General features: G+C 36.5%; 1 protein-coding gene and 2 long non-coding RNA genes across 3 annotated transcripts; 1 reads left to right on the top strand and 2 right to left on the bottom strand.

Moving 5' to 3' along the window:
* Positions 1-31095: 31095 nt before the first annotated feature.
* LOC133823809 (casein kinase 1-like protein HD16) lies at positions 31096-33208 on the bottom strand. Its single transcript, XM_062256656.1, has 4 exons — positions 33089-33208; positions 32875-33005; positions 32242-32286; positions 31096-31291 (listed from the first exon to the last, which is right to left on the bottom strand). The coding sequence occupies exons 1-4, from the start codon at positions 33206-33208 to the stop codon at positions 31234-31236; spliced, it is 354 nt and encodes a 117-aa protein (XP_062112640.1). The 3' UTR covers positions 31096-31233.
* A 207-nt stretch (positions 33209-33415) lies between these two features.
* LOC133823810 (uncharacterized) lies at positions 33416-37913 on the bottom strand. Its single transcript, XR_009888455.1, has 6 exons — positions 37702-37913; positions 36698-37360; positions 36502-36562; positions 36243-36317; positions 36063-36161; positions 33416-33600 (listed from the first exon to the last, which is right to left on the bottom strand). It is a non-coding gene; the product is annotated as an uncharacterized LOC133823810 (long non-coding RNA).
* Positions 37914-68647: 30734 nt separating this feature from the next.
* Positions 68648-69353, top strand: LOC133821616 (uncharacterized). The gene is made up of 2 exons (XR_009887708.1): positions 68648-68919; positions 69115-69353. It is a non-coding gene; the product is annotated as an uncharacterized LOC133821616 (long non-coding RNA).
* Positions 69354-72089: the final 2736 nt, after the last annotated feature.

Consider the following 72089-nt stretch of genomic DNA (forward strand, 5'->3'; position numbering starts at 1 on the left):
TGGGTTTTACAAAGAAAATGTTACTGGTAAATCGATTAGAATACCTATTTTGATGTAGAATTCGAGATGGTTATAGGTTTGGTTCTGGGTAGCTTAAGGGTCACGATTCCTTAAGCGGTTTTGCATTAAACCGCTTTTGAAAGAAAAGTAGTAGGTCTGACAAGTCTGACACACGAATACCGAAGTATAAGAGAATTTCGCAAAATCAAAGTGCGTGGCCTAGGATCACGCGTGGAACCACCCGTTGAGGCTAGAACACGTCTTAGCTCGTGTAAAATTTAAATCCCAAATGTAAACCACTTAAACCCTTGGATCTTCGTACCTTTATCGTTGAAGCTAGTAATTGTGTTAGGTCACCACTAATAGGCTATTTTGTTGTTAGGTGAGCTAAATCATCCCCCCCCCCCCCCCCCAAAGAAAAACGTCGCGAGGACATCCTCTCAGATCAAGGACAAAGGCAAACAAGTCACTTCTTACTCTCTAATTCCTTGTTTTGGCCTTGTGGTGGAGAGGGAACTTGTTGTCAACCCCAACACGTCCTTCAAGGTCGAGCACATAGTGTCCTAGATAACGACACAGGGGAAAGCTAACAAGATTCTGCTGAGGTATGGGATTGAGATGGGAGTTTATGGCCTCCTTGCTCGACCTCCATTGGAGGGAGAGCAGAGTTGCGCCCCTCTCCAAGATTACTATGGGACTTGGAGTGATGAGCACCTAAAGGCAGGTGCATTTCTCTCAAATGACCAGAACTTCATAGAATTCCTGAACTACGTTGAACTGGCTCCATTCCAGCTCTGGCCAAATTCCTATCGACTTTTGGCGGGGTTAAAATATCTGTTTCTGAGGCACAGGTTGGAGGTCCCCACTCCGACAGAAATTATGTATTTTTTCCTGCTTCAAGGCCAGTCTTGATCAGAAGGGCGCGAGGTGACAAATTTTACTACCTCACTCGCTTCTCCAATTCAGCATTTGTCATCGACCTCCCTAGCCACCCAAATTACTATAAAGACATGTTCTTTATGTCAAATGGGTTCAAGAACTGCGAGCACCGATACTTCAACTGCCCACGTAAGTCCTCTAACTTTATGAATTCAACACGTGAACCCTCTTATCACTTTTACTTTTTTTTTGTTTAAGTATTCTAACTAAGTTCGTTCCTTGTGCAACTATATTGGCAAGGACAAAATAGTCTGAGACCCCTCTGAAGGAGAAGGATTTCCGTCAGGTTGTAAAAAAAACCACCATGGTGGCCTGCAACCTTATCTGAAAGGGCCAGACACTAGTTGTTAGGACTCGAGGTCCACTTTCTATTATTCCTGAGCCCACCCCTCCTCAATGAGTCTTGCCCACCATTGGAGAGACTAAGGAGGAAGAGGATGTGGCGCCGCTGGTGCGCAAGAGGCGAGCTCCTGAAGACGATCAGGGTCCTGATCTAGAGCAAGCTGCGTCTGAGGTAGCAGTCGGCCCCCCGGCCAAGGTAAGCCATATAGAGAATTAGATTAGGCTGCTGCCAGTTTTAGACTAGTTCGTTTCAACCCCAACCAGCTTTGTTAGTCGCCATCCCACTAACCTAGACCTAAACACAACACTCATTCAGTGTATGGATCACCTGATGGTACTCTATTACCATAGCTACCCCAAATGTACCATTGTGGTTGAAAACACTCTCCATTATAGGTCCTCTATTTTTGAGAAGTATGGGAAAAACTGTAGGACATGGCCTTCCTTGCGTCGGGGTGTATATGCCCCTGGTTTTAGGCAGTATGTAGATGAGTGCAGCTCGGAGGAAGAACCTGAACCCCCTAGGACTCAGCGTGTAATAATTTTAGACTTTTCCCAATCTCCAGTAATCCAGGAGTTAGAGGTTATACCTAGCCCAGTCCATAACCCCGAGCTGATCGTAGTAGATTCCTCCCCTAGCTCGGATGGTAGGGTTCTTGTTATTTTTCTTGTCTTTACATTACCTTGAATTATTATCTATTGTATCTGAAACTTTTGCTCGTTCTTTTTCACGCAAAGAGATGGAGTGCCAGATGCCTCGGGTTCGAGGGGTGTCTATAAAGCTGGCAAGGCCGGAGATGGTCCTGGGGAGAAGAGGCCCAGAATGACAAATAAACGCGCTCCCAAGACAAAGGTGCCACCTCCACCCAGGAGTAGCCACAAAAGACTCTTCCCCCAGCTTCAGTGATAACAGTCACAATTCTCCAGGCCCCGCCTCCTCTTCCTCGTCATGTACCTTCCTCAGTTCCCCAAGTAATCCAAGGTGTGGCTCCCTCCATTCAAATCCTGGTGAAGCTACTCAACCTGGCAAGGAACCCCGAGGCATTTCGGGGAACTCTTTACGAGATAGCGAGTCATATTTTGGGCCATGCTTACAGAGCCAACGCCAAGGACTTGAGGGCTATGGAGGAGCATACTCCTGAAGACGTCATTGAGTCTGCTATGGGGATGAACCTCGCTACGAATCCTTCTCATGCTTCTAACCTATTCTTTTTCTTTTCTTCATAGTTTTTTTTAAATAAAAAAAACTAACCCTTACTTGCCTTTTCCTTTTAAAGTCTGTCCTGATTCAATTTCGTAGAATTGCTCGGGTTAAAGCTAGAGGTGAGCAGAGGAGCTGCTGACTATGTACATCCCGTCCCCAGAGCTCTCCAACTCAGGATTGGTCCACCTTACCCTTGCCTTTACCTGCAACACGTAGTACCTGTGAGCCAACGCCCGACAAGAAAACCATAAAGCATAGTATAAACAACACAGACAATCAAATTATCCATAAACAAAGTTAACCAATTATTCAGCATGTGATAACGGTTATTTAATCAGAGAAGACAATAAATTTATTCACAAGTCATTCATCTAATATTTAACAAGCTATAAGCAACAAATTAGCAATCATAAACATATCAATACTCATCATACAATACTCAGGGTCGACGCACTTAGGCCGCACCCTCTATTTAACCCACTGACTCTGGCTCGCTTAGGCCAAGCTCAGTGATTCTTTAGCTAACCTCAGCACGCAGTAGACAAGATGCGTCCTGTGCGCAAATATCAGTTCCGACACTCGTAAGCCGTTTAGTTCATGCTCAGATAGAATATCATAATCATACAACATTTGTATTCAAATATAGGGAACCTTAGTCCCAACTTGGCCACACAAATGGGTGAAGTTTTCTTACCTCAGGTCCGAGTGCTTTAGTTAATAAGAACAACCCTCGAGCATGATCTCATTCTGAGCCCTAGCGTACACCTAGTCACAATCCATAAATTATACTTCCATGAGTTTATATTCCAAAGAACAATCCTAAGACCAATGTCGTGCTCTCGGGACTCTTAATTCGACCAAACGAGGTGGTGGAATCGTCTCCCAAGCCCCTGAACAAAAACCCTAAAAAGTACCCAAAATTCAAGTTTTGAAAGCTAAGTAGTGGTACAGCGCTACCTATTGGGCGCTACAGTGCTAGAGTCAGAGAATCCAGCCCCCAAAATCACAGCCTAGCGCTGTAGCGCTCCCAACCTAGCGCTACAGCGCTGATACCAGAGTTTCGAAACTCTGGGTTTTCTCTACGAATTTCCCCGAGCCAAAGCTTCAAAAATCAATCCCTCAAAATCTTCAAACCCAAAATTAACCAAATAAATAAACTATACTCATCAAAGGCAACAAAACCTAACCAACTTTTTTCCCAAAAACTCCAACAAATCCCCAAAACCCATACTCAAGCTCTCAAGCCCAAAACACCATAACTAACCCAGAATATTCCCCCAAAATTTCACTTCACTTCAATTCAACACTACACCATCCACAAATTCAAGACTAAACTACTTATTTTAAACAACAAAAACCTCAGCAATAATTAATCACTTGAATACTCAAAATTCTATTTAACAACCCAGTAAAATTCAAAGTTGAAAACTGTAATCCTTACATCAATTATGACTGAGTTCCTCCCTATTTTCTAGCTCCAACTCCCAGCTAGAAGCCCCCTAGCTTTCCTTCTCTTTTCCTTCCAAGAACTCCAGCCAAAGCCTAAGCTTATGCCCCTTTGTTCACCTTAGCTTCAATGTTCAACAAGGGAGAATGAGAAAGAGGGAGTACATGAGAGAGATGAGGGGGTCTTAAAATTGATTCCTTCAGTTTCTAGTTTCCTCTAGTACCTAAATCCCGAGTATATCCTTAGATTTTAAGAAAAGACTATTTTGCCCTCCTATATAAAACTTAGTTCCTTAATTAATTTGAGGGTATAGTGGTCATTCTCCCCAATTCCCGCTAATTCCTCCAATGGTTCCACTATTTTTCAAATAATCCCGTCATCCAATTAATTTTCAATTATTCATCCAATGTCTGATAATCCCCGATATATTTTTCTAAATTCTCAAAAATACGCACAGGCTCCCACCGAGCCAGGTATAAATCCCCACTGTGTCTATTTCGCCAATCCGCTCACTAGGACTTTCTCGAGCCATATACTGCAAATATATCCACTTAATAATGTGGTCTCAACAATTAATCACATATAATCACAATAATGCACTCAATGGGGCAAAATTACAAATACGCCCTTAAAAGCTAAACAGGGCCCACATGCATATTCAATACTAAAAAACATGCATTTCATATAACCATATAATCATATAATCATGCATTTAATCTTTAAATCACACATAAACCAATTATGCTCTCCCAGCACGCTAATTAAGGCCCTTAAGCCTTATTAGTGATTTTGGGTCATTACAATTATCCCCTCCTACTAAGAATTTCGGCCTCGAAATTTACTTGAAGAACTCGGGATATTAATCCCACATTGCTGACTCAAGCTCTTAGGTCACTTCCACGATCCTGCTATTCCTCCATAAAACTTTCACTAGAGGAATCACCTTATTCCGTAGAACCTTATCTATCCTGTCTAAGATCTGAACCGGTCGCTCCTCATAAGACAAATCTGTCTGCAATTCCAAGTCCTAATACTTCAACACATGAGTTGTATTTGAGACGTACTTCCGAAGCATAGAAACACAGAATACGTCATGAACTCCCGACAACGATGGTGGTAGTGCTAACCTGTTAGCCACATGTCCGATCCTCTCCAAAATCTCGAAAGGCCCAATGAATCCAAGGCTTAGCTTTCCCTTCTTCCCAAACCTTCTCACGCCTCGGAGTGGTGAAACTCGCAGAAACGCGTGGTCCCCAACCTGAAACTCCACGTCCCTACCCTTAGGATCAGCGTAGCTTTTCGGTCTGCTATGCGAAGAAAGCATTTGAGCTCAGATCTTCTCGATGGCCTCAATAGTCTTCTAAACCATGTCCAGTCCCAAATACCTCCTTTCACCCATCTCATCCCAATGAATGGGTGATCTACATCTCCTCCCATATAACATCTCATATGGAGCTACTCCAATCGTTAGTTGATAACTGTTGTTGTATGAAAACTCAATCAATGAGAGATACTTACTCCAAGACCCCTGAAAGTCTATAACGCATGCTCAGAGTATATCCTCCAACACCTAAATCGTCCTATCAGAATGTCCATTAGTCTGAGGGTCAAAGGTCGTGTTGAACTTCAACTGAGTCCCCATGGTCGTCTGCAATCCACCCCACAACATGGAAGTAAAGATTGGATTCCGGTTTGACACTATAGACTTGGGAACCCCATGGAGACGCACAATCTCCGTCGCATACAACTTTGCATACTGATCCAAAGTATAAGTCATTTTCACGGGCAGAAAGTGAGTTGAATTAGTGTATCTATCCAATATCTCGTCTTCCTCCGAAGCAGAAAGACTTCCGTCAGGTTGTGGATGATGCCACCATGTTGGCCTGCAACCTGATCAGAAAGGGACAGGCCTGGTTATCAGGACCCGAGGTCCACTTTATGTTATTCCTGAGCTCAACCCTCCTTAATGAGTCTTGCCCACCATTGGAGAGACTAAGGAGGAAGAGGATGTGGCGCCGCTGGTGTGCAAGAGGCGAGCTCCTGAAGACAATCAAGGTCCTGATCTAGAGCGAGCTGCGTCCGAGGTAGCAGTCGGCCCCCCGACCAAGGTAAGCCATATAGAGAATTAGATTATGCTGCTGCCAGTTTTAGGCTAGTTCGTTTCAACCCTAACAAGCTTCGTTAGTCGCCATCCCACTGACCCAGACCTAAACACAACACTCATTCAATGTATGGTTCACCATATGGTACTCTATGACCATAGCTACCCCAAATGTACCACTGTGGTTGACAACATTCTCCATTATAGGTCCTCCATTTTTGAGAAGTATGGGAAAAACTGTAGGACATGGCCTTCCTTGCGTCGGGGTGTATATGCCCCTGGTTTTAGGCAGTATGTAGACGAGTGCAGCTCGCAGAAAGAACCTGAACCCCCTAGGACTCAGCATGTAATAATTTTAGACTCTCCCCAATCTCCGGTAATCCAGAAGTTAGAGGTTATACTTAGCCCAGTCCATAACCCCGAGCTGATCGTAGTAGATTCCTCCCCTAGCTCGGATGGTAGGGTTCTTGTTATTTCTCTTGTCTTTACATTACCATGACTTATTATCACTTTTATATGAATCTTTTGCTCATTATTTTTCAGGCAAAGAGATGGAGCTGCCAGATGCCTCGGGTTTGAGAGGTGCCTTTAAAGCTAGCGAGACCGGAGCTGGTCCGGTGGTGAAGAGGCCCAGAAAGAAAAATAAACATGCTCCCAAGACTGGGACTTCCACCGAGTCTCCAATTAGAGACAAAGGTGCCAGCTCCACCCAGGAGTACCCACCAAAAGACTCTTCCCCCAACTTTGGTGACTGCAGTCACAGTTCTCCAGGCCCCGTATCCTCTTCCTCATCATGTACCTTACTCGGTTCCCTAAGTAATCTAAGGTGAGGCTCCCTCCATTGAAATCCCCATGAAGCTACTCGACCTAGCAAGGATCCCCAAGGTGTTTCGGGGAACTGTTTACGAGATGGTGATCCATATTGTGGGCCATGCTGACAGAGCCAATGCCAAGGACTTGAGGGCTATGGAGGAGCATACTCGTGAGGACGTCCTCGAGTCTGCTATGGGGATGAACCTCACTGTGAGTCCTTCTCATTCTTCTAACCTTTTCTTTGTCTTTTCTTCTTAGTTTTTTTTTAATAAAACTAACCTTTACTTGCCTTTTCCTTTTACAGTCTGTCCTGGTTCAATTTTGTAGAATTGTTTGGGTCCAAGCTAGAGATGAAGAGCTCCGAGCCACTCTGACGACCGCCCAAGAGAGCGAGCAGTCTGCAAAAACCGCCCTGGATAACCAAGACTATTACACTGTGTGTTTATAAGTGTGCAAGACTTGGTAATCAAGTTGTTTAGTTAAAAATGTGACCCTAGAACCATAATCAGGTTAGGGGTAAAATATTTTTGTCATAAATAGATAAATTTTCATTTAAATAAATGTTCGGTACATGGGATCCCAAAAACAGGGTTTAAAGGACTGTTTACAAATTTTTAAATGTCATATACAATCACAAGCCAATATAATGGAAAAATACGCATTTTAGGTTTTCCTGTCCCTGTACTATCCATCGGCCATGGCGGAGGAGCAGCTAACTATGTACATCCCGCCCCTAGAGCTCTCCAACTCAGGATTGGTCCACCTTACCCTTGCCTTTTCCTGCACCACGTAGCACCCGTGAGCCAAGGCCCATCAAGAAAACCATACAACATATTATAAACAATACAAACAATCAAATGACCCATAAACATAGTTAACCAATTATTCAACATGTCATAACAGTCATTTAATCAGAGAAGACAATCAATTTATTCACAAGTCTTTCATCCAGTATTTAACAAGCTATACGCAACAGAATAGCAATCGTAAACATATCAATACTCATCATACAATACTCAGGGTCGATGCCCTTAGGCCGCACCCTCTATTTAACCAACTGACTCCGGCTTGCTTAGGCCAAGCTCAGTGATTCTTTAGCTAACCTCAGCTCTCAGTAGCCGAGTTATGTCCTGTGCGCAAGTATCAGTTCCAGCGCCCTTAGGCCGTTTATTTCATGCTCACATGGCATATCATAATTATACAACGTTTGTATTCAAATATAGGGAACCTTCATCCCAACATAGCCACACAAATAGGTGAAGTATTCTTACCTCAGGTTCGGGTGCTTTGGTTAATAAGAACAACCCTCGAGCATGATCTCGTTTTGATCCCTAGCGTACACTTAGTCACAATCCATAAATGGTACTTCCATGAGTTTAAATTCCAAAGAACAATCCCGGGACCAATCTCGTGCTCCTGGGACCACTAATTCCACCAAACAAGGTGGTGGAATCGTCCCCCAAGCCCTTGAGAAAAAACCCTAAAAAGTACCCAAAAATCAAGTTTTGAAAGCTGAATAGTGGTACAACGCTACCTATTGGGCGCTACAGTGCTCAAGTCAGAGACTCTAGTCCCTAAAATCACAGCCTAGTGCTGTAGCGCTCCCAACCTAGCGCTGTAGCACTCCCAACCTAGCGTTATAGCTCTGATATCAGAGTTTCAAAATTCTAGGTTTTCTCTTCGAATTTCCCCGAGCCAAAGCTTCAAAAATCCATCCCTTAAAACCTCCAAACCCAAAGTTAACCATAGAAATACACTCTACTCATCAAAGGCAACAAAACCTAACCATGTTTTCCCCAAAAACTCCAACAAATCTCCAAAACCCATACTCAAGCTCTCAAGCCCAAAACACCATAACTAACTAAGAATTTTCTCCCAAAAATTCACTTCAATTCAACACTACACCAACAACCAATACAAGACTAAACTACTTTTTTTAAACACTTACAACCTCATCAATAATTCATCAATTGAATACTCAGATTACTATTTAACAACCCAGTAAAATTCAAAGTTGAAAACCACAATCCTTACCTCAATTATGACTAAATTCCTCCCTGTTTTCCAGCTCCAACTCCCAGCTAAAGACCCCCTAGCTTTCCTTCTGTTTTCCTTCAAATAACTCCAGCCAAAACCCAAGCTTATGTCCATTTTTTCACCTTAGTTTCAATGTTCAACAAGGGAGAATGAGAAAGAGGGAGTACGTGAGAGAGATGACGTAGTCTTCCAATTGATTCCTTCTGTTTCTAGTTTCCTCTAGTGCCTAAATCTTTAGTATATCCTTAGATTTTAAGAAAAGACTATTTTTCCCTCCCATATAAAACTTAGTTCCCTAATTATTCTGAGGGTAAATTGGTCATTCTCCCTAATTCCCGCTAATTCCTCCAATGTTTCCACTATTTTTCAGATAATCTCGTCATCCAATTAATTTTCAATTATTCATCCAATGTCTAATAATCCTTGATATATATTCTAAATTCCCAAAAATACGCACAGGCTCCCATCGAGCCAGGTATAAATCCCCACCGTGACTATTTCGCCAATCCATTCACTTGGACTGTCTCGAGCCATATACTGCAAATATATCAACATAATAATGTGGTCTCAACAATTAATCACATATAATCACAATTATGCCATCAACTTGCCAAAATTACAATTATGCCCTTAAAAGCTAGAGAGGGCCCACATGCATATTCAATACTCAAAAACATGCATTTCATATAACCATATAATCATATAATCATGCATTTTATTATTAAATCACTTATTAATGATTTTGGGTCGTTACAACTGTCCCCTCCTACAGAGAATTTCATCCTCAAAATTTACTTGAATAACTTGGGATATTAATCCCACATTGCTGACTCAAGCTCCCAAGTCACTCCCTTGATCATGCTATTCCTCCATAATACTTTCACTAGAGGAATCATCTTATTCCGTAGAACCTTATCTATCCTGTCTAAGATCTGAACCGGTCGCTCCTCATAAGACAAATCTGTCTGCAATTCCAAGTCCTAATACTTCAACACATGAGTAGTATTTGAGACGTACTTCTGAAGCATAGAAACATGGAATACGTCATGAGCTCTCGACAACGATGGTGGTAATGGTAACCTGTAAGCCACATGTTCGATCCTCTCCAAAATCTCAAAAGGCCCAATGAATCCAGGGCTTAGCTTGCCCTTTTTCCCAAACCTTCTCACCCCTCGGAGTGGTGAAACTCGCAGAAACATGTGGTCCCCAACCTGAAACTCCACGTCCCTATCCTTAGGATCAGCATAGCTTTTCTGTCTGCTTTGCGAAGCAAGCATTCGAGGTCAGATCTTCTCGATGGGCTCATTGGTCTTCTGAACCATGTCCGGCCCCAAATACCTTCTCTCACCCATCTCATCCCAATGAATAGGAGATCTACATCTCCTCCCATATAACATCTCATATGGAGCTACTCCAATCATTTATTGATAACTGTTGTTGTATGAAAAATCAATCAACGGGAGATACCTATTCCAAGACCCCTGAAAGTCTATCACGCATGCTCTGAGCATATCCTCCAACACCTGAATCGTCCTCTCCGACTGTCCATCAGTCTTAGGGTCGAAGGTTGTGCTGAAATTCAACTGAGTCCCCATGGCCTTCTGCAATCCACCCCAAACACATGGAAGTAAAGATAGGATCCCAATCTGACACTATAGACTTGGGAACCCCATGGAGACGCACAATTTCCCTCACATATTGCTCCGCATACTGATCCAAATTATAAGTCGTTTTCATGGGCAGAAAGTGAGCTGACTTAGTGTATCTATCCACTATCACCCACACCGAGTCATAATGCCCCACTGTCTTGGGTAAACCTCCCACAAAATCCATTGTAATATCCTCCCATTTCAACTCGGGAACACCCAAAGGCTATAGCCACTCCGTTGGTCGCTGATGCTCAGCCTTCACCTATTGACAAGTCAAATACCTGGCCACGTACTCCACCACATCCTTCTTCATCTCAGGCCACCAATACAACATCCGTAGATCCTGATACATCTTCGTGGTGCCTGGATGAAGTGAGTATGGCGTAGTTTATGATTCATCCAATATCTCTCCCCTAATCCCCACATCAGTCGGAACACTGATCCAACCCTGATATTGTCGCAAACCAACCTCTGAAATAGAATAGTCCTTAGCTGCTCCCGCTAAGACATTCTCTCTAACTTCCTATAACTGTGCATCTACCAACTAACCCTCCTTAATCAGTTCTAGTAGGGTCGACTGCAAAGTAATATTGGCCAACCGGCCCACCACCAACTCTATCCTTGCTCTGGACATCTCTGTGCCAACTCTCTCGATATCTGAGTAGAACTAAACAACTGCCCCAAGCCTCTCCGGCTCAATGAATCCGCCACTAAATTGGATTTTCCTGGGTGGTAAAGAATGTCACAGTCATAGTCCTTTACCAATTCCAACCAACGTCTCAGCCTCATGTTCAGGTCCTTCTGGGTGAAGAAGTATTTCAAACTCTTGTGATCAGTGTATATCTCGCACTTCTCTCCATATAGATAATGTCGCCACATTTTCAGTTCGAACACCACCGCTGCCAATTCTAAATCATGGGTAGGGTACCGCTGCTCATACTCCTTCATCTCTCATGATTGATAAGCTATAACCTTCTCATTCTGCATCAACACACAACCCAAACCCAACCTTGACGCGTCACAGTATACCACAAACTTTCCTCCCACCGAAGGAAGACTCAGCACAAGTCTTGTAATAAGTCTTCACTTCAATTCTTGAAAGCTATTCTCACATTTGTCTGACCAAACAAACTTCAAATTCTTCTGTGTCAATTCTATCATCGGTGTAGCAATCTTCGAGAGCCCTTCCACAAACCGTCTGTAGTAACCTACTAATCCAAGGAAAATTCTAACCTCTGAGGCGTTCCTTGGCTTAGGCCAATCTCTGACTGCCTCCACCTTAGATGGATCCACCTGTTGGGAATTATGCCCTGAAAGCATATATAATAGACATTGTTTTAAGAAATAAATAAATAAATTGAATTTGTTATGTATATATTTTATGGACTATATTATTATGTGATAATATTATGTAAAAATCAGAAAAATTCCTATGTTCATATATGTAATCTCAAACACGTATTGGTACGAGAGGATTGTGTTTGAGATAAATGAACTTGAATAGTTCGCAGTAAAATAAAGTTATTGAATATTTAGATTAATTATTGCAAGTACGGTCCACTAGTATTATGAATACATGCGATCTAGATCCGGATCACTAGTGTAGTAGGACACTTTAGTGGAGGTACTTTATATATTAGAGAATATATAGAACTGGACCAGATATGTTTATTAATACTTAGTTAAATACCGTTTTAAAGTATTAATTAAATATAACAACTGATGATCATATAAAAATAGATCTTAATCCTGAAGTTACTATGAACTCCTGTTTATGTTATATGAGATCTTTGATTCACTTGTTCGGGTCTGTCAGAACGATCAGACTAGAAACTTTTGTTTTGAGAACTCATTAATGTAAATGGCTAGGGACATAGTATACAGATATGTAATTTAAACCTTCTCGTAAGAGATTGAATAATAGTTCTCTTAAGGGTTCACTTTTGGGACTGAAAGGTTATTGAGCTCAAATTCATAATTTAGTTATGAATTAACCTTCACTAGTAAAGTCAATGGTACTTAAGGAAACAAGATATAATTAAAAGTGTAAATTAATAATTTTATTCCCGATTAATTATGAACCATTATTAGAGGGTTAATTTGTATTTAATAATTATATTAATGGACACTTTATTTTATAAAGTACTCAGTAAATGAAATGTCTATAATTACAAGAGTGCAGTCTCATATTTATAGTGGAATAATCATGAGATTATTTAATTAAAGAATTTAATTAGTAATCTAAAATTTATTGGAGCTTGAAATTATAGGTCCATAGGTCCCCACAGCAGCTCTATCAACACTATTCAAGGCAAGAGTTGATATAAATGGAAAAATAGTTGAAAGACATATTTAAGAAGAAATTTATTTTTCGGGCCAAATATGCAATTATGTGATAATAATCATTAATTAATTAATTACAAATTAGTTGTAATTAAAAAAATTAATTAATATGAAAATTTTGAGATTATATTAAATAATTAAATTAATTTTGAAATTATATTAAATAATTAATTAATTATAATTTTTGAAATTATAATAAATTAAATATTTAATTTCAAATTTTATATTGGTTTGAATTAATTAGTAGAATTAATTAAATATCTTTATTTGGGTGGGAGATAATAATCTGATAAGTTCAAATTGGATTTGAATTTAAAAGATTGATATTTATTCAAATAATTAATTATATTTGATAATTAGTAAAAAAGATATTTAATTTAAATTTGAATTAATTATCAGGTTGTTAGATTTTTATCTGATAAGATAGTTTGAATAAATAATTAAATAAAAATAGAAAAATCAAATATCCCTAAAATATAGGGTGGTACATGACCACACACAGTCCATGGACTGTGTGTGTCATGTACTGCATAATTTTTAGGGATAAATTTTTCAATTTTATTTAATTAATTAATTAATGGATAATTCAAAAAAATTAGTTTTTGGATATTTTCATTAATAAGATAATTAATTAAATAAAAGATAAATTGAAAATTGGTTACAAAATTATTTTTTAAATTTGAATATTTCATTTTTAAGACTAATAAGAAAATATATAGAAAATTCAAGACACTCAAGAATCTGCTCTGTGAAAAAGAACGATATTTTTCTATCTCTTCCTAAAATGATATAGAACCAATTTCAAGTCATATTCTCTTGATTTCATGTGTTGAGTACATCAAGTAGAATAAGAAATTAACCATCCTTTATTCTCTAAGTGCCCACACACTTCTTGGGGTGTAGAGAACGTTGTGGAAGATCTTGGTGTGAGTACCTGGGAGCAGCTTTGATAGGAAGTTCGTTCAAATTACGAAAAGATAGCAAGGATACTTGATAGGCATCAAGAGGTATGTTTTCTATTTACTTGCTTATGATTAATGTATGTATATTATTGGATCCACATATTTAAAGGTAGTATAAATATGTTACAAAATTTTTGTTGTACACTGGGCCAACCCACCACCATTCCGCTGTATATTAGGAAACTTGTTCCTAACACCACCTTAATCCCATCCTCACCAACAATATGTCCATGGAATATCACTTCTAGTAGCAAAAACTCGCACTTCTTAAATTTGGCATACAACTGGTGCTCTCTTAATCTTCACAAGACCTATCGAAGATGTTGCTCGCGCCCTACCTCTGAACAGGAGTGTTGACCCTTGAATTGGTCACGGAGTCCGATAAACGATAGAAAATGAGATGAAACAAGAAGAAGAATCCAATGGAAAGCAAACAACACAGACGATTTATAATGGTTCGACCCCAATTGGATGGTAATGACCTACGTCCACTTACTGTTCTTATTGATATTGAATCCCAACACTGTGATCAATGAACTAGGGTTCACGAGTTTCACAAGCCTTGAGAGGATTACAACTTCAATGAAATAATCACACTATCTTTTTCTCTCTGAGTACAAGGAAAAAAGTTCAAAAGTCCAAAAGTCCCTTCCTTGATCCCTTTGATTCTTATTTATAGGCTCAAGAAGGTTACATGGGCCGATGGGCCTTAATTACAACTAAGACTTGCGTATCAAGGTAATAAAAGAAAATACAATAAATGCTAATATTACAAGGTTGCGTATCCACAAGGTAGTAAATGAAAACGTGTGACCAGACTGGTCACACCTAAGCGTGAGGCTTGATAAATGAATAAATCTTTGGTCAATGGTCGAACAAGACTCATTCACTTGAAACCGCCATGTGCCAGCCATGTGTAAGTCAATCTTGCCACGTCATCAGGAACCAGTTTTTGGGTAAACATTTGCCCCCCAAATTTATTTTACTGCGACCAGCATAAAGTAAACTTAGGCGAACGTCTTTTCGTATGCCCTATCAAATCTGTCAGAGCCACCCATGACTCCTCGAAAAAGGCAACCAATCATATCTTTGTAGGTTCCCAAAAGTGGTTTGACGACTATTACACTTACCCATGCCTTGGAAAGTTACCCGTTATGATTACCTTGGTAACTTCTCCTCAAGCAATATAAATAACCCTTCAGAATCATCTTTCACTTTTTACTTTTCACTTTCTCCTCAAGAACATTGAAGAACAAGGGGTAGAAAACTCAGAAACCCAAACGACCTTGACGATCGACAAGGTTCCTGTCCAGCCAAACCGACTTAGCATCTCAGACACTTGTTCCAATCTTCATTCAAGTAAGTTTTTCAAACTTTTCAGTCGTTGAGATGCCATGCAATATTTGTTTTATATCCTTTCAGATTCTGAGTTCTTGAAGAAATTTTTTTGGGGTAAATGGGTACGTAGATCCAAGCCTAATATGATAGGAATATAATACTTTGCAGGGGTTAGGAATCATTTTGGCAGTTAGGATTATTAAATTAGGGCGTAAAATCGAAGTTAAAATTTGATTTTTAAGCTTGTAGAAAAAACTGGGTTTTTCCCGCCCCTTCAGAGGCGAAAAGTTTTTCTTCACTTCTGTTTTTTAATCCGTTTTCCAAACTGTTCGCATAAAATTTAGTGTTTTTGTCAGAATGTTGCTGGTCGTATAAAAGCTTAACTTTTATACACGAGCAACGTTATTCCAACCTTTACACTTCTTGGTCTTTTGGCCGTAGATTCTCATCTCCCCTTCTCTATTCGCAGATTTTCATGCACAATCCGTGGGGAGGTGAGAGGTCGATCGACGATGAATTGCTTGCCCAGTTGCTTGAAGATCAGGATCAGTCGTTGTTACTTATCCTGGAGATTCCTTTTTCCCATACCCCCTCTAACAGACTTTCAACTAGTCCATCAGACATGGGTCGAGTAAAATAAACCACCTAGAAAAAGAAAACAACCAACCCACCTGCAAATCAGCCTTCTCCTAGGGCTAAAATTCCTTCGACCAGTAGACGAGCTGAAAACACTCCTAAACTAGAAAACCAAACAAAGGCCCAACCCTGGGACATCCTTCGACGAGACGTCGAACGGTACGTTGCTCCTCCTACCAACATTACAGCTAGGGGTGAAAAGACCAAAATACCCCAGGTCAAATAAGGATTTCTAAAGGCTCCCAAGGGCAAAATTGACATTTCCCACCTATTTCGTTAATCATAATTAACGATCTCCAATTCCCGCTATTCTCGATATTCTCAAACACCAATAATTCATATCCCGTTACCCTTTAATTCCCGGCAACGCTCTAATCATTAAAATCAGCCCGAGACTCATCTCGAGCCCCGAACTTAAACTTGTTATGACTAGATCGCCAATTAATATTCCAAGATCATCTCATGCCGAATAGCTTGAACTAATCCACATTATAATGTGGTCTCAACAATATGTCACAAGCATGCATACAAATATACAATTATGCCCGCAACGGGCAAAATTACCAAAACACCCCTGTAATGAAATGTGGACCCACATGCTTGCATTTAACATCATATTATAATATAATTCACATAAACATGCATATTACTAGTTAATGGCATAATTAAACAGTTATGGCCCTCCCGGCCTACTAATCCAGCCATTAAACCGCATTAGGGATTCGGGGCATTACACTAGCACTTTTTTGGTCGTTATGGTTACAAGTGGCTCGGCTTCGGCCTACTTCATGAAGTAATCGATAGCCACCACGGCGTATTTGACCTCGCCTTTCCCTGTGGTCAAAGACCCAATTAGGTATATTCCCCATACTGCGAATGGCCACGGACTTTGCATTTGCTTTAACTCATTATGGGGTGCTTGCAGAATTTTGGAGAATCTCTGACACTTGTCACATTTTCGAACAAATTCCATCGAGTCTTCATTCATTGTTGGCCAGAATTATCCTTGCCTTAGGATCTTTTGTGATAAACTCTGCCCCCCAGTGTGATCTCCACGAAAACCTTCGTGGACCTCTCGCATTAATTCTTTAGTCTTTTCTTTTGAGATGCATCTTAGGAGTGGTATTTAGTACCCCCTTTGATATAGAATTCCGTCGAGCAAGATAAATCAAGCAACCTGCCTCTGAAGGGCCCTTGCTATGTTTCTGTCTGTCGGAAATACTCCATGCCTCAAGTACTCAATGAAAGGTACCATCCATGTATCTGCTGCCTGAATTACCAGAGAGGTTTATTTTATTCTAATGCTTAGTTTAGGCAGTCGTTCAACAAGCACTATGTTCAGCGTGTCGGCATCCTTTGCACTTGCTAACTTGGCCAAGGCATCAGCGTTTGAGTTCTGGTCGTGAGGTACATGCTATAGAGTATATCTTTCAAACTGTGCCAACAAATTCTTTGCTTTGCTCAAGTAAGCAACCATCTTCAACCCCCGAGCTTGATACTCTCCAATAATCTGATTAACCACCAACTCGGAGTCACTATAGATTTCAAGTTACTTTATGTTCATGTCCCTAGCTAATCGTAAACCTGTGAACATGGCTTTATACTTGACTTATTTTTTGGACGGTGTGAAGTCGAATCTGATTGCGCAGTGGAATCGATGTCCTTCAGGTGTTACCAAAATCACTCTGGTGCCAGCATGTTGTTCATTAGAAGAATTGTCTGTATACAACTTCCAAGAGGGAGATTGGCTTTGAAGCTTAGGCTCTTATGTTTGTTCATTGTCTGGAAGCCCAGTGAGTTCTGCGATGAAGTCGACCAGAGCTTGCCCTTTTACTTTTGCTCATGGTAACTAAGAAATTTCAAACTGCCCAAGTTCGACTGCCCATTTCAATAGTCGCCTAGCGGCTTTAGGCTTCTACAGAACTTGCCGTAGGGGTTGGTTGGATAATACTGTGATGGGGTGAGCTTAGAAGTACGGTCGCAGCTTTCTGGAGGCTAAAATCAAGTAGTAGGCTAATTTTTCAATGGGTGGGTACCACAACTTTGCTCCTATTAGCCTTTTGCGTACATAATATACGAATTTTTGTACATTTTCCTCCTCTCTTACCAATACAGCACTAACAGCATATTGCGTGACCGCCAAATAGATGAACAAAGTTTCTTTTTCAACTAGTTTAGATAAAATCAGGGGCTGCGACATATGAGACTTCAGTGCTTGGAAAGCTTGTTCGCACTCCTCCATCCACTCGAATTTCTTATTTCCCCTAAGTAGATTAAAAAATGGGACGCACTTGTCCGTCAATTTGGAGATAAATCTACTTAGAGCAGCAATTCTTCCGATTAAACTTTGAACATCTTCTATCTTTGTTGGTGATTTCATATCGACCAGGGCTTTGATTTTTTTGGGATTAGCTTCAATACCTCGTGAGTTCACTATAAGTCCCAAAAATTTCCCCGATCCAACTCTGAAGGAACACTTGAGGGGATATAGCTTCATCTTGTACCTATTCAAGACATTGAAGCATTCTTGCAAGTCCCCTATGTGTTCTTCTGCCTTTTTCTACTTAACCAGCATGTCATCAACATATACTTCCATGTTGGTACCGATCAGCTCTTTAAACATGTGATTGACTAGTCGTTGGTAAGTCGCACCAGCGTTTTTCAAAACGAAGGGCATTACTTTATAACAGTAAAGTCTTGTATCGGTTTGAAAGCTAGTGTGATCCTCGTCAGGTGGGTGCATATTGATTTGATTGTACCCAGAGTATGCGTCCATAAACAATAGGATCTCGTGCCCTGAAGTGGCGTTGACTAGCTGGTCGATCCTTGGGAGTGGGAAGCAATCTTTCGGGCAGGCTTTTCTAAGGTTTGTGAAATCCCTGCATGTTCTCCACTTGCCATTCGGCTTGGGTACTAGTACGGGATTAGAGACCCACGATGGATTAAACCCTACCCTGATGAATTCGTTCTCCTTTAGCTTCTTGACTTCTTCTTTTAAAGCTTTTGATCTATCTTTGTTGAGCTACCTTTTTTTTCTGTTGCACTGGTGGAAAGCTTTTATCTATGTTCAGGACATGGCTGATAACGGGTGGGTCAATTCCAACCATGTCTTTATGCGACCAGGCAAAGACTACCTGGTTCTTCTTCAAAAATTCCACCAGCTTTTCTTTTGTTGTTGTCTCTAGGTTTTTACCGACTTCCACAACCTTGGTCAAATCTGCTTCATCGAGTTGGACCTCTTCGAGGTCCTCGATTGGTCCTACTACTTCATCAAAATCCCCAAAGTGAGGATCCAAATCCATATCCTCACTTTGGGCAATACCTTATTTGGTGACGTGCTCACCTGATTGGACTTGTGTTTCATTGCCCAACTGCAACTCTTTTCCGGCGTCTTCCCTCGACCCACCTCTCTTTGCCTTAGATATTGAGGAATTATAGCATTCCCTCGCTTCTCGTTGGTTTCCCAATACGCATCCTACTCCCACATCAGTTAGGAATTTCATGGCAAGGTGCCAAACCGAGGTTATAGCTCGCACGTCGACAAGCATAGGCCTTCCAATTACAGCATTGTACGCAGAAGAACAATCAACTACTATAAAAGTAGTTAGTAATGTCCTATTCGCAGGTGCAGTTCCTGCTGTAACTAGAAGCCTAATCAATCCTGTTGGCATGAGCCCTTCGCTAGAAAGACCATAAATGGTTTGGTTGCACGGCTCCAGGTCCTTCACGGACAACTTCATCATCTCCAGTGAAGATTTGTACAAGATGTTGACTGAGCTCCCTGTGTCGACTAACACCCTTTTGACTTTCATGTTGGCTATCTGGACGTCAACAACCAGAGGGTCCGAATGAGGGAAACAGACATGTTGTGCATCAAGCTCAGAGAAAGTTATTAACTCTTCTTCTGTTCGAGCTTTTTTGGGAGTTCGCTCCACCACATTCAGCATCTCGATGTCCTAGTCGTGGCGTAATGTCCAAGCGTATCGCTCCCTTTCTTTCCTACTATCTTCTGCAAGGTGTGGGCCACCACAGATGGTGAGCAACGTACCTGCCACAGGAGCTGGCTATAAAGGTGGTGAGCGTTGGCGTACATGTGCTTGCTCATTGCCTCCTTGAGCTTCTCGCGGAGAACCTCTCGTGGCTCGTACTTGTCTTCTCAGGTGTCCTTGTCTGATAAGGAACTCAATCTTTTCCTTCAGCTGGTTACACTCATTAGTGTCATGACCATAGTCATTGTGAAAACGAAATTTTTTTGTTGTATCTCTCTTGGAGATATCCTTCCTTATAGGTGCTGGTCGCTTGTAAGGGACATTGGAGCTGGTTTCCTGGTAGACTTCCGCCTTGCTTTCAACAAGGGTCGTGTAGTTGGTGAATCTTGGATCATACCTGTTGCCTTTAGGGCACTTATTTTTGGATGTTGATGGCTCATTGCTCGCCCTTTTCCACCGTTTTTATCGTTCCCGATCCCGATCCCGTTGCCATTGCCGTTGTCATTGGGTTTATCTGACCCATTGGCGCTTTAGCGGGATCTTCTTTTGGTCCCGTGTCTTTCACAGGCAATTTCCCTCATTGGCAATCACATCCTCAAGATTAATGTATCGATCTACTCGATCAAGAAACTCCTAGGTACTCTTCACCCAATTCTTTCTTAAGCTGTTCTAGAGGGGAGAATGGCGCCTCACTCCACATGTAAGGGCCATCAATTTCCCTTCATCGCCCACTGTTTTAGCCCCCGCTGGTACTCGCATAAAATGTTGGACGTACTCCTTTAAGGATTCTCCCTTCTTCTGACATATCTCGACTAGTTGGTTGGCTTCAGTTGGGTGTACACGACCAGCGTAGAATTGTCCGTATATTTCCCTCATGAACATTTCCCATGGTACTATGCTGGTAGGAAGGAATTTAAAAAACCATTCCTTAGCAGTGTCAGATAGTGTGGCCGGTAAGATCCTGCAGTAGGCATCATCCGATACCTTTTGGATGTCCATCTGTATCTCAAACTTGTTCACGTGAGATACTGGGTCCCCATACCCATCGAAGTTTGGTAGTACTGGCAACTTGAATTTGCTGGGGGTTTCCGTCATGACTATTCTTTGTATGAACGAAGTGCCTCTTCTCCGATCATACTCGATGTGGGATGTCCGACTCCCTACCAGATGCTGGACAGCCTGGTTTAATGCATCGATCTGGGCCTGTATGGTGTCTGGGATCGCTTGGGCGACTGGTGCTGGAGGGGCGTACTCATCGTGCCTTTTGCGCCTGTCGTTGAGCACGTCCCTTAAGTCATCATCTCTGTGTCTTTGCTCGCTGGCACCCAATCGATCAAAGATGTTAGGCTGCCCCCAGTGTTCTGGCTCACAGGCCTATTTTATCTTGGTGGGGGATTTCTTTCTCCACCTCTTTTTTCTCGCCCTCAACCAGCATTCCTTCAGCCAGAGTCAGCTTCTTTATAGTTATGTCCGTCTCTGAACTGTGACCGACTATGGCGCGACCGGCTGGTCATGCTATTCCCCCCTCGATGTCCCCAGGCATTATCATGCCATGGGGGTCCCCTGACTGTAGAGCCTGTCTCGGTGTATCTTCTGTTAGCATAAGGATATTTCCCCCTGCTTGGTGGATGATGCCTGACTCTATTCTGCCTTTGATGCTAGGGATTATCTCGACCAGTGTGAGAAGGTGGTTATTGCTCAAGATCCTGAATTGGGATATCATGTTGAGCATCAGGTGGTTGCTCCAGTCTTTGAGGACTCTCCGGTTGAAGCAGAGGACTTAGGTTTGGGGCCTGTTGAGGTGATGCGTTTGGTGGCTGTTCCGGTTGAGAAGCCGGTGTAGCTTGCCCCCGAGCCAACTGAATGGCTGCTTCTAGGCTAGCAGTGGCATCTCTCTGCCGGTGATCCATGTCTGTCTGCCGCTCATTCAGCTCTTGCCATTGACGTTCAATTTCCCTCTGTTGCAATGCCAACATCTCAGCCGCATTCTGTTGATTGGCCTTCAGATTGGACAACTCCTCTTGCAACACACTAAGTGTTGTCCTAAGGGTTTTAGAATCCATCTCCTCCTCCTCAAAATCCAACTATGGCTCATCTTCGGCCACATTTGGTGGAGGTGGCTGGGTGGATGCAGCACCAGAAGTCTGTCCCATTTTCTTGGATGTCTTAGCCATTCGATCTTTTTGAGCTCTAGAATGTCACTCTCAATGAAAGCACCAAAATGTTGACCCTCGAATTGGTCAGCGACACAGAGTCAGATAAACAACAGAAAATGAGATGAAAACAAGAAGAAGAATCCAATGGAAAGCAAACAACACAGATGATTTATAGTGGTTCGGCCCCAATTGGATGGTAATGACCTACGTCCACGTAGTGTTCTTATTGATATTGGATCCCAACATTGTGATCAATGAACTAGGGTTCATGAGTTTCACAAGCCTTGGGAGGATTACAACTTCGATGAAATAATCACACTATCTTTTTCTCTCTGAGTACAAGGAAGAAAGTTCAAAAGTCCAAAAGTTCGTTCCTTGAGCCCTTTGATTCTTATTTATAGGCTCAAGAAGGTTACATGGGCCGATGGGCCTTAATTACAATTAAGACTTGCGTATCAAGGTAATAAAAGAAAATATAATAAATGCTAATATTACAAGATTGCGTATCCATAAGGAATTAAATGAAAGCGTGCGACCAGGCTGGTCGCACCTAAGCGTGAGGCTTGATAGATTAATAACTTTTTGGTCGATGGTCGAACATGACTCATTCACTTGAAACCGCCACATGCCAGCCACGTGTAAGTTAATCCTACCACGTCATCAGGAGCCATTTTTTGGGTAAACATTGAGTACACTAGGATGTCGTCGATGAAGACAATCACAAACTGATCCAAGAAGTCCATCAACACCCTGTTCATTAGGTCCATAAAGACTGTTGGGGCATTAGTCATACCAAATGACATAACCAGAAACTCATAGTTCCCATACCTCGTTTAGAAGGTTGTCTTCAGTATATCCTCGTCCTTAATCCTCAGCTGGTGATAACCAGATCGAAGATCAATCTTCGAGAACACCGTCTTTCCCTATAGCTGATCAAACAAGTCATCGATCCTTAGTAAAGGGTACTTATTTTTTATGGTCAACTTGTTCAACTCTCTGTAGTCTATACACATACTTAGAGTCCCGTCCATTTTCTTCACAAAAAAAAAACTGGAGCACCCCATGTCGAGTAACTAGGCTAGATAATCCCTAAATCTAGAAGCTCATGTAGCTGTCTCTTCAATTCTTTCAGTTTCGTCGGTGCCATCCTATATGGTGCCCTCAACATTGGCTCTGTCCCCGGCACCAACTCAATGACAAACTGAATCTCCCTGTGCAGTAGCAGCCTGGTAGATCCTCAGGGAACACATCCAAGAACTCACGAACTAATCCCTCCCGGCCCTGTTGGCAAAACTCTGGTAGTATCCACCACAATAGCCAAGAAACCTATACATCCTCCTGTAATAGGTCCCTGGCTCTCAGAACAAATATCATGGGTATGCGGGGTCCAAATATCGCACACACGAAAACAAGAGATCCTCTCCCTCAAGCTCAAAAATCTCCATCTTCTTCCTGCAATCAATGGTAGCCACATATCTGACCTGCCAATCCATTCCTAGAATCATGTCAAAGTCCTCCATACCTAACTCAATCAAGTCTATAGACAACTCCCTACAATCCACCACCATTGACAATGCTCTAATCCCTCTCCTAGATATCACCGACTCCCCGATAGGCAGTATAGTCCTAAACCCCGTAGTACAGTACTCACTAGGTCTACACAATCTATCAGTCACCTTACTAGAAACAAATGAATGTGTAGCACCAGAGTCAATCAATACAGTAAAAGGAGAGCCAGCGCTAGAAAGTTGACCTGTCACCGCCGAGGGACTAGCCTCAGCTCTGCCTGCGTCAAGGGGAACACTCGAGCTGGAGTCAAGCTATCCACCTTCCCTGCTTCTCCTTTCTTCACTGTCGGGCAGTCTTTCTTGAGGTGTCCCACCACCACGCACATATAATAGACCTTGGCCCGACATTCGCCCTAATGGCATCTTCTACACCTCGTGCACTCTGGGTAGCTCCTTCATGTGTCACTGCCACCCTGATGGTCACCCTGAACACCTCGACACATTCTATTAGGATCGGTAGTGGTCAAAGTGTCAGGGGTCTTCCTCTTCAGATCACTTGAGCCCCAGCCCCTACCAGACCCAAAATATGGAGGCACCTCCCTGTGAACCTCACGTCTCGTAGCAATCTCCCTCCAAATATTTTCCGGCTCCTCAGCAGTAAGAGCCTGCTCAATAGCTTGGGCATAAGTCGTTCCCCCAGGTATTGTTGTAATTCTCACATCTCGGGCTATCATAACATTAAGGGTGTACTCTATAACTGTCATGTTGCCCTGAACTAACCCCACAAATTCATTCACTTTTGCTGCCCTGACGGCAACGTTATAATACTTCTAGCTGAACAAATCCTTGAATCCATCCCAACCTAGAGTAGTAACATCTCTAGTCTATGATGCAACTTCCCACCAAATGCGGGCATCCTCTCTCAGCATATATGTGGCACAGGCCATCTGGTCATTACCTTCTACCCTCATGAATTCTAGGGTAGCGATAATCATACTCATCCACTATTCGGCCTTCAGTGGATCTGGTCCTCCCTTGAAGGTTGGAGGATGTTGTCTCCTAAACCGCTCATACAGTGGTTCCCACCTGTTCCCAACATCTGGTGTCTGTAAAACTAGTGCCATAGCAGGTGGCACAATAAATGCAACATTCCTTGCTGGAGCCTGTTGTCTCAAAAGACGGATCTGTTCTTCTTGGCTCTGAATTCGAGGTTGAATTTCTTCCAATATCTGTTGCCAGTTCTCAGGTACTGGTGGAGGGTTCTAGCCCTGATCATCATCTCTAGCCTCAAACCCAGTGTCAGCTAGTCGTATAGATCACCTTGGACGCATAACTATCCAAGTTAATCTGCAATCAACGACTCAGGGGCCAGACTATGATGACAAGGTAACAATCTTTCCATGATTTATCATTGGAACACAACCAATCACAAGCAATCAAGATATAACAATTATCCAAAAAATTACCCACATGCAATAGCAATGCTGATAAGCATGCCTCAATATCATCACACAGTAGTCATGCTCCCTATTAATCAAACGGATAAAAGCATTCATAGTCCTTTCAAACACTTAAGCATATAAACACGAATATAAAATTACCAAACCCTGAGTCAAGCTTGTCTTTAGCGGCGAGTGTACATGTTCAACCAGTCTTCAAGAACCCTTAAACCTAGACTGTTCTGATACCAAGTTATAACGCCCTGGATAACCAAGACCATTACACTGTGTGTTTATAAGTGTACAAGCCTTGCTAATCAATTTGTTTAGTTAAAAATATGACCCTAGAACCATAATCAAGTTAGGGTTGAAAGATTTTGGTCATAAATAGATAAATTTTCATTTAAATAAACGTTCGGTACATGGGATCCCAAAAACAGTGTTTAAGGGACAATTTACAAATATTTCAAATGTCATATACAATCACAAGCATATCTAATGGAAAAATACGCATTTTAGGTTTTCCTGTCCCTGTACTATCCCTCGGCTGTAATGGACGAGCAGCTGGCTATGTACATCCCGCCCCCAGAGCTCTCCAACTCAGGATTGGTCCACCTTACCCTTACCTTTACCTACAAGAAAACCATAAAGCATAATATAAACTATACAGATAATCAAATGATCCATAAACATAGTTAACCAATTATTCAGCATGTCATAACGGTCATCTAATTCAAGAAGAAAATCAGTTTATTCACAAGTCATTCATCCAATATCTAACAAGCTATAAGCAAAATATTAGCAATCATAAACATATCAATACTCATCATACAATACTCAGGGTCAACGCCCTTAGGCTGCACCCTCTATTTAATCCACTGACTCTAGCACGCTTAGGCCGAGCTTAGTGATTCTTTAGCTAACCTCTGCTCTTAGTGGCCGAGCCACGTCATGTGCACAAATATCCGTTTCGGCACTCTTAGGCTTTTTATTTCATGCTCACATGGCATATCATAATCATACAACATTTGTATTAAAATATAGGGAACCTTAGTCCCAATAAAGTCACCCAAACGAGTGCAGTTTTCTTACCTCAGGTCCGAGTGCTTTGGTTAATAAGAACGACCCTCGAGCACGATCCCGTTCTTAGCCCTAGCACACACCTAGTCACAATCCATAAATGGTACTTCCATTAGTTTAAATTCCAAAGAACAATCCCGGGACCATTCTTGCACTCTCGGGACCTCTAATTCCACCAAATGAGGTGGTGGATTTGTCCCCCAAGCCCCTGAGCGAAAACCCTAAAAAGTACCCAAAACTCAAGTTTTGAAAGCTGAGTAGCGCTAAAACACTTCCTATTGGGCTCTACAATGCTACCTATTGGGTGCTACAGTGTTAGAGTCAGACTCTAGCCCCCAAAATCACAGCCTAGCGCTATAGCGCTCCCAACCTAGGGCTATAGCGCTAATACCAAAGTTTCAAAATTCTGGGTTTTCTCTTCAAATTTCCCCGAGCCAAAGCTTTAAAAATCCATCCCTCCAAACCTCCAAACCCAAAATTTACCACAGAAATACCCGCTACTCATCAAAGGCAACAAAACCTAACAAATTTTTTCCCAAAAACTCCAAAAAATCACCAAAACCCATACTCAAGCTCTCAAGCCCAAAACACCATAACTAACCCATAATTTTCCCCCAAAAATTCACTTCAATTCAACAATACACCAACCACAAATTTAAGACTGAACTACTTATTTTGAATACCAAAAACCTCAGCAATAATTCATCAATTGAATACTCAGAATTTTATTTAACAACCTAGTAAAATTTAAAGTTGAAAACCACAATCCTTACCTCAATTATGACTGAGTTCTTCCCTTTTTTATAGCTCCAACTCCCAGCTAGAAAGCCCCTAGCTTTCCTTCTGTTTTCCTTCAAAGAACTCTAGCCAAAGCCCAAGCTTATTCCCATTTGTTCACCTTAGCTTCAATGTTCAACAAGGGAGAATGAGAAAGAAGGAGTACGAGAGAGATGAGGGAGTATTCCAATTGATTCCTTCTGTTTTTAGTTTCCTCTAGTGCCCAAATCCTGAGTATATCCTTAGATTTTAAGAAAAGACTATTTTGCCCTCCCATATAAAACATAGTTCCTTAATTGATCTGAGGGTAAAGTTGTCATTCTCCCCAATTCCCACTAATTCCTCCAATGTTTCCACCATTTTTTAGATAATCCCATCATCCAATTAAATGTCAATTATTCATCCAATGTCTAATAATCCCTAATATATATTCTAAATTCCCAAAAATACCCCCAGGCTCCCCCCGAGTCGGGTATAAATCCCCACCGTGACTATTTTACCAATCCGCTCACTAGGAATGTCTCGTGCCATATTCTGCAAAAATATCCACATAATAATGTGATCTCAACAATTAATCACATATAATCACAATTATGCCCTCAACGGACTAAAATTACAAATACGCCCTTAAAAGCTAAACAAGGCCCACATGGATATTTAATACTCAAAAACATGCATTTCATATAATCATAGAACCATATAATCATATAATCATGCATTTAATCATTTAATCACACATAAACTAATTATGCCCTCCCAACACGCTAATCAAGGCCTTTAAGCCTTATTAGTGATTTTGGGTCGTTACAATTTTTTCCACCTAACTGCGTCATACCTGTTAGGAATCAAGCCTCGAACCTGGTCGTATCTAGGGGTTTTAATAGGCTTAATAACTTTCTACACGTTAGGAATCAGGCCTCAGACCTGGTGGTATCCATGTGTTTTAATATGCTTAATAGCTATGTACCTGTTAAGAATCAGGCCTCGGACCTGGTTATACCTAGATTTTTTTTAGAAATTTCTCAAACTTAGTTCGTGTTTGGAATTTTGAAAATTAGAGCTTTAAAAAGTCGTTGAACCATAACATATCGCAACGCTTGATACAACAACTTTCTTGCACCCTTTTGATCATCTGGCAACTTCCCAGTTGTGAGATACTCCACTATGGGGGTCATCTAGGTCGGTTTTATGTCAATCATTCTGACCTCAACCATTTCTGCTGATATACTCGGGCTTTCCAAGAATTACACCGAAACTACATTTAGTGTATCATCCTCTTTTGTGGTAGCAAGTCGAGCTAAAGCATCAGTATTGGAATTCTCCGCACGGGGTACTTGTTCAACGGAGCTAAACTCGAACTCAGAAAACTCGTTCTTAACCTTGGCTAAGTGGGCCACCATTTTGATACCTCAAGCATTGATGAGTCCCAGAATATTTACTTAGCTAGATAGTAGTAGTAGTTAATCTTAGTTTATAGTATGTTAGATTTCGTGGATTTCGGTTCAAGCCGGGACTTAGTTGGAAACTCATAGCAACAGTTATGGATTTTATAAGTTTAATCTATAATTTAGAAATATTAATTATAACATACGGTTTGATTAATATTGCTGGTCCTAGATATATTGTTTATTATAACCTAAGGTTTAGATAGAACCATTAAGAGCATGACACTTGTCATAATCATGTTTATTAAGGATTTAAGTATTTTTTATGAATAGTTTAAATAAAAGAAAGATCTAGAAGCTCTAGAACATTCCAAAAACTATGAGGATCGTATTATGACTTAGTCAAAGCTATTTTATCATTTCAAAATATGCTGAAAAAGTGCAAATACGTGTTTTATATATCAACGTTTGTTGATATATTGCAGCTATAGAGCCGATATATTGCCTACAGGAGATACGAAAAACACATCGATTTGCACGAACGTTCGAACGGTGCTCGGGATTAGGGTGGAGCCGATATATCGCCCAGGGTAGGCGATATATCACCCCTGGTGATGTGTTTTTGAATGTTGATGATTTTTTAATATAAAAATACCCTTACCCACTTGGACCTTCCTTTGAATGATTTTGACCAAGTTTTGGGCGTCTGTTAAATGAAAATTCAAATCTTTTTCATTTTATAATCATTTATTTATTCAAATTAAAAAGGGTTAGTTTTACTCCTTGAACTCTATAAATAGGACCTAGCACTCAGTCATTTTCTTCATTCTTCAAGCAATCATCAGAGCCTCCAAGTTGCTAGTATTATTATAGAGAGATACACTTGGGGTTTTTGTTAAAGCTTTATCATTCTAAGCTTTTATAAACACGTGGGAAGTGAGATTTTGGTATTGAGGTTTAGATCATTTCATAAGATCATTCAAGGTATTCTTATCCCTATGTTAAGTTCTTTATGGCTCTTTAGTTTTCTTTTATTTAGATCGTAACTCTTGTTTATGATTCTTGATGAGGTATTTAAGTTTCTTCAAACTTAAGGTTCTTCTTGGTAAGTTTCTTCTTGATGGTTTAGTTATCATTTCATCTTTATTCTTTAGAGAAACTCACCATTCTTACTATTGGGTTTTAGGAGTGTTCTAATCCCGTTCTTGTTCCCGAATGTCTCGGCTGTTGGTAAGGAAAATTGGATAGATTTTATGTGCTTATATGTTTATGTTATGATATGTTTATGTTATTATATGTTTTATGTTATGATATGTATATATACGTATAAATATGTCTTCTAGTCATTTGGGGCTTATAGTTACTTAGATAGCAAACCCCAATCTTTTATGTTGCTTGGGGCTTATAGTTGCTTAGATAGCAAACCCCAAGATTATTTATCACTTTCACGGTTTAGAGTTATGATTTACCCTACCTAGACTAGTAGAGGACCTAGATGGGTTATCATATGCTACCATGTGATCTAACCTACCTCGATTAGTAGATAGAGAATCTAGATGGTTTATCACATGTCATGTTAATGAGTTAATGGCCATTAATATTGTAGTCCTATATGATATATGTTTTTATAGTCATCTGTTTTGTGTATATGATATAGTCTTATGTTTATGATTTATGATATATGATTGTTAGTAGATTTTCCTTCCTGGGCATTAGGCTCACGCCTTTATTTTTAGCTTGATGTAGGAAAATGAATATGGAAGGCGAAAGGATTCATGGAAGCTTGACTTATGTGTTAAGGACTAATGGAATGAATGAACTACGTGTTGATTGAGGATGACGTTATTTAGTCTTTTGAATCATGTTTCTTTTGTAATTCCGCACTTAGTTTTTGAACAATTGAATTAAAGTTTATGTTTTATGCTTTATAGACAATGGGATCCCATACCATATCTGTCACATTTTATATTTTTATATTATCATGTATTTGATACAATATTTTGGGTTTTCAATAAAGATATATTATTTCTTATGTTTTTATCAAAATAGTAGCTATGTCTAGTAGTTTTAATGGTCCAAGATCTTAGAAATAGTTGGGCCATTACAGTTGGTATCAGAGCAGAGGTTCATATGCATTAAGTTCTCCTTGATACACATGCTCAAGCTTCGAATCTAACCGCCAATTTAAGTGTTTATGTTATAGTAATTATGTTTATGTTATTAGCTAACGTTTTAGCCTTTGTGTTTTCAGTTAAGAATGGATGGAGCCTTGACCTATGAGGATATCTAAGCCATTAAGGCATTAAAAAGGATTAGAGAGCCAAGGAATACAGTAGGAGTGTTAGAAAGAATCGCTCGGAGATTAATCTTATTCCACAAGGAGATAGTTCACCTCTAACACTACAAAAAAAATAGTGTTTTAGCTACCAAAAAACTAGTAGCAAACTATGTCTTTTTGGTAGCTAATACCCTTTTTGCTACCAAAATTTTATGGTAGCTGGTTCGTAGCTAAAACCCCGTCGCTAAAGGTTTCTTGCTACCAAAAAAAAATTGTAGCTAATTATTCTTATTTGCTACTAATTTTTTAGTAGCTAAAAATATTAAATCTAGTAGCTAAAACACCACTTTACGGGACTACTAGATGTTTTTTGATACTATAATTTGGTAGCCAATTGCATTTAAATTGGTACTAAAGAATTTGTGTCATTAAAATTTATTTTATTTTCAATCCACCAAAATCATTTTACTACCACAATTTGGTAGCAAACAATCACAAAATTAGTAGCAAATTATTAGTTTTGTACTTGAAAATTCAATACTTTTGCTACTAAAATTTGGTAGGAAAATTAATAATAAATTAAATAATTTTTTTAATATATAATTTTATTAGTTTTTTAATTTAATTATTTTATCAATTCTATTTTTTATTATAATATTTACAAAAAATACATTAATAAAATATCAAAATTAATTTTTATAAAATAGATAAGCAAAATACAAACTAAAATAAAATATTTAGTACAAAATCAATATAAAACATAATACAAAAATCTATACACATGTCAAAAATTGTACTTTTAGTTCATATTTACATATATAAAGAAGTTGGCAGCAATTCCACTTCATGCTCCCTCTTGAAGTCATTCCTGAGAATACATGACAAGCATTCAGAATTCTAAAATATTAATTTTGTGGACAATTGCAAAGAATTGCCATCCAATTTCCCACAAAAGAACTGAAATTTGACACACAGAAGAAAAACTCAAAACCTCTCTTAAAGCAGTTCTAAGTAAGTGGCTCTTGGTTTTTCACTTGAAAATAAACATGGATTATGCATATATATATATATAGACACATTAAACTAAAAATATACAGTAAATAAATTAGATGCCAAAAAGAAAAAAGACAATTAAAAAAGTAAAAGAAACAATATTATTGTCTTTTTTGCTACAGGATAATATAACTTTATATATTATATATATTTATGTTACATGTACTTCATTAGTTTGATTTATTTATGATCTGATCTTATAATTTATTCAAACGTGGAAATCATATCGATCATTGATGACTGGATCACCTATATCTCTAGCTTCTATAAATAAATCAATTCTGATTATATATAGCTATTAATGGTTGTGTTCATGATCATATAGCTATAGCTATTACACAAAGAAAATGTCAATTAAGTTAATCTATTGTCCAAGAATGTCACCTGAATCACAAAGAAAAGTGTTTGAAGTTTGAAATTCTTGAAAATTCATCTCTTAAGGCAGTTTTTGTCAATAAGTTTCTCTTGGTTTTGCACTTGAAAAAACAACATCAATTATGCATACATATACACACATTTACATGTGGAGCATTGTAATGATCCATGAAGATCTAATCCATATATAGATGATAATTCCCATATATATATATATAACAAGTTTCTTTTAAAGGCCCAAATTACCCAAACCATGGCCAATGTGGCCTTTCACGAAAGCAAAGTGCAGAGTACAAAGGTCTGTCTCACATGAAAATAAAGATGTCTTACATGCGAAAACAATTATTAAAGGAACAAATTATAAGAATTTAAAAATAAAACCCCATTTACCTTGAGACATTACCACCAAGGCACTGCCATTGCATGCACCAGCAACTGCAGTGATATAGTAAGTGTATCAGATTCAGCCTTTTACCTTATTAATGCTATGTTTGGTAGGAAGGAAACATTCTTCCATTGTTTGTCTCTTATAAGAGGAATAACAAAATCTCTCCAAATTAGAGGGTATAAAAAACTGGCTAAAATTGATGATTTGAGATACATTGTCTAATATACTCCCTCCTCTCATCCAGCCAAATAACAATCATAACCCAAATTCATTTTCTTACTTTACCCCGTTTATTTCCTCTCACTTCGCCCTCCTACCAAACACCCTCCAATTGCCAACAAAAATTGTCCAAGAAGAAATCCCATATAAAAAGACAGACAAATCCCATAAGCTATATGGGAGTATTAAAAAAAATGGGGGACCTTTGATGACACTTCTTTCTCCTTTTTTTATATAAGAATGATGAAAATTATTCAAATCACCAAAAGAACTACTTGTACAAGCATTTAGCAGAACCATAAAGACCAGACAGTGTATTTCTAGCATGCCAATATCTTTAAAACATAAAATATGAAAGGAGACAAAGAACAAGATAATGAAAAATAGAAAAAGAGACGGAGAACTGCATCAACTACCTCTGCTTCATTGCTGATCTGTAATTAAATACTGAGATCCACTGAGAGACTGGACTACCTGATCGAACGTTCTTCCTAGGCTGCCCACCATCTTCTAACTCCACAAGTGATCTTCCTCTTTTTTGACCAAACTACATTTAAATATTCAACATTTAGTTGAAAAAAAATCATATTACTAAAAGCTAATCGATAAGCTATGACATAAGGCAACCACCTTAGCTACCCCATCAGTTCTGATTGGTCGCTGAGACACATTAAGAGCTATGCTGCCATCAAAAAGAGAAATAAGCTTTGAATAATTGGGTTCTTCATCGAATCTCATGTTGGTCACCATGCTTGTAAAATTCTTCTGCAGACACAAACAATGAAAAGCATGTAAAATTTTGGTACAAGAGAAATAAACTACATATATGCATTCCTCTATATTGATCTTTTTTTGGAATAAATATTCTCAAGATAATATTAATAGTAATATGACGAGCAATAAGAACTGAAATTAGAGATCGACGTATAGTACCCAAAAAAAATAACAAATACAAAATTATTATGAAAAAAGGGTATATTTCTTATAAGACATGAACTACCACAATCATAAGACGACTTCAAACATCAAATGTGATCCACAGAAAGTAAATCCAACAGATCAGTTGATAATCACAAGACAACTTCAAATGTCAAGCCTTGTACTGAGAACCAATTGAGCTCACAAACAGTTGATGTCTTGCTCTGCATACATCAAAAGTTGTGGGAAAATAAACGAAAGATATCAATCAAGAACCAGATATCTGACCTTATACTGAGAGCATCAAACCAATCCAACCGTATGAGTTCACAACTGTATGTTAATTCATGAAACCAACATTCTTACAAAAAGAATTTACAATATTGCTTCAAATCCAAAAGAGTAGCTTATTCAGATGAAAATTCAAAGATTTGGGAAATCAACTCAAAAGCTATAATACATAATACCGCAACGTGGCAATATCTAAATCCAGATCTCATAGATAATTCAAAAATTGGCCTCATCTGCATTAATCATATAGATAACCACAAACTATCCGTAGCCAAAATAAACTATCAGATACCAACACAACACATGAAAGATACCAAACAGAACCTCTGAACTTCTACTACATGAATGTAGATACTAATCCGAAGTCTCAGCTCAGTGTGCCAACCAACAATCGACAATGTTAGTGCTGGAAAAACTTTAAACCTTACAGTCAACAATCAATTGGTGACTGTAAGCCACAACTAGTAAAACTTTAAATCTTACAGAAATAAGCAGCCTCTGCTTCTTGAATCTTGAATAATTCTTTAACACATTCAATAACAATTATTTGACAATACAAGTGAATGAAAAACCAAAATCCTTGTGGACTTTTCAAACTCATCTTTGACATAAAATTTATGTTTCTTGCTTTGAATGTCTAAAACTCTAACCAAGTTTATAGGATTCTGTTTGTACACCAGAGAACCAAAAAAAGAGCACAAAAAGACTAAGTAAGAAGCATAAAGAAGAAGAATACTTTGTTCTTCTTCTCAAGCTTTAAGATTGATTTTTGAGTGAGAGATAGAGAAAAAAATGATAGAGCTTTAAATCAAATGGGAATTTGAGTTTAATGGCCTAGAGTTGGAGGGGAACTTTTGCATCTTCTGTGGAGCTTTAGAGATAAAAAAATCAAACCCACCTACTAAAAACTATAAAGCAAAGAATATATTCTTTTTGAGAGAGAAACCATAGGGAGAGTGACTCTCTCCACAAACAAAGAAAGAGAGCTCAGTAAGAAGATGATCAAGAGAGAGAGAGTGGGCTAAAGCCTAAAGAGAGAGAGAGAGTGCGAACCCAAAGAGAGAGAGTGCATGATTTTTGTTTATGTTCCGATCAAGTTTTGCTTTGGTCGGTTAGAGTGATTACAGCCAAATTCAAATATATGACTCAGCAAAACTGATTCCTATGTATGGGTCAATAATACAAATATCTTTAACATAATTTAAAAAACTAACCTATTATATATATGCATATTCAGTTTTTTAATAATTAAAAAATATTTTACTTAACTATAACCACATATTTAGGAAACAACAACCATTCAGTATAAAATGTAAATTTAGTTTTAATTTTTGTAAAGTAGGAAATATAATAAAAATTTATTATAAAAAAACAATTTAATATTTTCAAATTTTTATTTCATTAAATATACATATCTCACGTATAATCAGCACAAATATAGGAAATGAAAGTATTAATTAAAAAAATTACAAATAACTAGTTTGAAATTTAAATTTTAGTTTTTCAAGGAGGATACTATCTAAGAAAATTAATATATATAGTAAGTATATCTTTTTTTTTCACTAGTTCATCGACATTTTGTTGAGGTATGTATGGTATATACTGATTAAATATCATGGCTATATTGGTTTGATTGTTTAATTAAATTTTTTTCTTTAGGTGCTTCAACTGGGTGCAAGGAGAAGGTACTGACAAACAGGTTTTTATTCTCTCTACCATATTTCACTAAAACAATATGCATTGAAATTAACTTGGAAATAAAAACATTGATCATAGACATATACATCTCTTTTTTCTTATGAATGTTATTATACTTTCTTGAAGATTCATTAGGTGTTTTCTGACATTTTGATCAAACAAATCAAACACTCTTTGATGGAAATCTATAATCAAAGAAAAAAAAATAAAAAGAACAAGTAACTAGTTCTTTAATCTGTCCGTGCAGAGCTTATATGCTTATAAATATATATATATATAATAAAATGTCAATTATCTATGGCTTTCATAATTCTCTATGATTAGAACAGATCAGGAAAAAAAAAATTAGAACCAAATCCAAGCCTACCCAAGAACAGAACAAGAAAAAAAAAAACCAAATTCATACCCAAGTATTGACTTAGTTCTCTATGATTAGAACAGATCAGAAAAAAAAAAAAGAACCAAATCCAAGCCTACCCAAGAACAGAGCAAGAAAAAAAAAACCAAATTCATACCCAAGTATTGACTTAGTTCTCTATGATTAGAACAGGTAACCTCAGATAGATGATAACGGACCTAAAGCAGTTCTCTATGAATCATGTTCATTAGTTTCAGTGTATACTTCAGAAATAGATGATATATACCAGCAAGTAAGCAAACTATACCATTTACCAAGTCAAATGTCTAAAGATTTTACCGTGGGAATTGTTACAATAACAAATTCTGTTGAATCAATGTCCCAAAAAAGCTCCCGCACTTTGATCATCCTCTCCCTTAGTCGCTCCAGTTTGTCAGTCTGCATCATAAAGAACCTCAGATAGTCGATAAACCCATGTAAAAGAAAACATAACGGCAGCTAGAACAACAACCAGCTTACCGCATCCTGCTTGGGCTGTTCTTGGCTGAAAACAGATTTGATGGCTGAGGTGGCTAAAGCAATCTTTTGTTTAAGCTGTAATAGACCATATGAAAATAAAGGATTAAAGTTAGTGAAACTTCAAGATGTTCTTTTGCATTGGTAAAACAAAAGAACCTTTCTAAAAGGTCCAGAGCAAAAGACAATGAGAAAAGAGGGAAATATATAATATTATGAAGAAAAATAAACAAGAGAGGCAGAGAGAGGTGGACATTCAAACCTTCAATAGCTTGCCTATTGATCGATCTAAGAAATTTGGACAGAAGTCGCAACGTGTGACCCTTTTTGAAACAAGCCATCAAATTAAGAAGGTGAAAGTTCAAGCAACAAAGACAGTTCGTGATAAAATACTCACAGTTAGAACAGATCAGAAAAAAAAAAAAGAACAGAACAAGAAAAAAAAAACCAAGCTTTACGTGTGTACTGGTTCGTGAGGACATTGCTGGACCCAATCTTCCCATCTTGCGAACCTCCACCACCACCTTTCTTGGAATCACTACCTTTCGGCTAGATGATTCCGAGTTCCTTCGGTTAGAAGTTGGTATGTGAACTTCGAATGAGAGAGACAGAGAGAGCTAGAGTGAGAGGGAGACAGGAATACGAGAGAGAGGGGAAGAATAATGGGGTCTGGGGTTTGATTTAAACTGAGAGATAGAGAGATTAGAGTGAGAGAGAGCTAGAGATTTGAGAGTGTATAGGGGAATATGAAGAAGAAAATGAAATGGGGCTTTTCTTTTCAGCTGTACAAAGGGGTATGTCTACTACTGTCTAGGTCTGAGCTCAAGGCTTTTTTGCAAAGTGAATGGACATCATACCTATGATAACTTTCTCACATCAGATAAGATGTATCTGGTGCAGTAGCATGTTCCTCGAGGAGTCTCTGTGCCCTCTATTTCCCTTAATATTCATGTGCACAGAAGTATGGCTGCATGTTAAGGAGACCGACAGATGCATGAGGTGAGGCATTTCAAATGAGGAGAAAATTCGGTGAACAAAATATTTGGCATCATCATATGAGAACAATCGAGCGAGTGAACAAAATTCGGTGGGAAAGCTGTTCTCTGCCTCCTGACCATGACCTAAAACATTACAGAAATCACATTTATTTAAGCCTTAAAAGCACTAAACATTTTCGATCTTTCCTTTATTTCATTCTCTGTTTATAAAAATGTATGTTTTTTAAGAAATAAATAATATTTTGTCATAAATATGTTAATTAGTTGAAACACAACTGAGAGATAGAAGGATTACGGAGAAGAAAGAACTTAGAATCAGAGACAAAGAGAGCTAGAGTGAGAGGGAGACAAGAATACGAGAGAGAGAGGGGAAGATTAATGGGGTCTGGGGTTTGATTTCAACTGAGAGATAGAGGGATTTGTGAGTATATAAACATATATAATGAAACTAGCTAGCTAATTACCTGAGATGTGGAGAAGGTCCTAAGCATTTCAATGGAGAAGCTATGATCAGTGCAGCTTCCACCAGACCTTCTTAGGGCTTGGAGATAGTCACTGTACAACTTACTGAGGAAAAAGGCCGTTGCACTGAATTGGAGTAGTGTGAGATGGAGCTAGGGATTTGTGAGTGAGATGGAGCTAGGGATTTGAAGAAGAAAACGAAATGGGCTTTTCGGATGAGGTGCTGAAGCCCTTTATTTTAATTTAGAAATTCATCTAAAAAAAAATTAGAAATAAAATTAAAAAGAAAAATAAAATACTTAGAGAAAGAAAAATCACCACTTACTAATTTAATATTAATTTAATAAAATTACTTATTTGCCTAGATAACATAACACACTTTATATTCCATTAATAGAAATACCCCATTTGAATTCATAAAATTTCAAAGTTAATTATGTGGTGGTACATTTTTTCGATTGTGGAATGAGCTTCTTTATTATTAATTTTTCTAAAAAAGTATTTTATATTGTGTACAAACTTTATCAACTTTACTATTTTGACACATTCTATTAATTTTTCCTTTCTTTTTGATAATTTTTTTTAATTAAATTTGGAATTTAAGAAATCTTCTAGTGTTTGTAAAATAAATTTGCAGTGAAATTACCCAATATTTTTTTATTAGTTTAAGTATTCAAGATTTTTTTCGTTGAAACTACTCACGCATCTAAAAACTGAGATAGTAGTCACTCATTCTGGAATTGAGATAGATTTAATACTTGTTGACTGATTTTTTTGTCAATTACAAATAAACCAATAAAGCATAAAAAAAAATCAAATACGTACGGGATTTAGGTTATTAATTAGTCCTAGTGCACGAGTTAATTGTATTGAGAAATAAGAACTTGCAAAACTTAAGTTCTTTAGAGATTTATTAGGTCGCATTTTTGCATGCACTAAACAAGTGATACTCTAACCTTATTTATAGGCAGTTAAGAGGATTAAGCTCATTAGTGTCTGATTAGAATAAAATTCCGTTAATGGGTTTAAGCTTATTATTTTGGTTTTAGTATCATTGAACCTTATAATTCTATATATTTAATTATTTTAAATTTGAATTTATAGTAGGATTTTCTAAAGTTTTTTGGTTTTTTTATTTTTATTTTACTTTAGTAATTAAATTTGTTTCATGAATAATAATTTTAGTGTTTATTCCTTAAAAAAGAAAATTTTAAAATTTTTGTTAAATGATTTTTAATTTTTTTTATTAGATTTTAAATAAATTTTTAATATTTGAATGAATTTTTTAAATAAAAAAATAATGGCATGTACCAATTAAAGACTTACACATATGTGTCTATTTGGCACTTAAATTAAACACATTTATAAAAAAAAAAATATGCATGTAATAGAGTAGGATAAGAAACACTTATACTAATATCCTACCCTATACGTGCATCAAATACATGTTTTTTGTACCATAACTCTATCATACCCTATAACTACAATTCTAGGGCTAATTAAGTATTTTATTTTTCTCAATGTAGTATAATCCATCGTCTACTTGTTCGAAAGATAATAGAGAAATGATGGATAAAAGTTGGATTTTCCAAAAGAATAGATTATCAGTGGAGTATTTTGATGGACTTAAGAGTTTTATTAAGTTATCAACTTTGCATTTAAATGGTGAAAATAAGATTCGATGTCCATGTGTTTCATGTATGAACTTATATTATCATGACTTAGAGACAATTGAGCGTCATATATTCGTAAAATGATTTTATACCAAATATGTTATGTGGGAGTTTCACGGGGAAGATATCACAGAAGTAAACGAAGATCAAGAAGAAGTAGAATCAAACAGTGAAGAGGACATACCATATGATAGTGATGATGATGAGGACAATGACGATATGAGACCAGCATTAGAAGATTTAGCTAGTCAATATCATAGGAAGGGTGATTTTGTGAACCTTGGAGATTCAAATGAGCACAATGATGAAAGGAATACATTGCCTGACTTATTTGCAGAAGCAGAAAAGGAGTTATACTTTGGATGTACAACGTTCTCAATCTTAACATTTATTGTTAATCTAATGCACATTAAAGTGATGTGTGGTTGGAGTAACAAATCATTTGATTTGTTGCTCGACTTACTTTCGAAAGCATTTCCCAAAGACAATAAAATTCCACGATCTTATTATGACGCTAAGAAAATGTTGCGTGATCTTGGTTTAGGGTACGAAACTATTCATGTATGTGAGTAAGATTGTGCTTTATTTTGGAAAGAGAATAAAAATGCTGAAAGATGTCCTATATGTGGTCATGAACGATACAAATTCCAAGGAACTAAAGGCAAGCAGATCCCACACAAAAAGATGCAATATTTTCCTATAACTCCATGACCACAGAGACTTTTTATGTCACGCCATACTGTTGGGTTTTATGCCCTTATAAAACCATGTCGGACATGTAGCACGATTTCATATTATCAATAAAAGTAGTAGAAATCATTTAGTTTGACAACCGTGTTGCTTGCTTGTTTTATTACATGATTATTGAAATAATACAAACATTTATAAAATCCCGAACATATGGATAGTTACAATTATAGTGACTAGGTCACAGTGGATTATAGTTGTAATTATATATTCAAAAGAACGAGTCCTAAGATTAGATTAGTGCATTGGATTTTCACTGATTAGGCAATCTACGATATGATCTACTTACACATTCAGGGTGTGATGTCTTGTCCAAGGCATCGACCAAGTAGATAAGATCGGATGTATTTAGTTACATCGGACTAGGACCGATATTGATTATTGATTGATAAATAAGTATCGTTGTTATCAAATCTAATCAATGTCACAACGTTGACCATAGGTTAAGTCGATCTTAATTCTGAGTGATAATATTCTGCTAATTATATTATTTAAATCTTTTGACTTGTTCGATACCAGCTTACCCTACGGTCTAGCCCATACTTACATCTTGGAGATTTATTAGTGTAATTGAGTGGGAGTATTATTCATAGATATGAAATCTATAACTTCTGTATGAGAAGTGAAAAGATGATTTCCTTAATTGCTTTGTTCAAAAGGTTAAATGATTGAGATCTCATTTCTGTGATTAAGTTCACGGAAATATCATTTATAAGGAACTTAGTGGGAGTTAAGGATAAAATACTGATGAGGGGTAAAACGGTAATTTGCACCCAGCTCGTTAGTAAGTCATCGATAGAGGATTGACTGATTGTAATGGTTATAACAATGGATAATGTATTTATGGTTTTGAAAATACGTTCTATGAATTCAAGAGTTCAATTCCGAGTCTATAGTGGAGTCACGAGGAATTAATAAGGTAGTGAAATTATTCGTAAATAAATTCACGGTAACTTGTTGGAGCTTGATTTCATGGATCCATGGTCCCCGCATCACCTTTGAGTAAATCATCTAGAATGTCTCAATTAATTGATTTAATTATCAATTAGGATTTTTAAAGTTGACTAGGTCAATTTTGGAAAATTTACATAGATATGAGATTTAGAAAATAAAAGAGAATATTTGGGTAAATTTATTAATATTGATAAATTGGTATCAATATAAATAAATAATATTAAATCAAGTTTCAAATTATAATTAGTTAATTTGAATAAGGATTTAATTAATTAATTAATAAATAAATAAATAAATAAAATGTTTTGAATTTAGGCCCAGTTGGGATTTAAATTCAAAATAAAGAGATTGGGCCCAAGTCCATTTATGGCAGCCCAAGGCTTTTATTTTTGTTTATTATTTTTAATTAATTTAAATTTAAATAAATCCCATTAAGTTGCCTATATAAGGAATATGATATCTAGGGTTTTCAAATGAAATTGAGTTTCAGTTGATTTGGGTAAGTGAAAACCTAGACACTCTAATCCTTTCTTAGCCACTTTCTCTTCTTCTTTTCTAGATCTCTATCTCATGTGTTGAGAACCAGCCCACACTAGTTCTAGATTGATCAAAGGCTTGGTGAGGAAGACTGTGTTGCTGATCTAGTTCAATCTCTTGATAATACTCTGCTACAGAAAGGAATCAAGAGTTAGAGAGATTGAAGGAAGGAGTTGTTCCAGTTCCGCTGCGTATTCGTAAGTTTCTACATCATTGTGTTTATGTTAATTTACGAATCTAATGTTCATATGTATGTCGTGTTATTCTATGTTTCTATTATGTGTTTGGAAAAATAATAGGAAGCATGCATCTAGATTTAAATTTCAAGATCCTACACATACATCATCTGATATGAGGTGGCATAAGGAAGAACGTGTTGATACAGAAGGTGTACTTAGACACCCGGTAGATGCAGAGGTTTGGAAGGATTTTGATAGACAATATCCAGATTTTGCAAAAGAATCTAGAAATGTAAGGCTTGCATTTGCAACAGATGGGTTCAATCCATTCGGTGATTTATCAAACTCGTACAGTATGTGGCCAGTGTTACTAATGCCATATAACATGCCACCATGGAGATGCATGAAACGAGAATTCTTAATGATGGCATTATTGATTCCGGGACGTCGTGCTCCAGGAAAAGACATAGATGTCTATTTACAACCTCTGATCGATGAGCTGAAAGAACTATGGGAAAATGGTGTACGTACTTTTGATATTATTGATAAAGAATATTTTACAATGCGTGCAGCAATATTGTGGACGATCCATGATTTTCCAGCATATGGTACTGTATCTGGGTATAGCACTCAAGGTTATAAAGCTTGTCCTGTTTGTGAAGATGACACATCTTCATTTCGAATAAGAGGAAAAACATGTTTCATGGGTCATCGTCGATATTTGTGTCCAAACCACCAATGGCGCAATGATATGGAGTATGATGGTACAATCGAACGACGTTCACCTCCAAGAATTTTATCAGGAGATGAAATCTTAGATAAATTAAAAGGCGTATGGAAATGTAGGGCAGGTAAAAATGATAAGATCATTAAGGACGATAAGCAACAAATGAAGGATGCATGTTATGAAAATAACACGAACTGGAGGCGAAAAAGTATTTTTTGGGAGTTAGAATATTGGCCTAAATTAAAACTAAGACATAATTTGGATGTGATGCATATTGAGAAAAATATATGTGATAGTGTAGTTGGTACAATATTTAGTATTGATGGGAAGTCTAAAGATACTGAAAATGCAAGACTTGATTTACAAGATTTAAATATTCGTAAGCAGCTACACATGAAAAAGAAGGGGAGCAAATGGTTCAAACCAGTAGCATGCTATACATTATCAGCGAAGGAACGACAAGAATTTTGTACGTTCATAAAGTCCGTAAAATTTCCTGATGGATATGCTGCAAATATTTCTCGGAATGTTAACATGAAAGATGGAAAGTTATTTGGGTTGAAAAGTCACGATTGTCATATTTTATTACAGAGGTTGTTACCTATTGGTTTAAGGCCATATTTGAAAAAGAAAGTAATGGATGCTATTGCTGAGCTGTCGTTATTATTCAAAAAGCTATGTGCTAGGACATTATATGTGAAAGACTTAGACGAATTGGAAAAGGGTGTTGTACTCACACTGTGTGAATTAGAAAGTATCTTTCCTCCTGCCTTCTTTGATGTGATGCTTCATCTTATGGTTCACTAGCCATTAGAAGCTAAGTTAGGTGGTCCAGTACAAATGCGATGGATGTATTCAATCGAAAGGTAACAAAATCTATAACTTAAGTTTAAAAAATTAAATAATCATTGAATACAATTCTTTATCACTATATTTTGAAAACATAATTAATTTCAGGGAATTAGGTCATTTGAAAAAATATGTGAAAAACAAAGCTCGACCTGAAGGTTCTATTGCAGAAGGATACATTATTACTGAGGCACTAAACTTTTGTTCAATGTATCTTCGTGGAATGGAAACACGCTTTAATCGTCCTGAGCGCAATCCTGATTTCCATGGAATTAGAAAACAATCGACACTGTCAATATTCAACATGCCTACAAGACCATTTGGAAGACAATCATCCATCACACTAACTCAAGATCAACGAACCCAAGTTCAATGGTACATTTTGAATAATTGTCCTGAGTTGGAACCATATTTAACGTAAGTTTGTAATTTTATTTTTTAAATTCTAACAACGTTTAGGTTTTAGCATAAAAATAATCTTTCATAATACTTATTGTGAACACAGAGAACATAGATTATTCTTACAATCTCAAGGAATTCTGGATATCAATCAAGTGCAAAAAAATGAATTTTCAACATGGTTTGAAAATAAAGTAAGTTTAAATATCAATGTTTGATATTTTAAATTTTTTATTTGTCTTGATCTTACATTTATAATTTTATCTGCCATCACAGATAAAAAAAAATGAATGAAACAATATCTGGTAAAGCACAGGAAGATTTGTATGCAATTGCAATGCAACCAAGTTTTTTGGCTTGTACATATGCTGGTTGTATGGTTAATGGAGTTCGATACCATACAAAAAGTCGAGATGAAAGACTTTTAACTCAAAACTACGGTGTTCACGTTGAAGCAGAATATGATGGAAATATATGTGATTTTTATGGTGTCATCAATGAAATTTAGGAAGTACATTACCTCTATTTGAACAAAGTTATATTATTCAAATGCTCTTGGTACAATACCAATGGAAGTGATAGAATGTACTCTGAGTATAACTTTACTAGTATCAACATCAACTCAGAATGGTTTGAAGATGAACCATTTGTTCTTGCCAATCAAGTAAGTTTGGTTTTTTATTTGGATGACATTAAAAAAAGTAAAGATAATAAAGATTGGAAAGTGGTACAAAAAGTAAATCATCGTCACATCTGGGATATACCATCAAAGCCAATGGATGGTGAAGTTGATAATGAAGATCCAACTATCAACAGTTCTGAAGCATATCAAGAAGAATCTTCGAATGACATTGGCGTGAATTTTGATTCAACAACAAATGATACTAATCTTATTCGGGATGATATTGAAGATATAGAATGTGATAATCATCAATTGTTCAATGAACTTCAAATAAATCATAATGATCAAGTTCAAAGTGATATAAACAGTATCGATACCGATGATGAAGCTTTACTCGATGATTCTGAAGATATAACTTTGAGTGATGAAATTGATTAACTATAAAGTGTGTTATTATTTTTATTTTTTGTACAGTTTTGAATATGCAAATTTATTATATGCTAATAAAAAAATTTATATTTTTTAGATTTTTAATCATGACAAATGAGAAGTCTCTCGATCCACCAATAACTACTAGAAGGGTGTTTGGCCGTAAGAGGACGCATATTAACTCTTCATCATCTACACAGTCTCCTCCTCGTTTGCCATGTTCTTCCAATGATGATTCAATAACACCATTAAATGATGAAACACACAAGTCCTTAGAAGGTATAAATGGTTTATGTACAACTTATGATAATATGATAATATATACATTAAAAATTTATGAAAATAGTTATGATTTGTAACGACCCAAATTCGCTAATAAGGCTTAAGGGCCTTGATTAGTGTGCCAGGAGGGCAGGTTGGGATTTATGTGTGATTTTATGAGTTAAATGCGCGGTTATGATTTAAAGCATGTTATTTGGCTATTTGTTTAACTGAGATGCATGGCTATGTTTACTAGTATGCATGTAGGCCTGGATCGTGTTAGAAGGGCGTAATTGTAATTTTGGCCATGTTGGGCATAACTGTATTGATATGTGATAATTGTATTCGGTGAATTGTACCACGTGGGTGTGGTTTTATTATTGTGATGCACGTGCCGAGACGGTCCTAAAGAGCTGGTTAACTTAAGAGTCACAACGGGATTTCTATACCCGGCTCGGGAGGAGCCTAGGGGTACTTTGGGAATTTTATGGTTAAGTTGAGATTTAGCGGGTAATGGTTATTGGAGATTTAGTAACCTGGGTAACCATTAGTTACTGCTGTGGGTAACAAGTTTTAAGGTAAAAAGTGATAGAATTGAAATGAAGTGTAAAGACTTAAGTGTCCTTTAAGGTTTAGCTAAGGAAGATTAGTAGGAAAGGGTAAAAGGGTCTTTTGGCAAGGGTTATAGGCAAGTTTCAGCTGGGATTTAAGGGGTTCGGTTAGGGCATTTGGGTTATATGATGGCTTTGCTAAAACATAAAGAGAAGGAGAGTTAGGGCAATGAGAAGATGAAGAAGAAGAAGAAGAGGAAAATGGGCTGAAGTGGGAGCTTAGGAGGTGAATCAAGGGAGCTTGTAGGGTGGATTCTCTACTTGAGGTATGGGTTTTGAGCATTTAAGTTTGATGTCTGTTTTGAATTGTGAAATCTATAGCTTGAGTTAAGTTTTTAGTGTTTGAGTTTGGTGTTGCTGATTTTTGCAATCTAAGGGTGGATTGTTGGGTATGTTTGTGTTTTGAGCTTGAACCTAGTGCCTATAGGTTGTTAAGTTGTTCATATGAAGTTTCTAATTGATTTTGGGGCTTAGGTGTGAGTTTGGGTTGAATTGGGTGTGTTTTGGATGAGGAAATGCAGAGGAAAAACCCAGTTTTTCTGGGTTCGCGAAGGAGCGCCGCGGCCCTGTTCTTGGGCGCCGCGGCGCGAGGCTGTTATCAGTCAGGGGGCTTTCTGACTTCGCTAGGTGCCGCGGCCCTTGCGGGTAGCGCCGCGGCGCTACGCCTTTTTCAGGAGGGGAAAAATTGCATTTTTCAGCTTTTGCTCCGGGGGTTCGGGGGATGTTTCCGATGATTTGTTTTAGGGATTTAGGAGTCCCGAGAGTGTGGGATTGGTCCCGGGAGGCGGTTTTTGATTTGATTAGTGTTGAGGGATATTTCTTGTGTGTTGTGACTAGGTTATTGGTGAGGCTCGTGCTTGAGGACCGTGCTCGCGGCTTTAGTGCATCAGGAGGCTCGGAATGCAGGTAAGAAAACCGTAACACCCGAGATTAGGGCATGGCCCACTGTGTGATTGTAGGGCATGGCCCCGGATTGTATTACGTGCAAATGCTTAACCTTAAATGAACCGTGATGTGTGTGAATGTTTATTTTGAATGTACTATATGTGTGATTATGATGAATTGAACGGCATGGGCCGAGTACGGCGTAGGCCGGGGCGGCCGTGGGGCCGAGTACGGTGTAAGTCGAGGCGGCCGTGGGGCCGAAAGTAATACACAGCACATGGGATGCTTATATTCAGGGTGGGACCCAAGGGATACATGAGTTATCCTCGCGGTGAGAACCGAAACTCCAGGCTTTGGTAAGGCCTTGGGGGCGGCATGGCCGTACTTGTTTATTATGATGGTTTTTCCTATGTGTCAGTGAATTATGACAGCTATTTGATTTGCTTATGTTAAGTGTTATTTGGGTTTTCTTGCTGGGCTTCGGCTCACGGGTGCTCCGTGTGGCAGGTAGAAGCAGGGACTGAGTCAATCAACCATGAGTACGGAGAGCGTGAAGCGACGCGTACATGTTTGGCCTGCCCGACTGCTTTGGTTGGGGGTTTATTTGAAAATGGCTGTAATAATTTATGATTTTAGAACTGATCAACTGTAACCTTATTTCAAGATGTAAATAGCTTTCAAACATTTTTTTGGGATCCCAAATGTCTATTACTCGAACTTTTTATTGAAACAACGCATTTTTAAAGATTACAGCCTTAACTTTTAACTAGTCACACTTTTGTTTCAAAACCTCGGTTAGCGAGTTCATTGCACACTGTTTTGTCTTAAAAACTCACTTAGTAACGGCTCTAAGGAAGTAGGGCGTTACATGATTATAAGTAATATAAAAATTATTTGACAGAATCAAGGAAGAGAACTCGTGGCCCTACTCGTGGGGATGGTGTCAGACGCTTATTAAAGGATGACGCAAGTAAGTTAAAGATTTCCTATAAAAAAGGAGAACTTCGAGTTCATGGGACGCATGCCACTGCATTTGCGAACATTGTTGGTGTAAATGTACGCCATCATGCTCCACTTCAGTATAGTGGATGGGCTAAAGTTCCTCCAGAAGATAAGAAAGTCGTATATGCTCGTAATGGTATGTTTATGTTACCATACTTATTTTATAATATTTTTTGCATGACAATTTATTTTTTAAAATTCTTTTTGCAGGATGTATTCGAGATGGATTTTAAAAAAGATCCATATCTTGAAACTATTTGCAATCACTATTGTTCAGAGCGCTATAAAGATTATCGTAATAATTGTCACAGAGAGTACAAGAATATCATCATAGAAGGTAAGAATCCATTGGAAAATCGGCCTATGAAATTAGTGCTAAGAGATGAACATTGGCAATGTATGTGCAATAAATGTTTCTCTAACGAAGAATGGAAGGTATCCTACATTTCTTGAATTATTTGTACACATTTCATAATTTTTAATTCTTAAAACTCACATGAAAATTATTTTGTAGAAAAAGTCAATTGCAGGGTCAAAAAATAGATCAAGTGTTTCTTTTATGCATTCTGGTGGAACTAAGTCATTTATTCAGTATTTACATGAGGAGGTAAACATATATTTGGCATAATATTATTGTAATTTTATTATATTTAATGTTATTAATTATTTAAATGCATTACAGAAATCAAATCAAATAATGGATGACAAAGTACAACAAGAAACAATGAAGTTTGGAGAGATTGAAATGTTTCGAAAAACTCATTGTACAAGTAAGAATGAGTGGACCCACAGAATAGCCGAGGACAAATATGTATGTTTGACTTTTAAAAATTATGAATTTTTACCTTCTAAATTTTGTAAAACTATTACACTATTATTTTGTTGTTATTGTAGAAGGAAATGGTAGAGTTACGAAAAGAGAAACTCATTCAATTTGAAGATGGATTGTTACTAGTAGTGGATGAGGCTGCTATATACAGGCAAGTTTTAGGCGAAGAAAAATATGGTTGGTTACGAGGTTTTGGTCCTATACCCGGAAAGAAGATGTCAACCCAGTTATCATCCAAACGTGAAGAGATTGAAGATGAACGTTTGAAGAAATTAGAGAAAATCGTTGAAGATCTTAAAAACGAACAAAATAACAACATTGCAAGAATTGTTCAAGAGAATATGGAGAAGTTCTACGAATCACAACAAAGTCGATTATTAGAACAAAGAGCATTAGAGTCACAAATCACACCTCCTCCATCAATGGTTTCATTAAATTTTAAATTTTAAACCCAATATTACATATAATTTATGATGTTTTTTTCTAATCAATTATTAATTTTATATTTTGTTTCAGAATAAACAACATAGTCTTTCACCGCAACTGGAACCATGTAAAGGAAAAGATCAACCTTCTTCTTCACAAACTCTCAATACATCCTCCACAAGTTTAAAGGAAGTGCAAAAATCTCCGATTCAATTTGAGATGCCCAAGGATGCTCCAAAGATTGTAAAAGCTGTATTACTAGCTGTTCGACTTTATGAACCTTCACACACATTTCGTATTGCCATGGACCCAAAAATTTTGGATAGTGATCAATATTTATTTATTTCACCTGAAGATGTGATTCACCTTGGCACCATGACAGAGATTGGAGCTCCTTGTATAACATTTTGGATCAGGTAAAAAAGAAATACCTTTCACATAATTCTCATGCACAAAATAACATTATTTGTCTTACAAATTCAATTGTAATATTTAGGATCTTACATCGAAAGTTCGAAAAAGAAAATCGAGCACAATATTTTCGTTTCTTTCATCCAACTTTGGCTTTGGATTAGTGTCAAACACAAAATGCAATATCAATGGCAAATCGCTTGGAAGACACAGAAACAGGACAATTTTGGTTGCTTCCTATTCATATTGGGTAAGATTTATTTATTTATTTAACTAATTACATTATCAATATCTTAATTTATATACAATATCGTATTTTATGGTTAGCAGATATCATTGGATGCCAGTAATCATTGATCCATTGCGTGATACATGTTATTGGCTTGATCCAATTAGACTACCCCCACGAAACGAAATTAAAAGTCTAATGGCAATGTAAGTTAAATAGTGATATGGATTAGTCTTATTTAATTTTTACTTTAAATTTATTATTAAATATTTTATTTCTTTATTAGGGCTTTTGATTACTACAATACCTCCAAAAATAGGCAACCAAAAGAGATTACATGGAAATCTATAAAGGTAAGTTATAAAATAATATCACATAATATATATTACATTTGATAGTTACTTTAAAATATTACAATATAATATTGTATTGAAAATTTAAATTATCAATATCGTTTAATCTTGTCATTTACATTTTATGAATTTGTGCAGTATCCTCAACAACCATCGAATATTGAGTGTGGATATTATGTAATGACATATATGCATGACTTTTGCATGAATCCTAGACTTATCAATTGGTTAACTACTCATGTAAGATGTATATAAATACTATTGAAATAGAATATTTTGTTATTATATTATACAATTGACTAATATTCATTATTACTTACATTTATTTATTACAGTGCAAAGAGAAGATGAAAGATTACACAAAACAAAATATTGATCAAATTCGAGTGGAGTGGGCTGACGAATTCATAGAATTGGTTGACTAATTCCAATGAGCAATACTATAGTTCCTTCTCCAATTTTCATTTTCAAAAGTTGTATCCAAAGAGTTTTGTGGTTCTAGTTTTTTATTTATTTTGAATAGTTTTATAGTCATTATGCTCTTTTTTCCCCCAAGAGGCTTTTTCCCATTGGATTTTTCATTTTGCATTTTTTAACTGAGGCTTGCCATAGGTTCAATGCAATATTTTTGTTTTAGGAAAGTTATATGCATCTCTATACATGACTTATGTAGTTTCTTACTTTTATTTTCCTTCGAGTTTGTTATTGTACTTATGATATTTTTAATTTTATCTTTTGATTTTGTCCATATATATTTAGTTAGTTTTTTTTTACCTTGATCTTATTTTTTAAAAAATAAAATTATTTTACGAATTAAAATATTATTAATTTGTTGAGAGTCCATAACACAAATCTAAATTTAATTACTTTATGTTTGGTATTCTTATATATTTTTTACATTATAATTTTTATTGTGTACTTTCTCTACCAATACTTTTGTAGCAAAAATACTACTACAAGAAATATTTTATTTGCTAGTGCCAAAATATGATATAATTTAGTAGTAATAAATTTATTTCTACTACCAAAGAATTGATCACTTAATGGGAAAAAAACAGAAATAAAATCATATAAAATGCATCAATTTTATATTTGGTGCTAATATTTAATTTTAGCTACCAAAAAATATTGGTAGCTGACAATATAAATATGCTACCAAATATTTTGGTAGCAGACGAATTTAGTATCATTTAATTATAATTTGCTACTAAATCATTTTGCTACCAAAATTTAGTAGCAAATTTATTCATTGGTGCCAATGATATTAGCTACAAAAGAACATTGGTAGCTGAAAATATAAATATGCTACCAAAATATTTGGTAGCAATAATATCTGGTATTGTATGATTAGAATTTACTACTAAATCATTTTGCTACAAAAATTTAGTAGCAAATGGTAATTAACTGCTACCAAAAATATTTGGTAGCTAAAACTTTTGTAGCTAAAAACATGATTTCTTGTAGTGTAAACTAATACGCAAATCATGATGAGAGCTACAGAACAATATGTAATAGTAATTAAGCTTTGTAAAGATTATCCTTCTGTAATATCAACTTTAGAAGAAATATGGGAGACTATAGATGATGAAGATGAATTACCGGTAGCTATGAGATATTGTTTTCTCATACTTAGGTTCTCCTCTAAGTTGGAATTTCAATTCACTAATGAGCAAAAACATAGAATCCTTATGAATTTTCCCCGAGGAAATTTTGAGGCTCAAGATAATGATGATATGTTAGATGAAGGGTCAGATGTAGAAGATCCTGATTTTTAGTTATGTTAGTTTATTTATTTATTATCTTTGCATTTATGATTGTACTTAGTGAAAACCTTTTTCCAAATGAATATTATTGTTATTTTTGAATGACATGTATGAGTTTGATTTTTTTTACAATCATAATAAATAATAAATTTAATAAATAATTACCAAGTTCGGTGAGGGTGGATACAAATCAATGGACCAGGTTCTATATTGAGAGTTAAGGGGCCATAGTAGTGGGAACGATTTTATTGATCCCAGCCCTCCCTCAATATGGTTAACTTTGGAACAGCGAAAAGTTTTGAGCCTGAGAATTAAGTCATATACGATGATTAGAAACAGACTTAGGAAATAATAAAGATGACTTATTTTTCTAAGTATAGAAACACACCCTAATTATAAGGAAGGCTTATATAATTTTTTAATAAGAAATTATAACAATAGGTCTGAGTTATGTTTGCTTAGCCTAAGTTTTGCCTTAGAGCCTAATAGGGTAAGTTCTAACATGTTTTTCTCGACTGCTAGAACTTTGCTGAAGATGTCGCTCAGAAGGTCTGCACGCATAAACAACAATGCCTCTAGCATCGCCCATGAGAGTACTGAAGCCCCTCCAGTTCGCAGAAGGGGAGCGCATGTTACCAATACTACTGCTAACAGAAGTGAACTGCCGCCGTCGGTTGACAACACCGCAAAATTTGTCAAGATATGACAACAAGTGGAGGAATTACTGCAGCTACAGTGACAGCAGGCCCAGCTGCAGCTATAGACTCAGCCTTAGCCTCAGCCGCAACCGCGGCCTCAGCAAATGGCTCAAGCACCCCAACAAGTATGTCCTTATGGGGGATAGCCAATGGAGAACTATACGCCTTACCCAGCTCAGTACATGGAGTCAATCTGCGAGCGGTTTTGTAAGCAACACCCTCCAAACTTTGAAGGGACAATGAATCCCTTCGAGACGGAAGAATGGCTCAAAAATGTATAGCCGATCCTAGCGCACATGAACCTCGACAAAGCGGATCGCATATCCTGCATTTTGTCTCTTTTAAAGAAAGATGCTAGAATATGGTGGGACCTAGTTCAGCAGACTCAGGACGTTATCACCATGACATGGACAAGATTTATGGAGCTGTTCCACAAGAAGTACTACAACTCGGCTGCCATCGCTACAAGGGTTGAGGAGTTCACCGGTCTGAAATAGGGTAACTTATCGGTAGTAGAGTATGCTCGATATCTTGATCGACTAGCCAAGTTTGCTGTAGAGCTGGTCCCAACCAATTTTGTGAGGATTACCCAATTTGTAAGAGGACTTAGACCAAAGATTGAGCTAGGGGTTTAGCTAGAAAACCCTGGAACTACTATTTATTCTGATGTTCTAGAAATGACTATATCAGTAGAAAGGCTTCAGGTGAATGTTAGTAAGGAGGAGGTCAGTAAGCCTGGGCCTAAAAAGCAGAGTCAACCTCAGAATTGTCAAATACAACCTCCACAACAACAACCATCAACATAGCAACAATAATGGTCAGAAGAGAAGGCATCCTGGTGAGTGTCGGGTTATGAAGAATACCCGCAGTGCTCTAAGTGCCAAAAGAAACATCCTGGTGAGTGTCGTGCAAACACCAAGGGATGCTACAATTGTGGTCAGGAAGATCACCGAAAGAAAGAATGTCCCCAGCTCAAGCAAGAAGAGAAAAAGGACAACAATATGGTTCCTGCCAAAGTCTTTGCCTTGACCCAAGGAGAAGCTGAAGCTAGTAATAAAGTGGCCACAGGTCAGATTCCTATCCTCAATAATGTATTTTTAGTATTATTTAATTCAGGAGCCACACACTTGTATATCTCGTTAGGAATGATAGAGAAATTAGACAAACCTTGTGAAAGATTTAGAACTAGGTTTGTGATAGAATTTCCTTTGGGTGAAGTAGTCCTATCATCACGGATAGTACAAGGCATACCGATCAAAATTGAAGATGTAGAACTAGATGGAAACCTGATAGAACTAGAAAATAAAGACTTTGATGTAATACTGTCCATGCATTGTCTAGCAAGGCATGGCGCAACCATCGACTGTAGACGCAAGCAAGTGACATTCGAGAATCCTGATGGTGAGACACTATGCTTTATGGGAAAGTTTTTAGGACTACGTACGCCGCATATTTCATCTCTCAAAGCTCAGAGGATGATAGAAAAAGGATGTCACGCGTTCTTAGCCAGCGTCATGAATGTGGTAAAGGAAATACCACTAAAGGTTTGAGACGTCCGCATCATAAACGAATTCCCAGAAGTATATCCTGATAACTTACCAGGGTTGCCGCCAACTCGGGAAATTAACTTCACAATCGAACTAGTACCGGGCACTGAGCCTATCTCAAAGGCACCATACTGGATGGAACCTACTGAACTTAAGGAGTAAAGACGGAACTACAAGAACTCTTAGACTTGGGTTTCATTAGACCAAGTCATTCGCCATGGGGAGCACCAGTTATATTTGTGAAGAAGAAGGATGGAAGCATGCAGATGTGTATAGATTACCGTGAGCTGAATAAGGTGATGATTAAGAATAAGTACGCTCTACCCCGAATCAACGACTTGTTTGATTAACTCCGAGGAGCAACCGTGTTTTCTAAGATCGATTTACGGTCCGGGTATCACTAGCTCATGGTGCGGGAAGAGGATATTCCTAAGACAACTTTTAGAACTCGATATGGACATTACAAGTTCTTGGTTATGTCTTTTGGTCTTACCAACACTCCAGCTGCATTTATGGATTTAATGAATAGGGTCTTCAAGGATTACTTGGACAAATTCATCGTAGTATTTATCGACGATATTTTGGTGTACTCAAAGGATGAAGTCGAGCACGAGGAACATTTAAGGATGACCATGTTGGGACTGAAAGAGCATTAACTATACGCCAAGTTCAAGAAGTGAAAATTTTGGCTTTCACAAGTAGCGTTTCTTGACCACATAGTATCCAAGGATGGAGTTGCTATAGACCCAGCTAAAGTAGAGGCTATGAAGGATTGGCCAAGACCTAAGAACGCGTCGGAGGTAAGAAGTTTTTTGAGGCTAGCAGGTTATTATCGGAGGTTTGTAGAGGGCTTTTCTAAGATAGCAACTCCACTTACCAACTTGACCTGAAAACAAAAAAGGTTCAACTGGATAGATAAGTGTGAAGAAAGCTTCCAGTTGCTTAAGGATAAGTTATGCTTAGCGCCAGTACTTTGTGTACCGACACCCAATGACAAGTTTTTACTGTACTGTGATGCGTCAAAGCAAGGTTTGGGTTGTGTGCTAATGTAGAATGATAAAGTGATAGCCTACGCCTCAAGAAAGCTGAAGGAATACGAGCAACGCTATCCAACGCATGATATGGAATTGGTAGCGGTGGTCTTTGCATTGAAAATCTGGCGCCATTTTCTTTATGGAGAACGGTGTGAGATTTATACGGACCACAAAAGCTTAAAGTATTTCTTCACACAAAAGGAGCTCAACATGAGGCAGCGTAGGTGGTTAGAATTAGTGAAGTATTATGACTGTGAAATCCTATACCACCCAGGAAAGGAAAACGTAGTTGCTGATGCGCTAAGTAGGAAGAGTTATGGAAGTCTAGCAGCGTTAGCTGGAATAGAAAAGCCACTTCAGCAAGAGCTGATCAATGCCAGAATAGAAGTAGTCATTGGTCAACTGGCTAACTTGTCCATCCAGTCGAGTCTGTTAGAAGATATACGGATCGGGCAAGGGCATGATGACACATCAGTATCTCACATAGCTGCAGTTAAATAAGGCAAGGCCACAGATTTCTCGATATCAAGGTAGGGGTTCTTGAGGTATATGGATCGGGTATGCGTGCTGAATGATCAAGGGATTAAGATGAATATTTTAGAAGAAGCGCACAATACCCCATTCTCAGTTCACCCAGGGTCAACAAATATGACTCACGACCTTAAGGCATTGTATTGGTGGCCAAGAATCAAGAAAGATGTAGCGGAGTATGTGTCTAAATAATTAGTATGCCAGCAAGTGAAAGCAGAGCATCAGCAGCCTGTAGGCTTATTGCAACCTCTTAGTATTCAAGAATGGAAGTGGGAAGACATAGCCATGGATTTCGTGACAGGACTACCACGAACAAATAAGCAGCACGACTCAGCTTGGGTAGTAGTAGATAGACTAACCAAGTCAGCTCACTTCCTGCCTGTTAAGACTATGTACACAGCAGATCAGTATGTAAACGTTTATGTCCAAGAAATAGCAAGACTATATGGAATCCCTAAGACCATAGTATCCGATAGAGGATCGGTGTTTACATCGAGATTTTGGGGAAGCTTGCAGCAAGCCATGGGTACCAAATTAAGTCTTAGTATGGCATTTCATCCTCAAATTGATGGTCAGTTCGAGCATACCATACATATTCTAGAAGATATGTTGCACCCTTGTGTACATGACTTCAGAGGATCATGGAGTAAGTATTTGCGACTAATAGAGTTCTCCTACAACAATAGCTACCACTCAACGATCGGGATGGCACCCTATGAGTTGTTATATGGAAGAAGGCATCGATCGCCCTTACATTGGGACGAGGTAGGAGAAAGGCAACTTCTTGGACCCGAAGCTGTTAGAGAAGCTCAGGATGCAGTAGCGCTGATTAGAAAGTGTATGCTCGCTGCTCAGAGCCATCAAAAAAGTTACGCGAATGCCAAGTGGCGTGATGTGGAATTCAATGTTGGAGATCAAGTCTTCCTAAAGATATCTCCTATGAAAGGTGTGCAGCGGTTTTGGAAGAAAGGCAAGCTTAGTCCCCAATTTATAGGTACTTTTGAGATATTGGACAAGGCAGGAACAGTTGCATATAGATTAGTCCTACCGCCAACTCTAGCAGATAGCCACAATGTGTTCCACTTCTCGATGCTGCGTAGATATGTGTCAGACCCATCTCACATCCTTAAGTATGATATGATAGCACTCAAGAAAGTCTTGAGTTATGAGGAATGACCGGTTAGCATCCTAGATAGGGGGATGAGAGAATTATGGTCTAAACACAACAAGAAAAAAATAGTATTCATAACACTTAAAAACTGCTAACTAGCAGTATTGATAACACTTCTGGAACCGCTAACATAGCCCCTGTTATTAAAAGTCCCGTCTTTTCTATAACAGTATTTGAATGTTAAGTTCGATGTTATCTTAAAATATTCAATAACACATTTTTAGTTGCTATAATATTCAAATAATAACATTTAGTTAGAGTATTTGGTTATAAATTTGGCATTTAATCTTATACTTTTTGCATAACACTTTTCAACTGTTACATTTGATTATTTTGATAGCGTTTTTAGTTTGTTATATTATATAAATCATAACGATTTGTTATGCTTATAATATGTTTCTAAATCATAACATATTAAAAGTCTAGTAATAAAATTTTGTTACTTTAGTGTGGATAACATATTTTAAATTTTATTTTGATAAGTATACTTGTAAGGTTTTTTTTTAATTAAAAGATTTTCATTATTGTAATTTGATAAAAAAAATCAAAATTAATCATAAAATGTAATTCTCAATAGATTGATAAAACATAAGTATTACATTAAACAATAACTAATTCAAACCATGAATGTGTCTACTTCATAAGATCATAGTTCTAGTTTAAGTTTGAAAGCATAACATAATAAAGTTTTATAATCTTGAACATTTTTTACTTCAAAAATGAAAAACAGAAACACTACAAGATACACAAAAGTAAACCATGCATGAAACTTGCTCCATTCTTCAATTCATCATCCTTTGTGCACTTGCCTTTGTTGTGAGTCCATTTGCTTAACTACAAAAAAATTTAAATACTTAATGCTTCAACTTATAGTTAATAGTAAACTAAAAGAGTACATACAAAAAGTTGATTCAATATGCTCTTGTTTCCATTGTGACATCGACTTGCTCAACTACATAAGAAATTAAATGAATAATACTCAAACTCATACTTGATAGTGAACTGTAAAATAGAACAAATAGAACTACCCAAAAAAATGAATCAACAATTGTCAAGGATGGTTTCCCTTGATTGCATGATAATTATCATGAGTGCCTAATTTCATAGAGAATATGAAAAGATTACAAGACTTAAATTTTCCAATATGCAATGGTTTGGAAATCAATGGCATTTCAATAGAGATGTCTACTTGATAAAAATGATAGAATGATTACAAATTATGCACTTAGATACCAAAGTAGAAATATATATTTCCAATAAGATACTAGTGATGAAAACCTATATTTCTCGATAGTAGTGCTTTGGCAAATTATCATAAGATAAATTTGACAAAAAATAGAATCTTATATTTTTAATATTTATATACTAACTGATCAACCTGCAAAACATTTACACTTAAACTTATCACAAGAAAATTTAAAAATATATACATATTTAAGGCAAGGAATACACAATTCAATTCAGGAAATGATAACACACAATATGATGTCTCTAAGTATCGGATATTAATGGGTTGGTCACAAAATTACTGTCATCATGCTAGGGGGATTTAGGGAAAGAAGAAGAAATAAAATAACTATTGTATTTATCTTTAATTACTAGGAAAACAAAGAAATTTTGTATATTCTGCCCAATGTGAAACTCTTAAAACGAAATGGTATCATGATAAAACACAAACCAAATGATAAAACATAATGATAATAAAACTGAATTAGATATCTTTTTGGAGCCCAAAAGTACAAACTGTGACACAACAACTCACAAAAACAGAGAGAGAAAGAAAGCAAGAGGTTATTACACAAATATCAAACAGATTCACAGATGCAACTAGATTTTTAAATATATATATAAATAAAGAAAAAAAAATTGTGTAAACTTTTGGTAATGATCTACAGAAAATGAAAAAAAAGACAGCAGGAAGTAATTGAGCCTAATAATCTTGCAGTAAGACCAATTCAGGAAGAAAATCATTCCAACACTCTAATTTGGTGAAAAAATCATACCATTTCAATTCCTATACTGATTCAATTTTGAGGCCATTCTCATTTACAAATGTGTCTTAAGTTTGAACATAGTTATCATTAAACAAATAAATAGAGAAAGCTTCTCTAGCTAGTAGTTACTAATCAACAATATCCAGATCATAGAATATTATATTTGCCATGACTTTTATTTACTTAATTCAATAAAACTCATAAACATTTGAAATCTGAATGTCTAAGAAAATAAGGGCATCAACCGAGTGGAAGAAAGAAAGCTTACTTCTGACATGCTCTACCAAGGTAGCTTGGTTCATGTTTTATGCGTTTCCCGGCTACGTCACTCCTATTCAATGTGAGAGCTGCATCAGCAGCTCGAACATTAGAATCTATACTATAGTACCCCAGAAGGTTTCTGTTAAGATTATAAATATAGATTATGCACAAGTATACATCATATAAATTATGCATTTTTAATACTAAGGAATTACGTTAATGCCTTGAGATATAGATTGAAATGCATTTTTTTAAGCATCAATACAACAAAAACCCAATATGAACTGGGCAATTCATACAATGCATTAAGAAAAAAATACACATTGGTTAATGATATCTATCATATTTTACAAACCAAAAATCTCACAAAACAGTCAAATATTATATATATAACCAACAATGGAATTGAAAAGAGGACAAATGAGAATAATTTTTTGGAGGGTTAGTTTTACTCTAATGAGTTATGAGAATGAGAAAATAGAGTCAGCCTGGACACAAAAAAAAGTTGAGAAATCCCTCCACTGAAAACTACATAGAGAGGGAGAAGGATGGAGTACTTGCTTCACAGAGACATGAAAATTACAAGAAAATGCAAAACTAAAGACACTTGAAAACAAAAAAGGATATTCAATTTTTCTTATTTTACAGTACCAAAAAGACTAATCTAAAAAGAGAATAAAGGCACTAATTCTGCCATAGGAAGATAATAAAAATACCAATGTTCAATCCAGTATCAAGTCAAAATACTAATTCAACCACTGTCATATTTTTTCATTAATCCAATCACAATACTTTCAGCCAATATGACACCAAAATATACCAGTAAAAAGAAATCTCATTTTTTAAAACACTTTTGTACAAAATAAATCTCATTTTTTATTAGTATTAGATTTATAACATTTACATTATATATAGTAATGCTTATTTATTTAGATTCTAAAGGGTTTCATTTACATGTGCCAACTCAATTCAGTTTAAGTATACCATTAAACATGGTGCAACATGACTGCAATCAATGCATGAAATCAATAAGTATTAACAATTGAATTAGAGATATATAGTAAGAAGAGAGAAAGATACTATCTATATGTACCGATATAATCAATTATATAAAATAAATAAATAAATAAGTAAAGCTAAAGTGCTCGAGTTATCACTCTAAATCATTTTGAAGCTAACAAAAGATAGAGTCTACTAATACTCACAACCTCCTTATAAGGAGCTTAAGTCGCAACCTTCTTATCACTATCAAATTTTGTTTTTAAAACTACTTTACAAAAAAAGTAAAATATAATGAAACTCTCACAAAAATACCTTTATCTACTTCTAGACTTGCCAGGTGTCAGGGAGCATGACAAGTTGTGTCTTGTGTGCACCTTTCTGCAACAAGGGCTACCAAACTGCCATTTGCACCAACATCATGCTTGTCTTCTGAAGATTTTTCAAAATTTGAATGCTGGAGCTTTTTATTCCTGGTATTTGGGAAGCGAGAGATATGAATTTCATCATCATCATCATCATCATCAGTGGCATAATTTCCAAGACCCAGTACATTAGTTACTTATAAATAAAAGAACAAATTCAAACTGTAACAGAGTGAGGTTGGTTAACAAATCATAGCTTAGTCAGAGTTGCATGATTCTTACTCTGTCAAAATTGCTCACCCATAGAAAATTGTTGGGATTAGGCCATTATTTGAATCAGAATCAATTATGGGAACAAAAACAATCCTACAACAGAAATGAGAAATCAAAACAAGTGAGAGTATTATAAATGGAAGAAAAAACTCTAAGCATTAAATATAAAACAATAAAATGAGCATCTGTAATACTAAAATGCCTTGTTGAAGCTGTAACAAATGTTAAATTAGATAAGAATTGACAGCTTAACATTTGAGAGCACCATGATCCAACCAATAAACACTCACATGGAGCTCTCCATTCAACCATTAATTTATTTATACAAGTAATAGAAGTATTTTCAATAAAACTCCGAGTCGTTTCAGCTTTCTTACCTCCAGCATTCAAATTTTTGACCTGGCCAGAAGGCATTGAGGATTTCTTGGACTTTCCAATGGATGGAAAATTTTGTCCACTACTACAGCTGAGAATGCCACCCATCACTAGCCAGTCCTTTTGCCATCAATATACAATCGAAATTATACACAACTCACAATATACACCAAGTAAAAACATAATTTGAATTAGGAAAAAAAATCATAAACCCGATTATAACCCAAGTATTATTATATATATAATGTGTACACTAAAAAAATAGGAAGATAGCTAATCTCTCATACAATAAAAAGGTTAAGGGGTTACTGTGGCAAGATTAATATATGCTTCATAATCTAGCAACATATCCGTCAGATAACAATGACAAAATCTCATTTTCTCATCAAACAAACACTTATTTCGGATGAAGTTTACTAGAGCATACCAAAGCTAAAATAATATTGATCAAAAGGACCACTTGTTTCAGTTTAAGATGTGAAAATTCAACCCATATTATTATTCCATGGTTAAGCTTTTTTGGCTATGAAAAATTGTAATCGTATAGAACCTTGTGATTAATGGCACTAAAATATTCAACATCTACCAAGTGGGAATAACTTGAGTTATGTATTGTCAACTAGGTTGTTATGCATGGTGGAAATGCCTAAAACTATATAGCTTAAGAGGCTAAGCTATATATTAATATTTGGTTTGGTTTGAAAATTTTGCAAAAGATCGTCAATTTTCTGTTTTTGAAGAGAAAAAATATGACTATCATATAAACAAGTAATATACTGTTGTTGATTCTAATTTTCTCTCTAAGAAACTATTGATATAACTTCCTTGAGCAATGATTGAATTACATGAGAAAGAGACCGAAGCCAAATTTTGAAATTCTAAACAAAAAACTTAATATTAAATGATGAGTAACTATCCAAACTCTTACTTGAAGAATCTCATTTCACATATATACACAACACCCAAAACCTCCAAATCTGGCGTGAGATATGAACATATATGAGAAAGGGATGAGCTCCATACCTAGGGAATATGTAGTGTGCTTGAGGTGTTGTTTTCGAGGCTTTTTTGTGCCTAGTAATAAGAAAGAGACCAGTCACCGGAGAAGAGAGGAAGACTTCAATTGCACGAGCGGTTGTGGTCGAACGATGGCCTCTCTTGATTGCATTCCATTATCCCCAACCAAACAGAGCCTAAGTTTTCATCTAACATTTTTACCACTCTGAGAATGCTTGCTTCTGTTTTTCTAGCAAGAACGAGTATCTTATTTCTCTTTAAGAAGTTCCCGAGCAGCACTCTTAACAGACAAGACATAAAATCACTTTCACAATGGAAATTATTATTGTCGTATTACTTTATTTAAATAGGGAAAATAAATAAAGGGTAAAATTTTCAAATGTAATAACCTCATCACTGTCTGATTACAAAGGAAGTGGGAGAATATAAAATATAAATGAAAATGATAAAAGCTCCCAGTTTGACATTGTCATTTCAAAATGTAAATCAGAATCTCCAACATGGAACAATAATGTCATCAAACTATAGAAAAGATACTTAAATCTCTACAAGAAAACTTCGAGATCCATCCATAGTAACAGCAACAGCCAAACCCGCTAAAACACCTAAGCCTGAATACTCCTCACTGGGATTTAAAACTGCTTGCAATCCTAATTGTGACATTTCGAATACTCCAAGCTGGTAGCACAGAAACAAAATTAATGTAAGTTGTCCAAACAATAATTTTCTACCTTCACAAAAATGGAAAAGAATATGTAATTTTTAAAGAGTGCAGGTCTTGAAACTTGAAACTAACAAAAAACTTCTAAGTCCAACAAGCAGCAATACATAATAGTTTCCATTATTTAAAATCTAAATGAGAAAGACAAAAAGTTGTTTAAAGGAAGGGTATTGCAAATGTATAACAGCACATAAGTCTTAAGTCTCAAAAACAAGTTTGCTTCATAGTAATGACTTCCAATCATCTCTAACCTCACCCAAGGTAGATTAGTGAAAAAAAATATTAGACATAAATAAGTTAGAGAAAAGAGAATCTAAGAAAAGATAGTCTAAAAATCAAGATAAAATTAACAATGCTACAAAGTGCAAACAGAAAATGGAGAAGGTAATTAAAAATTACAACATAAAACATTCCAAGTGGAATAGCTTGGCATAGGTAGCACCAAATTGTATCGGTAGAATAGTTAATATCTAATAGAACATCATAAGAAATACATACCTCGTCAATGGATCCTAAATGATTCTTCACATATCGAAGTAAACGATGAGATGAACACTTCTCCCCCTAATAAGGTATATAACATTTATCAAGGTCGGCAATGGAAAGATACAATTCAAAATCTATTCACCTTACAAACTTTATTACAATATGTGCAAAAAACAAATGATCCAGAGGTGTGGTAAATGAAGAAGAAAAAAAAAGCTACCGATTATTTAAAGATATTATCAATTTTCTAGTAAAATATATGTAAAAAGGTACCAACTTCCAAATATAGAACAACATCTATAATATGCTCCAAAACACGAGGTCCAGCTATTTCTCCAGATTTTGTTACATGCTCAATCTGCTTGAAGGTGTTTGGATTCAAGCTCAGAGATGAGATGTTTAGGTTCATGAATAGAGATGGAGCCATCTGGGATCAAGCTCACAGAACAGGCTTCGGGTTTCAAGAACAGAGATGAATGCCGTTTGGGCTCAACTATTCAGACAGAACAAGATGAAGGGGAATGGGTTGGAAGCTCAAAGATCAAGCGTCTCGGCCTAAGGGAGAGAGGGAAGAGATTGAGAGAGATTAGGGATTCAAACAGTGTCAATGAGAGAATAGAGAGAAAAGAGAAAACCCTTCTTCATTTTTTATTTTGCTTTTTTTTTTATTTGTTAAGTGAAATTTCATTTGGCGCCTATTGCTTTTCATTTGGCGCTATATCTTCAATTTCAGTGTATTTTTATTTGCATATATTAATAACCCTTCTAAAATTATGTAATATTTTTCCGTAATAGTTGGTCAAAAATGTTGTAGTGAAGAGTATTCCGATAGTCAAGGTCCTATGGAGTAATAGTTCTGAACGGGAGGTACGGTATCCGGAATTGTTTGGTAAGTAAATTTCGGAGATGAAATTCTTTTAAGAAGGGGAGAATTGTAGAGTCCCGGAATATTTACTTAGCTAGATAGTAGTAGTAGTTAGTATTAGTTTGTAGTATGTTAGATTCCATGGATTTTGGTTCAAGCCAGGACTTAGTTGGAAACTCATGGGAACAGTTATGGATTTTACAAGTTTAACCTATAGTTTAGAAATAATAATTATAACATATGGTTTGATTAATATTGTTGGTCCTAGATATATTATTTATTATAACCTAAGGTTTAGATAAAACCATTAAGAGCATGACACTTGTTAACGTATGTCGATATATCGCAGCTATAGGGGCCGATATATCGCCTACGGGAGATATGGAAAACACGCTGACTTTGCACGAATGTTCGAATGGAGCTCGGGATTAGGGTGGAGCCGATATATCGCCCAGGGTAGGCGATATATCGGCCCTAGTGATGTGTTTTTGACTGTTTATGATTTTTTAATTTAAAAATACCCTTAACCACTTCGACCTGCCTTTGAACGATTTTGACCGAGTTCTGGGCGTCTGTTGAACGAAAATTCAAATATTTTTCATTTTATAATCATTTATTTATTCAAATTTGAAGGGGTTAGTTTCACTCCTTGAACTCTATATATAGGACCTAGTACTCAGTCATTTTCTTCATTCTTCAAGCAGTCTTCAGAGCCTCCAATTTGCTAGTATTACTATAGAGAAATACACTTGGGTTTTGGGTTAAAGCTTTATAATTCTAAGCTTTTCTAAACACTTGGGAAGTGAGATATAGTGAGATTACGTTATTGAGGTTTAGATCAATTCATAAGATCATTCAAGGTATTCTTATCCCTAAGTTCAGTTCTTTATGGCTCTTTAGTTTTCTTTTATTCAGATCCTAACTCTTGTTTATGATTCTTGATTAGGTATATAAGTTTCTTGAAACTTAAGGTTCTTCTTGGTAAGTTTCTTCTTGATGGTTTAGTTCTCATTTCATCTTTATTCTTTAGAGAAACTCACCATTCTTACTGTTTGTTTTTAGGAGTGTTCTAATCCCGTTCTTGTTCCCAAATATCCCGGCTGTTGGTAAAGGAAAATAGGTTAGATTTTATGTGCTTATATGTTTATGTTATGTATGTTTATGCTATTACATAATTTATGTTATGATATGTATATATATGTATAAATATGTCTTCTAGTCATTTGGGGCTTATAGTTGCTTAGATAGAAAACCCCAAGATTTTTTATCATTTTCATGGTTTAGAGTTATGATTTACCATACCTCAACTAGTAGAGGACCTAGATGGGTTATCATATACTACTATGTGATCTGACCTACCTCGATTAGTAGACAGAGGATCTAGATGGTTTATCACATTCAATGTTAATGAGTTAATGGCCATTAATATTGTATAACTATCTGATATATGTTTTTATAGTCATATGTTTTGTGTTTATGATATAGTCTTATTTTTATGATTTATGATATATGATTGTTAGTAGATTTTCCTTGCTGGGCATTAGGCTCACTCCTTTATTTTCAGCTTGATGTAGGAAAATGAATATGGAAGGCGGAAGGATTCATGGTAGCTTGGCTTGTATGTTAAGGATGAATGGAATGAATGGACTGCGTGTTGATCGAGGATGACGTTATTTAGTCTTTGAGTTATGTTTCTTTTGTAATTCTGCACTTAGTTTTTGAACAATTGAATTAAAGTTTATGTTTTATGTTTTATAAACAATGGGATCCCATACCATATCTATCACATTTTATATTTTTTATATTGTCTTATATTTGATACAATATTTTGGGTTTTCAATAAAGATATGTTATTTCTTATGTTTGTATCAAAATAGTAGCTATGTCTAGTAGTTTTAATGATTCAAGGTCTTAGAAATAGTTGGGCCATTACAAGCTTGGTGTTCTCCCTATATCTGATTGAGTACGAGCTAAGAATCACTATAACATTGGATGACTTTTGCCTTTAGCTCTTTTTCCACCCTGAACCCTGGTAATAAGGCCTCATACTCGGCATTGTTGTTGGATGCTTCGAATCTGAACTTGGGAGCTGTATGGAATCGATGCCCTTCAGGTGAGATTAAGATTATCCCTGCTCCTGATCCATTTTCATTAGATGACCAATCAACGAAGATTTTCCACAATTCCTACTTCGATTCTCTTTTTTGCTCGTCCTGAAAACCTGTGCATTCGGCCACAAAATTAGCAAGGCTTGACTATTGATTGTTGTCCGTGGCATATATAATATTTCAAACTGGCTGAGTTTGATGGCCCATTTCAACAGACGTCCTGACGTTTAAGGTTTTTTCAAAACCTGCCTTAAAGCTTGATCAGTTAAGACGTGTATAAAATGGGACCGGAATATGGCCTGAGCTTCCTTGAAGCAACAATGATATAGAACACGAGCTTTTCTATCAATGGGTACTGGGATTCAGCTCCAAGAAGTCTTTTACTTACATAATACATGGGTTTCTGCACCCAATTTTCTTCTCGAACTAACAGAGCACTAACCGCAATTTCCGTCACGGCCAAATACAGAAATAGACATTCCTCAGACGTCGCTTTTGATAGTATGGGGGGTTCAGCTAGATCTGCTTTCAGGTGGCGAAATGTTTGTTCTGAGCAAGTTGTAATAAAAACTGAGTACATTACGAAGATCTCCAAAAAAACACCTTCGTCCAGGTGCTTTATGCAATTTTGTGGCCAAAAAGTGAAAAGCATCATTGAAGATTCAAGCTGATTTTGACGATATGTTGCTTGGAAGCCCTGTTTTAAAGCAAAATAGTGCTCTTCGTAGGTTTTCTGCACTTGTTAGAGTTGTAAATGACTCACCACTTGCTCTTAGTACTAGAGCAGTAACTCGTCGTATGGTCTATAATACAGAGCCAGATCCAAATGATGATGTAGAAGACATGGAGATGTCACTTGGAAGTTCAAAAACTAGAAGATCTCATAATTATGAAGTAGATAAGGTAGTTGGTAGTGTTTGTGAAAAGGGAGTAAGGGAGGAACATGAAGAGATAGCTGATGAGGAAAGGGTTGGTGCAGAATTTGAAGAAGGGTCTACTGCACAATGTGAAGAAGTGGTTGAGATAGAACTTGAACAACCTCTTAGAAAATCTGTTAGATTACAAAAAACAACCAATGAGCTGAATCAAACTGAGATTGAAGAAATACCTCAAGATGTAGATGCGAATGTAATGAACTTAGCCAAGAAGACAAGGGGAAAAACTCCATTGGCAAATATTACCAAGAGGAAAAATGACATAATGATAATAAATTGGAATGAAAAAGGGCAACTAGTTGGTACTAACTCAGTGCAATTTTCTTCTTTTGTGGGCGCTCTTGTGCGAGAGGTTGTTCCTTACACTATTTCAGATCGGAGGAAAGTTTCACCAATTATGAAAGATGTTCTTTGGGCATCTATTCAGGTAGAATTACAAGTTTTATGACTGTATTTTTTTTTTTATATATTCAGCTCTACACTTAAACATATAATATATTATTCTATATTCTATTGTAGGCACAATATGACTTACATGATGATTGGAAAAAAAAAGATGTGCTTTGAAATGATGGCAGAACTATGGAGAGCTGGGAAATCTAGACTTGTAAAGGATATTATCAATGCAAAAAATGAGAGTGAACGACTAGCCTTAAAGCTGGATTGCATAAAAAGTGATGTAGAATGGAGAGCATTTGTTGCCAAAAAAATTAGTAAAGAACATTTGGTAAGAAATATGATGTAAGAAGTGATGTTGCTGCCTCTTTTATCTTTGTTGATGTTAAATTAAATATAGTTATGCCTCTTTTACTTATTTATTAAATAGGATATAAGGGTCAAATACCAAGAGAGAAGAAAGAAAGTTGTTCCACACACCTTAAGTCGAAGAGGATATGCTCGAACAATCGATGATATGGTAATAACTAAGTTTTATACTGTTTGTATTTTTGCTTCCATTATTGTAGTCTCTATTTTATAATCTCTATTGTTGTATTGTGTAGAAAAAAGAAAATGAGGATGTTAAAATATCTAGAATCGATGCTTTTCGGAGAGCCCATACCAAGAAGAATGGTGAACCTGTAAACCCAACGACATCTGATATTTTTGTGAGTATTAGTCATTTAATTTTTGTGAATTTATATTTATTTTCCATAATGCATACATTAGTTATACTAAGTTATATGCAGGGTTCATTGAATGAGATTCTCCATGAAGACCTAAAATCTGGAACTACAGACAACGCTGATGAGGATGCCTTGGCAAAATTGTTTGGTAACCCAAAATCTGGTCGTTTAATCAAACACGGAAGAGGCGTAACAAGGTCGAAGATAACTGTTGTTAATATGTGTAATAACAAGATCTCCAAGTTAGAAGAAGAGCAACAGAATATGAAGCTCAAAATTACTGAAATGATGAATCTACTTAAAGAACACTTGGTGATAATTCTATCTTGCACTTATAAACCTTAGTTTTCTTTTCTTCCAATGAAACTTATCTTGGTTTTATATTTAGGTTGGCGGTAAAGTGACACCAAGCGAAGGACAGTCTCGCAATGTACCGTAAACAATATTCAGTCCCCTAAGGTAAATTATCAAAGTTGTTATTGTTTTAAATTTTCATTTTAGAAGAACAAATACAGAAACTAATATATTGTCTTTAAAATCATTTTGGTAGAGTATTGCACTAGAAAAAAGACATAACTTTACAGAAGGGAAGAATGCTTACTACTTGCTTGACTGGGCAGATGTAATTGTTGCTGAAGGTCATTGGGATTCTAGTGATCCAAAGATAACTTTACATGGAAAGCCTCTTGGACCAGACTTTATGCGAGTATGGGTTGATGTTGATATTGTACCAGAATCTTACTTATTTCATCCTAATAATGCGATGCTTACAATACAAGAAGCAGTTGGTTCCACAGTTGCATGGCCTTCTAAAAAAGTTATTCCAAGAGGTACATTTTCATACACAAAAAAGAACCAATGTCTTATAATTTAGTGTTTGGTTTCTTTGTTTGCTTTGGTGTAGTTGTGAATTCATTATTTTGTATGTGGTGTCCTCTCTTGGATATAATTTCCATAGCATTTTTCTTGAAGTAATTTGTGATGCTAGATAATAACAATAAAATATTTCTTTGTTTATTTTGCAGATGTGACAAGCGAAATAGAAAAGGATACTTAATTTTGAAGGCTTTGTGTTGGGCAGCTGTAGAATATTTTGTGTTGAAAGTAGTCACTTTTCAATATGTTGAATATTTAAGACTACTTGAATACTTAAATAACATTTTGTTGTTGATGACAGTGTTGAATGTTTTAAACTAATTTGTGGATTGTTAATACAATGTTGAATGTTTTTACTTTTTGTTATTTGAAAATCAAGTTCATTTGATGATGCTAGTATATATTAGAAAGCTAATTTTAATTATATAAAAAAATTAAAATATAATAGAATAAATTAGTGTTATATAAATGAATATATAATGAGAATTTAAACTTATCTAAATATTAAAATAATACGAAAAATTGTGTTATAATATCTATTACAATAACACTTTTTATGCAAAGAATTTTGTTATGCAAACTTCATTATGTAACACAAATAATGTGTTATACTAAAGTGTAGTATAACACAAATTTATAAGTATTGAAATGTGTTATATAATCGACTATAAATAATATAATTAAACACTTATCTATTTATTAAAATAACACAGAAAGTGTATTATCGTTGACAGTATAATAACACATCTGTATAACAATAATAAAGTGTTATGTAAAGTACCCTGACCTACGATAACATAGTCGGTCTTAACACATCAAAAAGTGTTATGGTATGTTTTACTAAAACACATTTTTGGTGTTATTAAAAGCCTTTTTTCTTGTAGTGCACCTTCCACATGCACGAAGGGACGAGGGCTTCGCTAGGTGAGGCCAACCTCGCCTCTAGGCACCACGCTTTAATCCACTAAACCCGAGTGCACGAAGGCTTCGCATAGTGAAACCCAATTTTCATAAGGGAGAAGCTTGACTCACCTAGGCACCAAGAGGCCCAACACGACTACGAACGTTGAGGACGCCTTCCCCAAGACGTGCACCCAAAGAAAAGGGCCTCGCTATGAGAGGCCCTGTCTTCTTGAAATGCTGAAAAAACCTTGCCTCGCTGACCTGAGAATCCACGAAACACCCTCGTCATGGCTTTTATTATATGTAAAGTCTGAAACCTCATGAGTGTGCATACAAGGAACACTTGTGAAGACCCAATTATCATTTGATTTCAAGCTAGAATTGGTGAAGATGACTAACTATATCATTTATAATGACTCACAAGCTTTCCTGCACTTAGTAAAATGTAAGGATCCTTGAGGAAAAGGTGTATGTTTGAAAGGATGCTTAAGAATGCTTTCTTGCACTTAGAACGGTCAAAGGTACTTAGTAAAATGTAAGGATGCTTGAGGAAAAGGTGTATCTTTGAAATATGAGAATGACCATCAAGTACAAGGCATGCATGCGAGTTCGGGGTGTACGACCATGAAGATGACAAAGGCATGATTCTGACATCCATATCTGACAAGTTGTGGAGGTACGAATTCGTACGAGATGTGGGGGCATGACCTGTATGCCTCTGACCGTGTACCAACATTGACACCATAACCCTCTGCTCCACAAAGACTTGTGCCACTATCCTGATGGTGTACCCGTGTTCAACTTTGTCCCCAAGGACCACTATGTATTAGGGCCATCAAAGCCCAGCTATAAATAGACCTTCACCCCTCAAGTTAAGGGGTTGGAAAAATTCATTGTAAACGGAGATAGTAAAGCAATATACGATTCTTTTCCTCCATTGATGTTCTGCATCTCTCTTTCTTAAGATTTTCCTAAGTCCTACCTACACAGTTTTCGTAACAAGCTCTGAGTTTTCCATCCATATATCGTTGATAAGTTCTTGTCCTCAACACATGCCTTAACAAATTAATTAATATATTTATACTTTGAATTATATATACAAAACAACAACAATAGAAATTCAAATTTTGAAAAATAAGAATAATAAAATAAGATAAAAATAAAAAAAATAAAAAATAAATGATATATATGACACTATATATATAATCTAGTACTTATATATATATTTATAAAAGAAAAAATAATTTTTTTCTCTGAACTATTACTCTTCTAGAGTTTTCCCCCTCAATTCATAAAAAAATCTCCCGAATTATAGTAATATTGCAAATGTGGATTTTTTGTTGCATTCCGCTCATTTTTTTAAACAGTTTGCGGATGTAGCATTGATATGGGTATAAAGTAGTGCAATTCAAGAGTCAAAGTAGAAAATATATACATATATAGTGCTCTAATGATAAATTTTAGGAATATAAATTTGTATTTTTAGAGTTAATATTTATATATTATTATTAATAAGTTTGATTTCAGCTAGCTTAAGTTAGTTAAATATACTTTTGTACCTCAACTATACATGTAATATGTAGCTACATCAGCAATAAAAAATTCACATAATTTTATTTTCCTTCTTGATTGTACCATTGAGTAAATATTTAATTTTCGATTTCTCATAATATGTAACTTTTTTTTTGTTAACACATACATGCATGTCATGATTCCAAGTACATATTGTTGGCACCATTTTTCGTCAATTAAATTAATTAGAGCAATTAAACAATTGAAATAGGAAGAAAAGAAAAGAAAGAGATTTAGTTAAAATCTACCTACGACCACGAGTCACTTTTAATAAGGTCTCAATACAAGATTATGCATGAGTACAAATGACTGAATCTAGGTTATTTATAGGCCCAGTTATAAGAATATTCTTCCCTTAATTCTATGGAAGTTACAACATAATATTCAAATTCAAAATCAAATTAATATTTTATTAATACAATTTAAATGCATTATTTGAATAAATATCCCATAAAAATATAGTTGTTATACACGGTTTATCCTATTTCCATAAAAATAGGGATTTCCTAACATCATCTCTGTGTATTTGTTTAAAGTGTATTCCAGTTGGTACGGTGCTTGTAACGACCCAAATTTCCTAATAAGGTTTAAGACCTTGATTAGGAGGCCGGGAGGGCCATAATTGATTTACTGTGTTATTATATGATTA

Source organism: Humulus lupulus, chromosome 3, assembly GCF_963169125.1.
Source record: "Humulus lupulus chromosome 3, drHumLupu1.1, whole genome shotgun sequence".
Taxonomy (NCBI): Eukaryota; Viridiplantae; Streptophyta; class Magnoliopsida; order Rosales; family Cannabaceae; genus Humulus; species Humulus lupulus.

Bases quoted from the DNA above. Each gene is read 5' to 3' on its own strand.
- LOC133823809 (XM_062256656.1), bottom strand. From the start codon at position 33,208: ATGGTGACCAACATGAGATTCGATGAAGAACCCAATTATTCAAAGCTT. The intron at 33,006-33,088 runs GTGGTTGCCTTA...ATTTAAATGTAG, and splicing joins GAACTGATGGGGTAGCTAAG to TTTGGTCAAAAAAGAGGAAG. The intron at 31,292-32,241 runs GTAAATGGGGTT...ATGTATTCTCAG, and splicing joins CTTGGTGGTAATGTCTCAAG to GAATGACTTCAAGAGGGAGC.